We start from the raw sequence: 72089 nt of genomic DNA on the forward strand, positions 1-72089 counted from the left end.
GGGGAGGGGGTGCTGCTTACAGGCATCGGAGACGAGGACGGCGTAGGGGGAGCCATGGCAACGACAAGGGCGACTAGATGGTGGCCAACAGCAAGGGGAGCACCAAACCCGCCGCAAACGCCGCCGCCTCTTCCGCCGCCGCCACCACCTCTAACGCAGATCTGAAATCGCAACCGCCGCCGGTGGTGGTGAGGCAGTAGGGAAGAAAGGGGGGTAGTGGCTATGGGTGAGCGAGTGAAAGGGGGTGAGGCTAGATATGGCGCCGGGACGGCGCGCCAGATTTCCATCTCCCGCCATCCCCCCTCGCCCTCGCCTCGCACCCGCCCGTGCGACCTCGCGCTGCACTCAGCCTGGCTGGCGAGAAACTGCCGATCCGAGTGTTTCCAGCGAGCCAGGTTTTGGGCTGCTTTGTGAAGCGTGCCATGCAGACCCAACCGTGAATCCAGGCAACCAAACAGGCCTCTTCCTTCCCGCGGGCCTGGTTGGGCTCGATGCGGGCAACCAAACACGCCCCTAGTGCTCGGTCGGTAGTGTATGCATGTATGATGCACAGTCATGTCGTCCATTAGTTGTTTGGGCACAAGCAAAGAAACCATGCTCTTGCGTTGTGCCAAGGGCGGCACATGGGTCCACGTGTGTTACATATGGGTTTGCGGAGGCCGGCTGATGAGTCGAGGTTACTTGTATAGAACTAGAGCATGACGGGCGCTTTGCCGTGCCTATTTTTCGGACGTGGGTTGAGTCCCTTATGTTTACTTTGTATGCGGTCTATTTCAATTGGTTGACGCGTTGTGTGTAATGTCATTTAGTTGTGCTATATAGCAGTGACAATCATGTTTATACTTTTTTATAAAAGTATCCATCTAGGTAAATTAATGAACAATTGTTGTGTGAGCTTCGTTCAATACGCCCGAGCTTAATTTCTTGCTCAATGCTTATTAGACACGAAATATTAGAAAAAATGGAAGAATAGAATGGTAATTCTAATCATAGTTAAACTCTGGTTGGATGCAAGAGAGTAAATTGCTAACTCTGCATGTTTACCATCGACTCCTTGCTTCTAATGTAAGCACGCGCGACCTCATCGGCGATGGAGTATGTGCCAAGTCAGAAGTGTGGTCCCTCGTCGTAGAACTTCACGCCGAAGTTGCCGGACGGCTCTGCCCGCACGCCGAAGAATCCCGTCTTGCCTTCGGGATCTTCTTCGGCTGCATGGCAACAACTGTGGGGGGGGGGGGGGGCTGCGTGACGGTCAAATATGGGCTAGCGTCGGTGGGGTGTGGGCTCGGGCCGGGGTCTTGGTGGCAGGCGGCGGTGGGGTGGGGGCTCGGGGCAGGGGCTTGGTCGCGGGCCGTGGTGGGGTGGGGGCTCAGGGTGGGGGCTTGGTGGTGGGCGGCTGTGGGGTGGGGGCTTTGGGCGGGGGCTTCGCGGTGGTGAATCGAGCGGCGACATGGAGAACGGGCGACGGCGGCGGCGAATCAAGCACAATTCGAGGCGGGCGGCGGCGGCGAAGTCGCGGAACCGGCGGCGGGGGTGGTTGGTGGCCGGATCTTGCGTGGGGCGACAACGGCGTGGTGCGGTGGGTGGGCGGGCAGGCAGCGGCTGCAGTGCGACGGGCAGCCGGAGGAAGAAGACGTGCAGTGGAGGAAAAGAAATGAATAACGGTTGGCACGCGACCAGCCGTTTATCTTCAGGTGTTGTATTTTACATCACTTGGGCCAGGTGATGTAATTTATTTGACATCTACATCATCTGTTGAAGGTGACTTTTTGAGTCTCGAAGATGCAAAAGTTAGTTATTTTTTTATCTACATCTTTTATTGGAGATGTTCTAAAGTCACAAGGCAAAGAGCTTTTGTCTAGTAAGGCATCCCTCCTGACCGGTTTATAAATTCACTCATAAGCATAAGATAATCTGTTGTTTTTGCTATTTAATTAAACATTAATTGCAGCATTAAGTGTTGCATGCAGTAAATTGAGTTATTAATTATTGATTATGCAGCATGTGGTGTAGTAAGAAAGGGCGTTGTAAGACTGCTGCACATCGTGCCGCTAGTGTCAAACAAAAAAAAACAACAAAGAAAAGTACACACTGATAAACGGGTCAAGAAATGTCCTCCGCAATCCCTGAGCCACCAGAGGCCAGGAAATCATGGAAGCTTAGTAACTAGATAGATATAAGCCGTGTCAGAAAACTTACTTAAGCAATACCCCATCTGTCGTTTATGTAAGATTCCACCTTGATTAGCGCATGAATGCACTCGAGACACGCAGTGTCGAGTACTAGTACGCTGCACTCGCTGCTGTTAATAAACAACTGACAATCTACGCTTTAACTAAAGCGATCCACATCAGCCCAAGGAGCATGGGGCACTGCGAGAGGCCAAGACCAGGAGTTCACAAGGAGCATGTGAGGAGCCTGACGGGAACTCAACTGCTAGCTGGGTATGGATCTGCCCTCGGGGCTTGGTGACTGGCGATGCGCATGCAAACGCGATTAGTTTAGTCTATGACGCCCGAGGCCGCATCCAATGTCACATCTTTTAAACAATGCACTGCACATCCCAAGATGCACAACATGCATGCGCACTGGCCATGCCTTGGATGCACGTGATCGATCGCCCATCTAATGGATACATGCCTACACACAACACTGACTTGATTACGCTCCCAACGGATCTAGGCAACCAACTCCACACATCCAGCAACCAAGCTAGCTGCTCATGGCAATGCATGGAGGAGTACGACCTGCACACGTATGTCAAGAAAGATGTGGAGTTCCTCCGGAGGGAGCTTGAGAGCAGAGAGCATGCAAACTGTCCTCGTCAAGGTTGGTGACTGACGCGGCAACATTTGCTTGACAAGGAAGTCAAGCGCTCGAAATAGGCTTTCGCCACACTTTATATAAAGAGCATTAATCATAGTATACAGCCGAATGATACAAGGTGTTGTAATGAGAAAGCCCTCTTACGAAGCAAATGCTGGGATAACCGAAAAACAAATAATCAACCATAGTACAAGGTCGAACAATACATGGTAGTGGAGAAGCCCTCTTACAAAGCAGATTCCGGGATAACCAGGAAAACAAATCACACCAAAAGTTGCCAAAGCGACAAACAACATGACTATGTTGTCCAGCATGAGCACTGGAAGGCCTGAAGACAACGCCATGTCATGACCTAGGGCCTCCAAGCTCCACGGCAAGGCCCATAGGAGAGTAACGGCGCCAGGTGTCGTCTCCGCCGAGTCTGAAGCAGACAAGGGTTTTCACCCTGGTACGTGGAGAAGAACCGCGACGTCCTCAAGAGGAAAACGACACCCACAGACGTCGTAGTAACATGGAGCTTTTGCTTCGAAAGTAACCTATATCATGATGAGGTACCAAGGACACTGGCGACAAGTACATACCTCTAAATGCATATCTGGGCTCCGCTTTGGCCGCCAGAAGAGAACGAGTCCGCGCCACCAACCACTACACCCCCGCTCACACGACCAAGGGATGCAATCACCACTGCCACCATGATGCTCTCCAGAAAGCCAACCATGCCGACCGCCACTACGTCCAAGACCCCAACCGACTCGCGTGCGTCAATACCAACAACCAGAAACATTTGCACCGCCCACCGGAGCATGGAAAGAAAGGCACCTCCTTACCCTCCCCCCACCCCCCGCGCGCTCCCACACATCATGGACGAAGAGTAATGTGAACAATTTAATAATTCAACAGGTAAGCTGAACCAAATCAAAGTTCGAAAAATGTAATGTGAATTCTCGGACAAGTTAACGAATTAAAGTGAGCTTCTCGCAAAATGATTTGTCGACGAACTCCTAAAATAGGCAACTGAAAGCTTTTGAGAGTACACTAAGAAGGGGGGCACGGCAATGGTGACCGGCGGCCCTTCTAAGGTGGTGGTGCTGCAGGTGGTGTTCCTCCTACTCTGGTGGGGTGGCGGGCCATCTGCTGGACCTGGCAAGGCATGGAGAGGCGGGTGGTGTGCATGGTGGTGGTTTACGCTCCTGGAGGCCTTCTTCGGTGGCAGGGTGCAGTTGATCCGGTGGCCCTTGCCGACGGACGGGTGGCTGCCTCTTCCTCGCGTGGTTTCGGCCGTTGATTGTCGTAGGGCATCAGGGGTGATGCAAGGGAGGCTGCTGGAGTGACGCGTAGACATACTACCTGTCAGTCTGTCACGGGCGCAGGGGTGCGCCGTTCCGGACGAGCTCCACTCCCCCTTCCCTTTTCCGGGCCTAGTTCCTCCTTGGCGTTGACGATTGTTCAGGGCGGGTCGGTCACCGGCTGTTCCGATGGCTAGGGATCTGCCAGTTGGCTCAAAGCTCGTTCCTTTGATGGTCTCTAGATGGTCTGGATGCCGGGTGGCGGCCTTGGTGGCGGGAGTTGCGGGCTCGTGTGCAGAGCTCATGGCTCGGGTGCTGACGGGCTTGTTTTCATTGCCGCGTGGGCGGCATGGGGGCGGGCCTTCGACGTTGTTGGTGGTGGTGCGGCCACCATTCTCATTTAGGGTCATACCCCACGAGGAGGCGAATGGGTGGTGGCCGGGGTGAAAACCTCGTCTGGCTCGGGACAAACCGATGGCGGCTTCCTCCGTGTGTCGTTCCCTTCTTGAAGGCTCTATCGCGGTGGCCCTGCATCCTTTGTGTTACTGGGTGGAAACCTCGATTCCCTGGATCAGGCAGTGGCGGCTCTTCGGTGTCGTTTGTTTCCTGGAAGCACCGCTTTGGAGTCCCTGGTTCGGCGAGTTGCAGCTTCGTCTCCTCGGGGTGACTCGTTCCCGGTGGAGAGCTCATTAGATCCTTAGCTATGCTCTTGAGCCCATTTGTTGTTTGCTTTGGGATGTTTTGGAGTAGCGTTGTTGTTCGTCAGATCCCTTGTATCTGCGTTGGGCGTGTGTGGTGTCGAGTGGTGTGCTTCCTGTATGTCGATTGTTGCTTTATTTTATATATATATAAAGCAGGATGAAAGCTTTTTTCGATAAATAATTTGTCGATGTATATATGAAAACATAGTGGACGGGGGCCTAGCGCTGCTACATTTTGTTTCTGTATTCTTTATCAGAAGCGAAAATGAGTATGAAAATCCTGAAAATGAATACGGAACCTGATACTATGGAAATCGAATACGGTGGGTCGCTCTCCATGACACATTGAATAAAGAAATCAAAAAAAAGCGAAGGCCGGCTGTCAGAAAACGTACTTAAGCAACACCCCATCTGTCGTTTATGTAGGATTCCGCCTTGATTAGCGCTAACTACACTCGCTGCTGTTGTGCTTGGTAGAGCATAAACAACTGACAATCTACGCTTTAACTAAACCGATCCACATCAGCCCAAGGAGCATGGAGCACTGCGGGCGAGAGGCCAAAACTAGGAGTTCACAAGGAGCATGTGAGGGGCCTGATGGGAACTCAACTGCTAGCTGGGTATAGATCTGACCTCGAGGATTGCTGACTAGCGACGCGCGTGCAAACACAGCGAGTTTAATTTATGACGCTTGAGGCGGCATCTAACACGCATCTTTTCTTTGAACAACGTAGTATGTCCCAAGATGCATCACATGCGCGCGCACTGGCCATGCCACGCCATGGATGCACGTGATCGCACATCGATCAGGCAAGCAAGCTAGCTGCTCATGGCAATGGCTAGTGCCATCGGAAACATGATCCCCATGCTGGGCGAGTTGCTCATGGAGAAGTACAACCCACACAAGCGCGTCAAGAAATGTGTTAAGTTTCTCCGGAACGAGCTAGAGACAATGCACCCTGCCCTGGTCACGGTTGGTGAGGTGCTTCGCCCGAGCTCCACAAACAAGTCAAGTACTTGAAATAGGCTTTTCACCATTTTATGTATAAAGCACAACCCACAGTACACGGACGAACGACAAAAAGTAGTGAGGAAGCGCTTAGGAGGTCACGGGATAACCGGAAAACAAAAATCGCACCAAAATGCGGAATCGACAAGCAACACAACTACGCTAAGAGCTGGGTGACAACAACTAACAATATACGCTTTAACTAAACCTCCACATCAGCCCAAGAACCACCAGACATGCATGGAGTGCTGCGAGAGTCCAAGATTACGAGTTCACAAGGAGCATGGGAGTGGCCGTGGGAACTCAATTGCTACCTAGGTTTTAGATCTGACCTCGGAGCTTGGTGACTGGCGACGCGCATGCAAACGCAGCTAGTTTATTTGATGATGCACAAGGAGGCATCCAACGCGCATCTTTTAAACAACGTACTGTACGTCCCAAGATGCACCACATGGCGCGCACCGACCAAGCCATGGATGCAGAGTGAAAGTAATTTGCTGGAACACAAAACCCAGTGAATCAAACGAAAAAAACACAATTAATCCAAAAAAAAAAGTCCACTTTCATGCCAACAAAGTGGCAAACGAGGCATGCTGGCATGGATGATGGGTGTGGGGAGGTATGTAGTTAGAGGAGTGTTGACATGGATGATGGCCGTAGAAAAATTTAGGTTACTACAAAGAAAATTTAATCTCCATTCAATTTTAGGTCTGCTATATATTGGAGCCGTTTTGGGGCCAAAATATCTAAAATTTTAGTTTTTTTATATTGGACTCAGTTTTTGGGTCTGCTGTTACAGATGCTCTTAGCATAGTGGAATATGAGTATATTTTTGTTAGTTTGCTCTATGAAGTTATCTTGGTGTCCATGTGAATATATATTCAAGGATATGGACTAGTTAAGCGTAATTTCATATTTTGAATGCAAAAGGCAGGTAGTAAGAAAATATTAGTGACCGGTGAAGATTCGCTGGAAAAAGTTGATTGGTGAAGACATAGGACTAATGCATGTTTAATAACATTTATGAGTTAATGACACTATAGTAACTAATTAGCTTTCCTCGTCGTAACTGGTAATGAACTGAGCCCCTCCGTCCAGTTTGAATATTTTGGTTTGATAGAGAGTATTCATTGCTTTTGTACTGCGTAGGAGTACTTTACCATCTGCCCAATGTTTGGATGGAGGAGAGAGGGGTAGATGCAATAAGTCTGGCAGGTGACGACTCATATGGGTAAGGGCATCTCAAACGATGTTAGTCACACGTACGCCATTTACAACTCAAAAAGAGGTGGACTCCGAGCCATTTACAACTCAAAAGAACACTAACAAAAACTAATTAGTGGTTTGATTAACTCTTACCTTATTACCTTACATGTAAAAAGAGGGGGGTAAGAGGGAGCATATTAAAGATTGCCAAAAGTAAACTGACCAACCCAACTAGCAGGGGTACGGGCATCTCAAACAACGGTAGTCACGCATACACCCCCCAAATGTCCGCAAGGCACTAGCCATACAACCCAGAGCTTAGACAAGGTGGACACCGAGCCATTCTACGACTCAAAAGACCGCTAAAAAAGTTAAACTTAAATGCCCTACTCCTTTATATTGGAGGTGAGGCTGATGACACCCCCCCCCCCCCCCCCCCCGCGCACGGTGCCACAACCCTCATTATCGTTGGCCGCTTGCGCGAACCCACAGAAGCCACTGACGTGTGCCATTTTTGCATCATTGTTGTGCATCTCCGGTCCTCGCCCTCACGAGCCTTGAGCATTACCTGGTTGTTGTGGATGGTCTCCGGGTCCTTTTCAGGAGCACCACAACGACAATGTCATCTATGTCCTCTGCCTTGAGTTGCGCCACGGCCGCATGGTTCTCCTCCAAGAGCATGACGCAGACTTGCTTCTCCGCCTCTACCACGCATGGACAGGAATCCATCCACCCCGCCGGCTAGAGTCGCATCCTTAACAGTCATTGCCTATGCCTTCTCCTTAGGAACATCCTCCTTCGTGAGCAAGTCTTCCCCTTAGACCTCTGCCATCACCTTGGGGTCGCAATCCTCCTCCTCATCCTCCTGGCCCGCCTAAATGCAGGCATGGCTCCGAGCATTCGCGCCATACACCTCGGCTGTTATTTTGGTGCGGCGCTCCTACGTCAGCTGCTTGTTGAAGGGGAACGCGACAGAAAACAAAAATTTTCCGACCTACGCACCAGCCCAGGACCACTATGGAGACTGCATACATGGTTTGATTTTTTTTGTTACCGACTCGTAGCGCAGCGGGAAGTAGAGTCGATGACGATCGGCGGTGCAGATCCCCGCAGCTAGGATTTACAACCTCCCAACCGCGAGGATGTATACCCTCATCTGCTCCTCAGACAGCCCTCCGGGAGGCGGTCGAACAGCCCCCGGACGGTGTCGCGGACAGCCCTTCGGGAGGACCTTCGAAACTCGAACGGTCACTCGGACAGCCCTTCGGGAGGACCTTCGAAACTCGGACGGTCACACGGACAGCCCTTCGGGAGGCACTCACGAACTAAGACCGAAACTACGATCTCTCTACAGAGTTGCACACATACGGTGTCATCTATCCGGCAGGGCTTCGCCGTCCAGAACTAGTTCCTGCCGGAACCAGACAGCCTTACGGCTCTACGAAACTCTTTTCATGGGAGGGAGAGAAGAAGCCAGATAATGCATGGCATGTGTATGAGAGCAAGGGATGAGTGTGGAGGGCTGCCCCTCCACCTCTATTTATAGGAAATCCCAAGGGGGTAGGGTAGTTTCACAAAAAACCCAAAATGCACATGAATGAAGTCCTTCCACAAGGACCTAGGAGTGAAACCAAAGAACAAGAGGGTCCCCAAGGGGGGATACCCCATGTGGCCGGCCACACCCCCATGAGGGGCCCAAAAAATGGCTCCTATCCATCCATGTCATCCCCAAGATCTTTTGGAGCAAAGCCCCAAAAGGCGGCTTTCCATAAAGTAACCATAAAGCTGATTTTCACTATTCACGACGACATTTTTCAGCGTCTGATCGAACTGAAAATATTTATGTGGGCTAAGAACATTTCCAGTACCCACTAAAATGATTTTCAACGCGTTCCGAAACAATTCCGGTTTTAGTGATTTTCATCTGCGAAACGCATCTGAAGTGGCTCCGGCAGCTCCGGAACATTTCCGGTTTTTATCTCAGAAAATTCCAAAAAGCTTCCAGAATGATTCTGGCATCCTCCAAGAATTATCAGGCATGTGCCGAAACCAATTTGACTTAATGGTGTATCCCGAAACAACTTTTCGGTATCATCGAAACTTATCCGATGACCTCTCTCTGCGGTACGATTCCGCTGTCCGAAACTTTTCGGTGTCCGAAACTTTTTCGGTGATTTTCTCTCAGACTCCCTGTCTAGTATTCAGCAGATAGATGACCCTTAAGCGTGTGACCCTATAGGTTCGGTGAAGTATAGACATGACCCGGAACCCCTTCCGATCAATGATCAACATCGGAGCCGTGGACATCCATATTGACCCCTATACCCACACGAATAAATATTCGAGTGAACCTCCAGTTGCCGTGTGCTATTCCTGTTGCTTCGCGATATGTTACAAATACCCGAGGTGAGACATGTTGGCATTCCCGTGGATCAACAACTTGTCCACTATGCTAGTTACCTCATTACCGGTATTGTTCTCTTTTCTCGTTATCGTGTTCCGGCATCCCCGTGATCAAATCACAAAGTGTCTGGCCAGACGATGATGGATACCGTAACACCGAGAGGGCCCAGAGATATCTCTCCATCGTCGGAGGAGCAAATCCCAATCTTGAGCTATCAAGTTACTTGACACACTTTTCCATGAACCCGTAAGCCGCCGTAATAGCCACCCATTTACGGATGACGTTTAACAAACCCCAAAGTTCATGAAGCAAGCATGAAGAAACTCGATACTCTCATGGTCTAAGGAATCATGCAAACGTTAACCATCTCTGTGTTATGTACCAATAAACTTGTGACGAATGAATCTCATAGCATAACATCAATCCGGGTCGATTCAACATAAATGTTCTCTTAACATTGTGCCCTCAAAGTTGCTGGCATAGACATGCCCATGACCAGGAAAACATAATCATCATGCAACACTTGAGCTAGTCTTAGAGGCCAGACTAGGAATACTTCTTACCGTTTATTATTCCACACGTGCATTTGAGTCTTCCTCCGAGCCTCGTGGATATTGTAGACTCGAGAATCATTGCAGTTATAGCATGGAACATAAACATAATTATGAACTCGGAAATAAATAATATCATTTATTATTGCCTCTAGGGCATATCTCCTACAGACTCCCACTTGCACTAGAGTCAATAATCTAGCTTATGCTAATGCACTTCACACCTGTGGCACACCGGTGTAAATATGCTTCGCTTGTGGTATAGCCTGATGTCCAACGGATCTGACGACTTCAGTTCCGTGTGTATCTTTGCATGTCCTCGCGTTTTCACGTTTTCACAAAATTCATATTTTGTGTGGACTTGGCTCTGTATGTATGTGAATCACAGGTCGAACCTGGATTCCTCAGACTGAGTTATGGAGCAACTACCTGCAGTAGTGTCCCATTGTCAAAAGCCATCTTGGAACTATACTAAGTTCATGAATGAACTATATGATTCAACATCTTCTTTGTCGCTTCTAAAGCGTCAACATACTTAGCCCTTGTTATAGAATTCGCCACAGTAACTAGTTTGAACAAATTCCAACTAACTGTGCCACCACATTGTGTGTTACACAAAACCCTTAATTTAAATCGAAAATCGCATGGAGAAAAGATGAAGACTCTATCGATGTAACATTTTACAACGAACTCTTCATGATCTCTGCTTGCGAGAAAACCATGTCATCAGTACTTACTCTAGTACTCTGTGACATCTTTCACTGTTGTCCCATGATCAGTAATTTGATCACTTTGGTATCCATACTCGCAACACCTTGGGAGTATCGGACATATCTGGTTGTTTTACATACCATGGAATACATGATTAATCCAAACACAAAAGTGTGTGGAATCTGCATAATGTATTTTACTCATCAGTGTTTTGGGACACCGAGTCTTGCAAAAACTCTTTCCATGTGACTTTGGCAAGAATCACTCCTTGGCGTTTTAAATACTAAAAGGTTTTAGCATCTTGTCAATATGCATTCATTGCTTAGCCCCATTAGGTAAATCTATCTCCATAGATCATCATGCTTAATATTGAGGCTATTTAGCCTAAGCACTTCATCGAAAAACTATTTTCAAATGAAGTCCTAATTTGTGTCAAGAAATTTATTTCCAATTACCAATGTGCCAAGCACATAAGGTTTTTAGAAATATTATTACGCTCCCACTTACTTTCTTGAATTACAAGCATCTTCGTTACCCATTGATGAAATCAAAACCCCTTTGACCATTTCATCAAAACACGAAGATTCCAACTCCATTTTGCTCTCTTCTGTCCATTGCTGGAACTCTGAAGTTTGCATACCTACTAGCATCCTCTGGATCGACAAATTACGTTGGACTGTATCATATACAAGTCCTAGCTTTCATTTTCATCAGATGGAAATCCTTTTATCATCCATGTTTCATATCTCATGATTGAAATATGTATTAATTGCTAGTTCAACCCGAACCGACTTTAAGCATCGCTACGATGAAAACAACCTCATCGTATTATTTCAACAAGTCGAGCTTTATGGATAAAACATTTTATCCGTATCAGTTTTAAGTTCCATAAATATTCGTTAGACTCTAAGTCTTCCGAAAGGTGTATCAAGGTTTTAATCTTGAATCACTTATATGGAAACTAACTCGGGTTGTATTGGCATTTAGCCAATTCCGGAGTCAGGGCCCATCAACGCTTCCTTGTGTATCGTAGGTATAATGTTGTCTAACAACAATATCTCGTTTGCGCACCTGAGAGGTTTGCACGAGCCTTGCCTACGTGGTTCAGCTGCAAGTTCGACCGAAGTTCATACATTTTATTGTAGAGACTTCTGTATCAGTCGCAGTAGGAAACTCTGGAATTTCTTCCAAGGTCTCTTTCCTTTGATCTGATGAAGATACTATTTATCTCGTCGAGTTGCACTATTCTCCCACTCACCTTTTAGAAAGAACCATTCTCTTTAAAAGCACACCGTTTCGCGGCAAAACTATTTGCCTCGGTATAGTGAGGGAGGAATACCCAACATTTTGGTATAACCTACAAAGTAGCACTTGTCTGATTTGGAATAGGTTTGTAACCTTTTACACAAGCCCCATATTCCAAATGTTAAGAAAAGATATAACATGGTTGGGCGTACCATACCATGGCTTCATTTCAACAGACCCGATGTAGCTCTTTTCAGTGTAAAAGCCGCAGTCTCTAAAGCATCACTTTAAAAGGGATAATGGCAAATTTATTTATGTCATCTTTGACCTTACCATGTCATAAATGGTTTGATTACATCTCCACGGACTTTTCACTTGCAGTGGTGTTCCGGGAGGTGCAAGTTTATGAAACCCCTTTCACAACTCATCAGACATTCGCTAAACATGTAACTCAAATATTCCTTTGTGCAATCAAATTGCAGAAACATAATTTTCTTGTTACAATAACTTCTACTTCATTTTTGAGAACCTTTCGAATGATTTCAAAAGATCCAGACTTACGTCTCATCAAGTAAATATCCATATATCTACTTGAGTCATTTCTGAAGATAAATAAATCCACCACTAACAACACTTATCGGACTACACACATCAAATGTATGATCACTAATAAGTTTGTTGTTCGTTCCTTATGGCCTGTGAACGGTATTTTAGTCACTTCACTTTTCGGAGGAAAGTTGCAAGTGTCAGATGATTCAAAATCAAAAAGACTTCAAAATCCATCATAATGGAATTTTCCATGCGGGTTTCTCCAATGTGACCAAATGTAGTGCCACACTTGTGTGGTATTCTTTTAGTCTTGCGACATTTAGCGTCAGTGTTATGGATGTATCATATTACCCTCAATATTCATAACATACGTCCCATCGATGATGGAAGTATGGCCCTTATGTTATTCATAATACTTAACAACAATTGTTCTTTTTATGAACAACTCTTTTGCAACAAACATTGTGCAATGGGCTAGAGTGTATGAAACTCTAAAATGAATTATGAAAGTAAACCCAGAGGTATTGTATTATTATCAATATTCATAACATACATCTCATTCATAATGAAACTTTGGCCCTTGTGTTATTCATAACAACGAACATAAAAGGTTCTCTTATGAACAACCATCTTGCAAGATGCCTTATGAAATGGGATAGAGTTTGTAAAACTCTAAATGAAATATGAAAATAAATACAGACGGCAATACACCGATGGAAGGTATAGTAACATTTACTATGTTCCCTATGTATACCTTAACCTCATTTCTAGCTAGTCTTCCAGGCCATAGTAGTTCTTACATCGAGTTACAACAGAATGCAATCGAGCGGGCATTTTTGTGATGAACTCACAATACCCAAGAATTAGTGATTAACATGTTTAACCATAATTCGCAAGAACTATATCTTTGACCAGCCTTCTATACATCAAAAACTTGTATGACATTCATACATGAGCTGGATATTCCAGTCTTCTTTCCTTTTGCCTTTATACTTCTAGCAGTTTAACTTTTAGTATTTCTCCTACTCTCAGAAGAAGCACCCAACTTAAGAGTGGCATTAGCCCCGGACTTCCTAGGCGTGTAAGTCATACTAACACCCTTTGGACACTTCCTTTCTCTTTAAGTTGTTGTTTTATTCACCTTTCATTATATGACAGGCGTTCTTCTGGATCCCTTTCCCAACAGTCAAATGCATAGTAAACACTTTTACTAATACTTGCAAACAAACATTGCTTTGTTTGTATCTGAAAATAATTTTCAGTTCCATGAATATCATATAACTATCCCAACTTTCGAAGGTTGGGTTTCATGGAAGCAAACATATTCCACTTGACCATAACAGAATTCTAGCTTTTGGATCAAAGGACGAGAGTCACATGATCCATAGCATTAGCGGGAGGATACGGAAAGCATGCGATAGGACAAAGTCCTTCTCGGCACTTTTGAGGACAATCCTCATATTACGGTACCAATCGTAAAGTTTTAACCAGATATTTAACAGCTATTCAATTTTAACAGGGAAGGTGGAAACGCGAGCCATTATTCTACAACTATTTTGCATATAACACTTAGACAATGTTCATAATTAATTGCACTAAGAATTAAACATGTTAATTCAACAGTGCGCTCCCACTCAAATCAATATCTCTCAAAATTGATTGTGAGTGATACAAGACCCACATTTCAATTGTTCGCCATTGGTGTAACACCACTGATGATGAAAAATCTCAACCGGTAGGCCAACTTGCCAATCACATCTCTATGTGACTCTTGTTCATCTTTCGATGCGTGTGTTCCGAGCTCATGACGGTCATGCCTGAACGTCAAGACAACCAAGTGATCTTGCTGCGAGGTCTCAACTCACCCGCCTCACACTTCTCTAATCGTTCGTACCCGTGTGACACGGCGCACCCCGAAAAGATAGGTGCCGTGACGGTGCTACACTTGGGAGAACACTAACTACTTGGTATTTTAAGTGAGAGATCACCCTAATAAAAGCGACTACCGCGCAATCAAGAAGGGTGCATCATAAGGGATAAACATCTCAGGCAATTCATAATAGCATGATATGGTATAGCCCTTTCTGACGGAGAAGTCTTTCATTTCTTCGTCTTCGGCATTCGCGTCGGTGTTCACCTTCGCGAAGATTGCCACCACCTTGTCGATGCACCAGATAATATTGCTATCTCTATAGCTAACAAAATAATGCATTACAACAAGGTTGACACGCAGGTCATTAAAGTGCAATCATATGGCTCCAACCATCATGCTGAATCATGACACGCAGGTCATGTTAATCAAATTACATCATATAGTCATCTCATACATAATCGAATTAGTATGAGCACTGCTATACCACATCATATGCACATCCTGCAAAACCAAGTTAGACGCCTCTAATCGGTTTATGCAAAATTTATTTTACGTGGCTTCTAAGGTTTTGACTTAAACCGCAGCGACCAACGTTTTATCATCAAGTATGATTATTCAAGTTGCTAGATTAACATCTCGGGGTGTATGAAACACGGGATAATTAAATCTCGAGCCCCATACTAAACTTCGTCATACGCATGACCCCCGTGCAGATCATATCTGCAATGCCCTTTCATCTGCGAATTTCATCTTTCTTTTGACTACGGCAGAACCCAAAGAACTGATAGCACTTCCATGATCAATCAGGATCACGGATTGCCAGAACTTTGTCAAATTCCACCATGCTGTCTCGAGATTGAGCAAACGCAAATTCTAGGGAAGCAACAAGAACCTCGGGTAACAGATTTCATCTGTCACCCGCATAAATAATTTTCAGCAATAGATCTCATCTACTACCTAATTATATTATGCAATACCCATACATCTCCATGTATTCTAGATCGAAACCTGCATCTACACATAGCACGGCTCTTGATGCCACTGAAGGGGAACGCGACAGAAAACAAAAAATTTCCGACCTACGCACCAGCCCAGGACCACTATGGAGACTGCATACATGGTTTGATCTTTTTCGTTACCGACTCGTAGCGCAGCGGGAAGTAGAGTCGATGACGATCGGCGGTGCAGATCCCCGCAGCTAGGATTTACAACCTCCCAACCGCGAGGATGTATACCCTCATCTGCTCCTCAGACAGCCCTCCGGGAGGCGGTCGAACAGCCCCCGGACGGTGTCGCGGACAGCCCTTCGGGAGGACCTTCGAAACTCGAACGGTCACTCGGACAGCCCTTCGGGAGGACCTTCGAAACTCGGACGGTCACACGGACAGCCCTTCGGGAGGCACTCACGAACTAAGACCGAAACTACGATCTCTCTACAGAGTTGCACACATACGGTGTCATCTATCCGGCAGGGCTTCGCCGTCCAGAACTAGTTCCTGCCGGAACCAGACAGCCTTACGGCTCTACGAAACTCTTTTCGTGGGAGGGAGAGAAGAAGCCAGATAATGCATGGCTTGTGTATGAGAGCAAGGGATGAGTGTGGAGGGCTGCCCCTCCACCTCTATTTATAGGAAATCCCAAGGGGGTAGGGTAGTTTCACAAAAAACCCAAAATGCACATGAATGAAGTCCTTCCACAAGGACCTAGGAGTGAAACCAAGGAACAAGAGGGTCCCCAAGGGGGATACCCCATGTGGCCGGCCACACCCCCATGAGGGGCCCAAAAAATGGCTCCTATCCATCCATGTCATCCCCAAGATCTTTTGGAGCAAAGCCCCAAAAGGCGGCTTTCCATAAAGTAACCATAAAGCTGATTTTCACTATTCACGACGACATTTTTCAGCGTCTGATCGAACTGAAAATATTTATGTGGGCTAAGAACATTTCCAGTACCCACTAAAATGATTTTCAACGCGTTCCGAAACAATTCCGGTTTTAGTGATTTTCATCTGCGAAACGCATCTGAAGTGGCTCCGGCAGCTCCGGAACATTTCCGGTTTTTATCTCAGAAAATTCCAAAAAGCTTCCAGAATGATTCTGGCATCCTCCAAGAATTATCAGGCATGTGCCGAAACCAATTTGACTTAATGGTGTATCCCGAAACAACTTTTCGGTATCATCGAAACTTATCCGATGACCTCTCTCTGCGGTACGATTCCGCTGTCCGAAACTTTTCGGTGTCCGAAACTTTTTCGGTGATTTTCTCTCAGACTCCCTGTCTAGTATTCAGCAGATAGATGACCCTTAAGCGTGTGACCCTATAGGTTCGGTGAAGTATAGACATGACCCGGAACCCCTTCCGATCAATGATCAACATCGGAGCCGTGGACACCCATATTGACCCCTATACCCACACGAATAAATATTCGAGTGAACCTCCAGTTGCCGTGTGCTATTCCTGTTGCTTCGCGATATGTTACAAATACCCGAGGTGAGACATGTTGGCATTCCCGTGGATCAACAACTTGTCCACTATGCTAGTTACCTCATTACCGGTATTGTTCTCTTTTCTCGTTATCGTGTTCCGGCATCCCCGTGATCAAATCACAAAGTGTCTGGCCAGACGATGATGGATACCGTAACACCGAGAGGGCCCAGAGATATCTCTCCATCATCGGAGGAGCAAATCCCAATCTTGAGCTATCAAGTTACTTGACACACTTTTCCATGAACCCGTAAGCCGCCGTAATAGCCACCCATTTACGGATGACGTTTAACAAACCCCAAAGTTCATGAAGCAAGCATGAAGAAACTCGATACTCTCATGGTCTAAGGAATCATGCAAACGTTAACCATCTCTGTGTTATGTACCAATAAACTTGTGACGAATGAATCTCATAGCATAACATCAATCCGGGTCGATTCAACATAAATGTTCTCTTAACATTGTGCCCTCAAAGTTGCTGGCATAGACATGCCCATGACCAGGAAAACATAATCATCATGCAACACTTGAGCTAGTCTTAGAGGCCAGACTAGGAATACTTCTTACCGTTTATTATTCCACACGTGCATTTGAGTCTTCCTCCGAGCCTCGTGGATATTGCAGACTCGAGAATCATTGCAGTTATAGCATGGAACATAAACATAATTATGAACTCGGAAATAAATAATATCATTTATTATTGCCTCTAGGGCATATCTCCTACACTTGTACCAACTGATCTTATGGCTGCCCTTAGCGACGACATTCGGCGTCCGACAGGGAGGTGGGTGTGAGCGCGGGGGGGGGGGGGGGGGGGGGGAGGGGAGGGGGCTCTACTATGAGCGCTGTCGGTGTGGATAGGTGGAGAAATGAGAGACAAAAGTTTTGTTTGGGGGGTCGTCGGCCGACATTTAATAGTTGGAGTAGGCTCCTCAAGCGGCTTGCCGCCTGCCCGACAATGATAAATGCGGTAAGAGGAACGACCGGGCTTCAATTTGGGTAGGTGGATAGCCGATGTGAATGCGACGACAGTTCATGAGCCAGCGAGGGTTTTCAGTGGCACCAGTGTGATGTAGTCCGGCGTAACAGACCTCTGGACACTCTCCCCTCTCTATTTGGGGCCACCTTGAGGATTTCGGATGTTTGGACCGGTCTATCCAAAATGGGCATTTGTGTTGGAAGAATAAAAGTGTCCGGACCATTCCCTCTAAACATATATGGTCGATTTGGTGAGCCGCGTCGGAGGTGCCCTTAATGTAGTGAAGCATGTGTTGTTTCCCCTAAATGGCCCTTTCTAAACTTATTTGTTTCATTGGCTTCTCGAAAAACTTTTTTTCAAAATATGGCCTTATATATAGATGCTAAACCGTTTGATGTTTGGTTTAGCATCACTACATTTGTATCTTTTTTCGAAAAGGAGGATAACCCCGGTTAAGCATAACTTCAAGCTGTCAAATGGTTGGATACGTTTTTGGAAGATTATGCTTAAATTTTAAAAGGGGAATTTAGGGATAATGATAAGTGAAGTGAAGCATGGCTGGTGGTACTGCATTATATTTCTCTGAATGTGTGTCTCCAATAAGCACATCAGGCTTTGCAGAGGGGCTCGGTATCCCCTCCCTCTAGTACTATTCCAAGAGCGTGCCGACTGAGTAGAGTAGTAATTTTCTCTCTTCATTGACTGCCGCCTGTGGTCTTCATCTGCTCCTCGTCTCCACTGAGCGCTCCCGTCCTCTCCTCCACTGATCGATCCGCCCTATTGGTTATCTCATCCAGCCTCCCCGGACCACGCCCCTGCCAACTGACTGCCACAGACCGTGGACATTTTTGGGTATATTTCCTATCGACTTGTTTTGCAGCTAAAGTAGCAATGCTTGGATCTAAATGTTACAGTATTAGTTCTCCTGCTTGAGATTCTGATCGATTTGTGTTGAGATCATGCCATTTTCGAGCGTCAACAGACTGAATCCAGGTTGGGATCGTGGGGCTCTGTATCTATCTAGTACAGAGTAGAGTACTACTGTATTCCTGTGCTCCTCGTCTCCGCTTCCTCTCGGTCTCCTCCATTGCGCTGCTGTTGCTGATCTCGTCCAACCTCGGTGGACATTTGGGGTATGTTTCTTGTCGATTTGTTTTCCAGTAAAGTAGCAATGCTTGGGTCTAAAAGGTTATTGCTTCTCCTGCTTCACGAGTCTCATCGGTTTGCATTGGCGGAATCCAGGGTGGCGGTTTCCTGTCATTATCCAGAGCAGCATGCATCGAAGGAACTGACCCAGATAGCGGCCTGGTAAAAATTTCCCTCCCATCTTTCTTGCTATTCTTTTCTTATTAATCTGCTGATTTGCTAGATCTTAAGTTCTCATTACTTATTCTTCCAGATCGAGTCAAGCGACCTCCGCCGCTGTGTCCGAGCCATTCTGTTCTGCTCTGCCGATAACGCCGCCGCTGTCTTCTGCTCTGTCGTGAAGTATCAAAGGTGGGCTTGGTATGGATCTCGCAGTTCTGATTGGGAACTCAGTTCTAGAGGAGCTCGTTGAAATTGAAGCTTGGATTGGATTACAGCTCCCCATATTCATCTATTTTGCAGGTTTCCGGTTATTTTTCAGAGCCTTTGGTGCCCAGCCGTTGCTCCCGCTTCATAGTTATTATTCTGACGACCATCCGACGAGGACACCGCCGCTGTCTTCTGCTCTGCCGCGAAGCACCAAAGGTGGGTGGGCTTGGTCCAGATCCCCACATTCATCGATTTGGCTTGGCAACTTAGTTCTAGAGCTTGGATTGTGTTACGGATCCCTACATTCATCGATCTGCAGGTTTCCAGCTGATTGATCCAGAGAGCTCTCATGAATATTGTCACGGGGGCCATGGGCAGCCTGATCCCCAAGCTGGGCGAGCTGCTCATGGAGGAGTACAAGCTGCACAAGCGCGTCAAGAAAGATGTCGAATTCCTCGGGAAGGAGCTTGAGAGCATGCACGCTGCCCTCATCAAGGTTGGCGAGGTGCCGCGGGAGCAGCTCGACAGGCAAGTCAAGCTCTGGGCCGACGAGGTCAGAGACCTCTCCTACAACATGGAGGATGTCGTCGACAAGTTCCTCGTACGCGTCGACGGCGACGGCATTCAGCAGCCCCATGACAACTCCGGCAGATTCAAGGAGCTCAAGAACAAGATGATCGGCTTGTTCAAGAAAGGCAAGAATCACCATCGGATAGCTGACGCCGTCAAGGAAATCAAGGAGCAACTCCAGGAGGTGGCTGCTAGGCGTGACAGGAACAAGGTAGTTGTTCCTAATCCTACGGAACCAATTACTATCGATCCTTGTCTTCGAGCTTTGTACGCAGAAGCAACAGAGCTAGTTGGCATCTATGGGAAGAGGGATCAGGAGCTCATGAGGTTGCTCTCCATGGAGGGTGATGATGCCTCTAACAAGAGACTGAAGAAGGTCTCCATTGTTGGATTTGGAGGGTTGGGCAAAACCACTCTTGCTAGTGCAGTATATGAGAAGATTAAAGGTGATTTTGATTGTCGGGCATTTGTTCCCGTCGGTCAGAACCCTGACATGAAGAAGGTTTTAAGGGATATCCTCATTGATCTCGGCAACCCTCACTCAGATCTTGCGATACTGGATGCAAATCAACTTATTAAAAAGCTTCATGATTTCCTAGAGAACAAAAGGTATGCATCAGTTACAGCAAAAATGTACACTATATGATATATTTGTTTCGCATGCTAGCTGTACAAGTAATACTGTAATAGTAGTGTGTAAATATATTGTACGAACGGGTCAGAATAATTTTCAAGGTCACCTTTACTGATGTATGCAGTTTGCAGTAAACTGTAAACCTTATAGGTGCTCTATTTCAAGCCTGTATAAGTATATATGTTTGATTCTTCCCTCCTTTATCGAAATAATTAGTAACTACCTCTTGTTGCATTTGTTACAATGGCTGAAACTTATTGGCATTGGTCCAAGAAATCCATCTAAACTTCTTTAGAATCTTACTATCAGCAAAATATAGACAAAAGGATAATGCTACACAATTTGAGTGAGTCTCCAAGAGGTTCATTAGCTGTCATATATTAAATTGGTGGGCTAATCTGTACTAGGGTCGTCCCAATATATCTACCTGAGCATTTTAACTTCCGTAGTTAATTGTATTTTACGTGTGATCACTGATCCAGCAATTTGCTATTTGCGTTTTACTCCCTTGAATCTTAAATATTAGTTTATTTTGTTCATCATCTGATTGTAGGAGCATAATGCATGCTTCATGAGAATCAGATTATCGAGTTTGAGACGCATGCTTCTTACTAGTTCGTTTTTTAATATATGCCCTTATCGATGTATAGTTCCACCCATATATTCGTATGGCCCTCAGCTTTGTGATATGTATAGACCTTACACTGATACTCTGAACTAATGTAGGTATCTTGTCATAATTGATGATATATGGGATGAAAAGTTGTGGGAAGGCATCAACTTTGCTTTCTCCAACAAGAATAGTCTAGGCAGTCGGCTAATCACCACAACCCGCAATTTCGATGTCTCCAAATCATGTTGCTTATCGGCTGATGATTCAATATATAAAATGAAACCTCTTTCTACTGATGACTCCAGAAGGCTCTTCCATAAGAGAATATTTCCTGATGCTAGTGGATGTCCAAGTGAATTTCAACAAGTGTCTGAAGACATATTGAAGAAATGTGGTGGAGTACCACTGGCCATCATTACTATTGCAAGTGCTTTGGCTAGTGACCAGCAAGTGAAACCAAAGCATGAGTGGGATATTCTACTCCAATCCCTTGGCTCCGGAGTAACCACAGATAACAGTTTGGTTGAGATGCGGAGAGTACTATCTTTGAGCTATTATAATCTACCGTCTCATCTGAAAACTTGTCTACTATACCTATGTATATATCCAGAAGATAGCACCATTGATAAAGATAGACTGATATGGAAGTGGGTGGCCGAAGGATTTGTCCACCATGGAGATCAAGGGACCAGCCAGTTTTTGGTCGGATTAAACTACTTCAACCAGCTCATTAATAGAAGTATGATCCAGCCAATATATTCGGATATGGGCAACGTATATGCTTGCCGTGTACACGATATGGTTCTGGACCTTATCTGCAACTTGTCACATGAAGCAAAGTTTGTTAATGTATTGGATGCCACTGGGAATAGCATGTCCTCACAAAGTAATGTCCGTCGTTTGTCCCTTCAGAATAAAATGGAAGATCATCAAGCCAAGCCTCTCACAAATATCATGAGTATGTCACGAGTGAGGTCAATTACTATCTTTCCACCTGCTGTTAGTATCATGCCAGCTCTGTCAAGGTTTGAAGTTCTGCGTGTACTTGATATGTCATACTGCAATCTGGGAAAAAGTAGCAGCCTGCAGCTTAACATCAAGGGTGTTGGACACTTGATTCACCTAAGGTACCTTGGTCTAAAAAGTACTGGAATCAGTGAACTGCCGGCTGAGATAGAAAACCTGCAGTTTTTGGAGGTGTTGGATCTTGGAAACAATTATGAGCTAGATGAATTGCCGTTCATTCTTTTTAAATGGAGAAGATTAATCTGCCTAAATGTTTATCCCTATAAGGTGGTTCCAACTCCTGGTGTGTTGCAGAATATGACATCCATAGAAGTGTTGAGGGGAATCTTGGTCTCTCTGAACATTATTGCACAAGAGCTTGGCAACCTAGCAAGGCTGAGGGAGCTTCAGATTCGCTTCAAGGATGGTAGTTTGGATTTGTATGAAGGTTTCGTGAAGTCTCTGTGCAACCTACATCATATCGGAAGCCTAAGTATTAGTTGCAATTCCGAAGAAACATCTTTTGAATTGATGGATCTCTTGGGAGAACGCTGGGTGCCTCCTGTACATCTCCGCGAATTTGCGTCATTCATGCCCAGCCAACTCTCTGCACTGCGAGGGTGGATAGAGAGAGACCCCTCGCATCTCTCGAACCTCTCCGAGTTATTCCTCACGTCAGTGAAGGAAGTGCAGCAGGAGGACGTGGAAATCATTGGGGGGTTGCTGTCCCTTCGACGTCTCTGGATAACGAGGACCCACCAAACACAACGGCTGCTAGTCATCTGTGCAGATGGGTTCCGCTGTATGGTAGACTTTAACTTGAATTGTGGGTCAGCAGCGCAGATAATTTTTGAATCGGGAGCTTTGCCGAGGGCAGAAGCAGTTTACTTCAGCTTGGGCGTGCGGGTGGCGAAAGAGGATGGTAACTGTGATTTCGACTTGGGCCTGCAGGGGAACCTGCTCTCCCTTCGGCGGCGTGTCTGCGTTTATATGTATTGCGGTGGAGCGAGGGTTGGGGAGGCCAAGGAAGCGGAAGCTGCGGTGAGGCACGCCCTCGACGCCCATCCCAACCATCCCCCGATTGATATTTATATGATCCCACGTATAGCAAAAGGTACTCATGCTGCACGCCTGCACCTAACTAATCACTTGTGCACATACGTATGTGTTTTTTTCTAAATGACGGACTGACCTTATTATTTTCTGCATTGATTTTGATCTCGGAATCTACCAAGATGCTCATGATGACGATTTGTGTGAGGACGAGGAGAACTGATTTCTGATCCAGAGCGACTCACATTATATCTGATGTGCTCCCAGGTATGTAGCAGATATTTGCCTGTTATGTTTTCCATCTTTCTCCATCGTCTAGAACTCATCTTGTCGTCTCATTCATCAACTGCGCTATAGTGCTTATATGGAAATTAGAAACAGATTAAGGTATTTACAAAAGTTGCTTAGACACAAGTATCTGATCAGAAAAGTGAACTAGGCAGTGTACTGTGAAACCTGCCCAGTCTCTTTCTTGGCAAGGGCTGGTGAAAGATAAGAATTATTTTCTGCAAATTTGTCTGCTAAGCATAGTTAGTAATAGGAAATTAGGGATAGAACTAGATTTTGGGAAGATTTATGGACAGGGGTACTGTTTTAGGTGACAAGTACTCCAGGTTATTCAGTTTATCTTTATGTAAGCATATCTCTATAGCTAGAGTTCTACACGTTAATTTCAATGCTCTAAAATTTAGAGGGGATCTGTATGGTGAAACTGCTACATCGATTGTTTAGAGGTACTGTTACATCGATTCTTTAGAGGTACTGTATGGTGAAATTTAGAGGGGATCTGTATGGACAGGGGTACTGTTACATCGATTGTTTGCTGATCGTAAAGGCTTTAGTCTTGAGGAATGAGTAAGATTCATGTAGATGACCCCAGAAAAAAAATATTCATGTAATGGCTATTAGAGAAGAATGGGGTATTTTCTGTGCATCCTATATTTATAGCTTTGAAAGGTCAACAAGTGAACTGACCATAAAGAAATTTTTGGTATGTACAAGGTCCACTTAAGATCATAGTATTTTTGTGGTTAGCATTCAGAAATAGTATTAGCAGAGATAATCTGAATCAAAGATATAGTGTGGTTAGCATTCAGAAATAGTATCAGCAGAGATAATCTGAATCATGGAGGTAGTGTGGTATAGGAAAGTGTCTTTTTTGCTGTAGAAAGTAGCCAGTGGATCATATCTTCCTTAAGTGTTTGGTTGCTTGTTATATCTGCCTTTTGTTTTGATATAGTCCTGTTAGCATGGAGGGATTTTTGTGATTGGGTGATGAATTTCAGGGGTAAAGAGAGGAATCTGGTTTCTGCTACGGCGGCACCAGTTATTTGGTCTATTTAAAAAAGAGGAATGATAATTGATTGAAAAATATTTTTCTTATGGATCCCAGTTGCGTAGGTTGCGAAGGTGCATATTGGAAGTTTCTAGCTTACAAAGAAAAGAATTGCACGATGTGCAGGTAGCAGGGTTTTGGGGTTACTGCTGGTGGAATCGGAGATGCAAGTTTCACAGACGTTTTGGGTGGGCGCTGACCATGAAAAGAATTGAAGGAGGAAAAGGTTTCGAGCTTCAATGGAAATTGTGTGATCGATGAGCTTCTTTTAAATGGCAGTCGCTTGCAGAAAGAGATATTGGTTTGTTTTGTAATGAATAAGGGTGTTGGAGTGAATTGATTCCTTACAAGGATAGCTCGCTTTACTTCAGTTTTGCTGCTCTGTTTCGCATGTTGTTACATGGGAGGGCTAGCCCATGGCATGCTGGTATTTTCTGTTTTTAAGCTGAACCAGACAAACCTGAGGTTGTATTATCAGTTTTGTTGTGTTTTTCTTTTTCTTTTAAGCTGAACCGGACAAGCCCGAGGTTGCATTATCAATGTCGTGATGAATGAAATGGGGGGTTCACCTGAGCTCCTTGATTCGAATAAAACTGCGGTTCACTGTTGGGACTTGTTACTTAAAAACTGGGGTAGTATTTACTAGTTCTACGAAGATGTTTCTGTTACACACAAATGGAAACTATCCCTCCAACTAATCGAAAAATTCATTTGAGCTCGGTGAACAGTAAAATCAAAAAAAAATCGAATTTTTTTCAAAAAATTCCATTTTTTTGGGGAATACCATTGACAAAAGTTCTAAGTCACTGGTAGAAAAAGAGGCTTCCATACGCCCCCATTAGTCCCCAAAACAATCGAACCGCGACCAAAGGGGTCTTTAGTCGCGGTTCGGGAGGAGACCCGCGACCAACTATCTGGGCCCAGCGCGCTCGGTCGACAGCTGGCGGACGGGAGGGGCTTTAGTCCCGGTTGGCCTGGCCAACCGGGACTAAAGGTCCCCGAAGGCCTTTAGTCGCGGTTGGCCAAGCCAACCGGGACTAAAGGCCCATCCAGCTGGCGGACGGGAGGGGCTTTAGTCCCGGTTGGCCTGGCCAACCGGGACTAAAGGTCCCCGAAGGCCTTTAGTCGCGGTTGGCCAGGCCAACCGGGACTAAAGGCCCATCCCTATATATAGGACTCAGCTCACTTCACTTCACTCAGCTCACTTCACAATTTTCAGAAGGGGGTGGTGGGTTTGCTTTTGGTTCCTCCTATGCACACAAGGTGTTTGATGAAATGCCCGAGAGCCTGAAACAAACATGATATGAAGTGTCCGAGCCACACTTGAGCTTTCTCATTTATTTTTCCTCCGCGATCGCGGTTAGCAACTTGAACCTTTCATGTGTCATTGATAAAATATGCATGTGTGTAGTTCATTGTTTAATTTGTATTATTTCTAGCTAGTTAGTTTAACAAATGCATGATGGTTAATTATATACTTTATATAATAATAATGCAGATGAATCGGCAATCGATGTACGGTCCCCGAGTCTCCGGCGAGTTCACTACGGGTTTGAAAGATTTCCTCGTAGTGGCAAATGCGAACAAGCAGCAAGGTTTTATTATTTGTCCATGTGCTGTCTGTAAGAATCAGAAGGGTTACTCCTCCTCAAGAGACGTTCACATGCACCTGCTTCGGCACGGTTTCATGCCAAGCTATAATTGTTGGACCAAGCATGGAGAAAGAGGGGTTAGAATGGAAGAAGATGAAGAAAGGGATGATATCGGTGACAACTATCATGATCATTTCGGTGATACTTTCATGGAGCATGATGCTGAAGGTGGGGAAGGGTTAGGTGAAGGTGAAGAAGAGGCACATGATGAGCCCGCTGATGATCTTGGTCGGACCATTGCTGATGCACGGAGACGCTGCGAAACTGACAAGGAGAGGGAGAATTTGGATCGCATGTTAGAGGATCACAAAAAGTCGTTGTATCCAGGATGCGATAATAGTCTGAAAAAGCTGGGCTGCACACTGGATTTGCTAAAATGGAAGGCACAGGAAGGTGTAGGTGACTCATCATTTGAAAATTTGCTGAAAATGTTGAAGAATATGTTTCCGAAGAATAACGAGTTGCCCGCCAGTACGTACGAAGCAAAGAAGGTTGTCTGCCCTCTAGGTTTAGAGGTTCTGAAGATACATGCATGCATTAACGACTGCATCCTCTACCGCGGTGAATACGAGAATTTGAATGAATGCCCTGTATGCACTGCATTGCGTTATAAGATCATATGCGATGACCCTGGTGACGATGTTGAGGGCGAGAAACCCAGGAAGAGGGTTCCCGCCAAGGTGATGTGGTATGCTCCTATAATACCACGGTTGAAACGTCTGTTCATGAACAAAAAGCATGCCAAGTCGTTGCGATGGCACAAAGAGGACCGTAAGTCTGACGGGGAGTTGAGACACCCCGCTGATGGAACACAATGGAGAAAGATCGACAGAGTGTTCAAAGATTTTGCAGCTGACGCAAGGAACATAAGATTTGGTCTAAGTACTGATGGCATGAATCCTTTTGGCGAGTAGAGCTCCAGCCATAGCACCTGGCCCGTGACTCTATGCATCTACAACCTTCCTCCTTGGTTGTGCATGAAGCGGAAGTTCATTATGATGCCAATTCTCATCCAAGGCCCTAAGCAACCCGGCAACGACATCGATGTGTACCTAAGGCCATTAGTTGAAGAACTTTTACAGTTGTGGGCCAGACCTGGTGTACGTGTCTGGGATGAGCACAAAGGAGAGGAATTTGACCTACGAGCGTTGCTTTTTGTAACCATCAACGATTGGCCTGCTCTCAGTAACCTTTCGGGACAGACAAATAAGGGATACAATGCATGCATGCACTGCTTACATCAGACTGAAAGTGTACGTTTGGTTAATTGTAAGAAGAACGTGTACCTGGGTCATCGTCGATTTCTTCCCCGAAATCATAACGTAAGAAAGAAAGGCAAGCATTTCAACGGCAAGGCAGATCACCGGCCGAAGCCTGCGGAACGTACTGGTGCTGAGATATTTGATATGGTAAAGGATTTGAAAGTCATCTTTGGAAAGGGTCCTGGCGGACAATCAGTTCCGCGGGGAGTTGACGGGCACGCACCCATGTGGAAGAAGAAATCTATATTTTGGGAGCTAGAATATTGGAAAGTCCTAGATGTCCGCTCTGCAATCGACGTGATGCATGTTACGAAGAATATTTGCGTGAACCTGCTAAGCTTCTTGGGCGTGTATGGGAAGACAAATGATACAAAGGAAGCACGGCAGGACCAGCAACTTTTGAAAGACCCAGATGACCGGCATCCGGAATGGTTTCAAGGTCGTGCCAGCTACGCTCTTACCAAAGAAGAGAAGATCATTTTTTTTGAATGCCTGAGCAGTATGAAGGTCCCGTCTGGCTTCTCGTCGAATATAAAGGGAATAATAAACATGGTGGAGAAAAAGTTCCAAAACCTGAAGTCTCACGACTGCCACGTGATTATGACGCAATTGCTTCCGATTGCTTTGAGGGGGCTCCTACCGGAAAATGTTCGAGTAGCCATTGTGAAGCTATGTGCATTCCTCAATGCATTCTCTCAGAAGGTAATCAATCCAGAAGATCTACCACGGTTACAGAACGATGTGGTCCAATGCCTTGTCAGTTTCGAGTTGGTGTTCCCACCATCCTTCTTCGATATTATGACGCACCTCCTGGTCCACCTAGTCGAAGAGATTTCCATTCTCGGTCCTGTATTTCTACACAATATGTTCCCCTTTGAGAGGTTCATGGGAGTATTAAAGAAATATGTTCGTAACCGTGCTAGGCCAGAAGGAAGCATCGTCAAGGGCTATGGAAATGAGGAGGTAATTGAGTTCTGTATTGACTATGTTCCTGACCTTAAGCCGATTGGTATTCCTCAATCGCGGCACGAGGGGAGACTAAGTGGAAAAGGCAAGATCGGAAGGGAATCCACGATATGTATGGACGGTCATTCTATGACTGAAGCACACCACACAGTTCTGTAAAATTCCAGCTTGGTGGCTCCGTACTTCGAGCAACACAAGAATATTTTACGCTCGGACAACCCGGGGAAGCCTGAATCCTGGATTAGAAAGGCCCACATGGAGACTTTCGGCAGTTGGTTGCGAAAACATTTAATGAATGACAATGATGTTGGAGATCAGCTGTACATGTTGGCCAACAAACCATCTTCGACTATAACGACTTTCCAAGGGTACGAGATAAATGGGAATACATTTTACACCATCGCCCAAGATAAAAAGAGCACCAACCAAAACAGTGGTGTCCGCTTTGATGCAGCAACCGAGAATGGGCAAAAGGTCACATATTATGGTTACATAGAGGAGATATGGGAACTTGACTATGGACCCTCCTTTAAGGTCCCTTTGTTCCGGTGCAAATGGTTCAAGCTAACAGGAGGTGGGGTAAAGGTGGACGAGCAATACAGAATGACAATGGTGGATTTCAACAATCTTGGTTACCTTGACGAACCATTCGTCCTTGCCAAAGATGTCGCTCAGGTTTTTTATTTGAAGGACATGAGTAGCAAACCGAGGAAACGGAAAGATAAGAAAACGATCAGTACATCATGCGATGATCCAAAGCGCCACATTGTTCTTTCAGGGAAAAGAAACATCGTGGGAGTGGAGGACAAGACAGACATGTCAGAAGATTATAATATGTTTGGTGAAATTCCGCCCTTCAACGTGAACACTGACCCAAGCATTAAGTTAAATGATGAGGATGCTCCATGGATACGGCACAATCGTAAGCAAGCAGGGACACAAGGGAAGAATTGATGTGTAATAATTTAAGATTTTAAAATGAATTAGTTTCATTTTTCTGATTTTAAAAGGAAAAAGGAAGAAGAAGAAAGAAGAAAAAAACAGAAGAAAAAAACAAACAGAAGAAAAACATAAGAAAAAACAGAAGAAAAAACAAACAGAAGAAAAAAACAGAAGAAAAAAGGAAAAAGGAAAAAAGGAAGAAAAAAAAGAAGAAAAACAAGAAAAAGGAAGAAACAAACAGAAGAAAAAAGGAAGAAAAAAACAGAAGAAAAACAAGAATAAAATAAACAGAAGAAAAACAAAATAATATAAACTTTAATAAAATATATAAGTACAAACAAAATAAAATAAATTTTAATAACATAAATAAATAAGTAATTAGAAACTTTAATAGCAAAAATAATTATCATAAAGTAAAATAAATAAGTAATTAGAAACAAAATAAATAAAGCAAAAAAGAAAACAAAAAACAGGCAAAAAATAAAAAATATGCCACCTACTGGGCCACCACGGCCTGAATACGACTAGAAACCCATTAATGGGCCAGGATTCAGGCCCGCAGAAGGCCCAGTAGGCCCACAGGCACATAGTGACAGAATAGGCCCGTAAGCCTGCATTTGAGAGGAGCTCGAAGTGGTGAGCGCAGCCGCGCTTATAAACCACTGTCGAAGCCTCTCGGCTAGCAAGGTGGGACTAAACATCCCACCGCACCGCGCCAGTTCCAGCACAGACCTTTAGTCCCGGTTGGGGAGGCGGACCGCGACTAAAGGGTACCCTTTAGTCGCGGTTGTTGTACCCAACCGCGACTAAAGGGTCTTTCTGCGCGGGAACGAAAGCGGCGCCAAAACCCTTTAGTCCCGGTTGGGGAGGCGGACCGCGACTAAAGGGTACCTTTAGTCGCGGTCCTCCTCCCCAACCGCGACTAAAGGTGCGTCTATAAATACTGCACTTAGCAGTTTCGCCATTTCCCATTCTCCTCTCTCTCGACGCCGAAGCGCTGCCCCGACGCCGATCGACGCCGAAGCCCTGCCCCGACGCCGACGCCGACGCCGAAGCCCTGCCCCGACGCCGAAGCCTTGCGCGCCGCCGCTTCCGTCCCCAGTGAGCGCCGCCTCCGCCCGTGCCCTGCCCTTGCCCGCCGCCCGTACGTGCCCTGCCCTTGCCCGCCGGCCGCCGCCCGCCGCCCGCCGCCCGCTGGCCCTGCCTGCCGTCCTCCGCGCGCCGGCAGAAGAAGAAGAAGGAAGAAGAAAAAGGAAGAAGAAGAAGAAAGAAAAAGGAAAAAGGAAGAAGAAAGACAGAAGGAAGAAGAAAACAAAAGAAAAACAGAAGAAAAACAAGAAAAAGGAAGAAAAAAGGAAAAAGGAAGAAAAAAAAGAAAACAAAAGAAAAAGGAAGAAAACAACAGAAGAAAAACAAAGGAAGAAGAAAAAAAGAAAGAAGAAAAAAAGGAAAACACAAGAAAAACAAACAGAAGAAAAAAACAAAAGAAAACGAAAAAATAGAAGAAAAACAAAGGAAGAAGAAAAAAACAAAAGAAGAAGAAAAACAGAGGAAGAAGAAAAAAAGAAAGAAGAAAAAGGAAGAAGAAAAACAAAGGAAGAAGAAAAACAAAGGAAGAAGAAAAAAAGAAAGAAGAAAAAGGAAGAAGAAAAAAAGAAAGAAGAAAAAGGAAGAAGAAAAAAAGAAAGAAGAAAGAAAAAGGAAGAAGAAAAAACAAGAAAGAAAAAGGAAGAAGAAAAAAATGAAAACCAAATGAAAACCAAAAGAAGAAGAAGAAAAGGAAGAAGAAAAAAGAAGAAGAAAGGAAGAAGAAAGGAAGAAGAAGAAAGAAAGAAAAAGAAAAGGAAGAAGAAGAAAGAAAGAAGAAAGGAAGAAGAAGAAAGGAAGAAGAAGAAAGAAAGAAGAAGAAAGGAAGAAGAAGAAAGAAAGAAGAACAAAGGAAAAAGGAAGAAGAAGAAAGGAAGAAGAAGAAGAAAGGAAGAAGAAGAAAGAAAGAAGAAAGAGGAAGAAGAAAGGAAGAAGAAGAAAAAAAGAATTTTTACTTAAAGAATCTTATTTTTTAATTCCTCCTCCTCTATGTCCCCTTAATCTTATTTTTTAATTCCTTTATACTTAAAGAATTTTTACTACATGCAGGAGTGACATATGGCGGACGATAGAATCGAGCCGCTTAGGGATCCGGAGGCTGAACGTTATTTAATGGACATCATCAACAACGAGATTCCTTATGTGCCGGGCTCAGAATATGAGCAACAAGAGGATGTAGTCTCTTCTTTTCTGAACCTTGACGGTGGAACAGAGATTGTCGATGATCAAGAAGGTGAAGGAACGGACATTGTCGACGGAGGTCAACCGTCAACAACCGACGATCTCGAATTGCAAGTAGCAACCACCTCCGGCGAGGTATATATATACATTGAGCCTCTCGTGATACAAACTTACTGAAATGTGAATACATATGTATTAACGCGCGCGACTCTCTTTCTTTTTTTAGCCCTCCGGATCGAGTACGACAAAGCGTGGCAAATCCAAGGCGATGAAAACAGGAGAAACATATGTCATTGAGTTTGTCAGTGAAACCGGCAAGCCCCTACAGCACACCTCAAAGTTTATCAACCAATGCGGAGTCGTTGTTAGAGACAACGTCCCGATCACCGTCCAGGAATGGAAGGAGCCAAAGAAGGCACGTCTTGGTTTCAGTTTTGTCGACAAGAGAACGAAAAAGGATTGCTGGAGAAAGCTTATGGAACATTTCATTCTACCTCCGGAATACAACAAAGTCGATGAATTCGGTAACGAGGTTCCAGGTGGACGTCAGAGGAGGAGGCTAGTTAAAGAGTTCGCTCTTCAGAAGATGGGCGAAGCATTCCGGAACTTCAAGAAAAATTTAACCCGTGACTATGTCAACAAGGGCAAGACTCTGGATTTCAATGGACAACATGAGAAACTGAAAGATGATTGGCCAGAATTTGTGAGGCAAAAGCAATCGGAGCATTTCAAGGAAATATCAAAAAAAAATAAGGATAATGCGAGTAAGAAAAAGTTCCATCATATTATGGGGCCAGGAGGATACCAACTTTCGGAGCCTAGGTGGCAGAAGATGGAGGAGGACCTGAGGGTGCGAGGAATCCCTCTAGGTACAGAGGGATGGGACCCAAGGGCCAAAAGCTGGTGGTACGGGCATGGGGGATCGCTAGACCCGGAGACAGGGGTGTGTGTTCACCGGCAGAGACAGTTTGCTCCCACCCAAGCCCTTATTGACGCAATGACCCAAGCTCAAGAGGGCTTGATCAAGTTCAAAAGAGAGAAAGACGCACTGACAACAGCCCTCGGGAATGATGAACACGGAGGACGTGTACGAGGCAAAGGCAAAGTTCCATGGAAAGTAGGGTTTTCCCAGGACAATGACCCATACTGTTACAGAAGCCGTAAGAGAAAGACGGACCGGGATGCAGATCTTATGACGAAGTTTGCATCGGAACTCCATGAGTTGAAGCAGACCGTGCATGAACTAGTGAAAGAAAAATCGGCTGTAGGGCCGCATGAAGATCATGAAGCGGATCGCGGAAGCCAGCAGCGGAGAAGCAGCGTGGCTTCCACGGATGCCCCGCCTGCTGCTAGTGCACCGATGATTGAGATTCGTGCACCGGAGCCTCACTACCCCGTGGATGATGTAAAGGAGATGAAAGAATGTGATCTGCATTATCCCGTGGGGAACGTTTCCACGAAGGTAGCTAGCGGCAGTGCTTTACCCTGTACACCTGGAGCACTCCACCACAACAACCCCATTGCATATGGCTATGCTCGTGTCACGGTGGAAGACATAGTCCAAGGGTTTGAGGACCTGGAGATTGACAAACCTACACCCGAAGAGGAGAGAAGACTTGGAGATGTCAAGCGCCAGTTCATTCTATGGAAAAAGAAGTACATAGTGTTTCCAGGCGAGGCGCCAAGGCTAGCAAGTCCACCCCCCTCCGATGGTGGTGGTGGTGGTGGCGGTGGTGGCGGTGGTGGTGGTCGTGGTGGTTCACCTACACCTCCTTCACGCCATTCGACGCCGTCCCCCGATCCACAACCTCCGGCGGGTACGACGCCCCCCAATCCTCCTCCGGCGGGTACGACGCCCCCCAATCCACCTCCGGCGAAGAAGTAGAAGCAGGCGGACAGCAAGGAAACCCGCTCCTGGACTATTAACCCGGACCCTTATGTACCTAAGACCACAAGGGTACTGGAGCCATCACTGAAGCCTCTCCTCCCAAGGCCTGGGGAACTTAGTGAAGCTGAAACCAAATTGGCCGCTTCTGCTGATTATGAGAAATGGAAGGCGGATATGAAGGCGAAAAAAGAGCCTGAGCCCAAGCAAGTATTCACTGAGAAGCAAAAGAAGTGGGCTAAGGATTTTTTGACGACACCGTCCCAAGCCGAGCTGAATATGCCTGACGACTATGGACATGAACTTCGTAGGCAAGCAAAAATATTGAAGGAGGAGAAAGAAGAAAGTAAAAAAAGCGGGAAACAAGTTGACCAGCTCGGGATGCAGAAGAAACAATCGATCCCCCCGCTCATAGTGAAAGCCGGTCCGGAAGAGGACCCCGAGATCATAGCAGCTGCGGCAGCACTTGGATTGACTGTAGCGAGTGCCATGAAACAAGCGTCCGAGATGGGTTTGACTCTTCGTGCCTTCTTAGGCCTTGAGGATGCGCCAGTATGTGAGATAGCATTACAATATGTGCGGAATGGGCCTCTCGTCGAGCCTGCGCGGGAAAAGAGTCTACCACCACAAATGCGAAATCTGCTACGTTGGTACAAGCAATTCATAACATGGGCCGACAAAGAATATATTTATGCGGATGTTACAGATGAGCATCACACCAAACGGTACTCTGTAGAAGTTCATATGAGTGAATTGTTCCAGCTGTTCAATCTGCGCGACCTCGACAAATCTATGCTGAGTTGCTACGTTCTATAAGTGATTTATTTCTACCTCATCTCATTCTTCATTGCCTGCACTATATATATATATTGTCCTAACTATATTGTTGCGTACGCTATTATGTAGATTGAAGATTTGGGAATGCAAAATAAGAAACATCCATGATGTTGGGTTCATTGACCCACATATCGTTAATGGACATGTGTTACAACATCACCCCGAAGACATGGAGAAAGACTTGTACAAGTTTCTTAGAAAGCATCAAGTCAAAAGTCATATTCTATTTCCTTATCATTTTGGGTGAGTGTTTCTCTCTTGTGCCCATTCTCTTTTGTTTACTCCATGCATGGTATGTCTAATCGATGAGTTATGCATGACTGTGCATGTAACGTGTCCGCAGGTTCCACTGGATTCTGCTAAATATTGAACTTCACACCTCCAGAGTTCTAATCATGGACTCTATGGATTCGGATCCAAAGCGTTGGGCCGACATGAGAAAAATGCTGCAAAAGTAATTATTTTCAATCATTTGAGCTCTATATCGATCGGTCTCTTTCGTTCATTTCCTAATATCAAGTAACTAATAACTTCCTTGTTCATTTAATTTTCTTTGCCCTGTAGGGTTTGGAGACGGTTCTCAGAAGAAATTGTCGGTGAATTCAAACATGAGCTAGATTTCAGAAGGTTAGTTAATGTGGATAAGCAACCACCGGGGACCAATCTATGTGGATACTATGTTTGTGAGAACATTCGGAGACACACCTCTGAGCGGAACGCATCGGATAGCGTGCGGAACGCGACGGATAACTTGCGGAGGAGGCTTAGTCCAGAAGCTCGCTTCCGACCAATTCAAGAAGAATTAGCAGGATTTTTCATGAGGGAAGTCATCAATCCTAAAGGAGAACACTATACCGAGGACGAAGAAATTTATATGCATACCGAGATTGAAACTTGTACGAAGTTGTATATGGTCATCCATCCTAATTGTGTATGGAAACTTGTTCGAAGTTGTATATGGTCACCCGAGATTGAATATATATTATATATTCCTCTTGAATTCTTCTTGTTTGAAATTTCATATGCATGTATATAGTAGCGTAGAATATGTGTACTGAAATTTTATCAAAATTAAAATAAAACACAAAATATAATATAAAAGAAATAAAACACTCCAAACTAAAAAGAAACCAGGTTTAGGGGGGCTAAAACCCTAAACCTGCGGAGGAGCCCTTTAGTCCCGGGTGGCCACGAGAACCGGGACTAAAGGTCCTCCGCCCCGACGGACCACGGGCGTCCACGTGGACGGGCCTTTAGTCCCGGTCAGCCACAAGAATCGGGACTAAAGCCTTTAGTCGCGGTCCGTAAGAGGCGCGACTAAAGGGGGGGGGTCTTTAGTCGCGCATATTTAGTCCCGGTTGCACAGCCGGGACTAAAGGCTGTTGCGAACCGGGACTAAAGGGCTTTTTTCTACCAGTGAGTGCTTGCAAAAATTCATCATGAAATCACATTCCTGTAAGGCGTGCCAAAAAAAAAACAAATTCAGTGCTCCAAAATGCTTTTGAAAGTAGCATTTTCAGAGTACCGATTTTGTTTTTTTGCCACGCCTTCTACAAATGTGATTTCATGACAAATTTTTGCAAGCACTTAAAACTTTTGTCAATGTCTCCCAAAAAAAATTTGGATTTTTTTGAATTTTTTTGATTTACTTTTGATTTTACTGTTCACCCGAGCTCATTTGAGCTCGGGTGCAGAAACTCTGCGTCCACATTGGTTGGTAATATTTTGCAACTTTGATGGCAATTTCCGTGATGTAGCGTCAGAAGCAAGAACCATTTTATTATTAGGTAGGTAGAAATTGCACTTGACTACTCGTCTCTGGACTTGCATAGCAATTCCTAAAAATTGACCAACTAATATACTCTAACTGCGATGGAAGTATTTAATGTGGGTACGCCCCTAACGGATTCACAAAGATATATACTTTCACTAGATACATATTCATTTATGCAAGTCCTAAAAACGCACATTTCACCTCCTTATCTTGCGTCTTGCTCAAGACCTTCCTTTGTTGCAAACAACCGCACAATTCGATGATAGCTTCAGTGGCGAGTCGAAGATGGATCCGCTCAGTGACATGATTACTGTAATAGTACAAAGCGTCAAATATACTTCCCCGAAGCCGGCCCACTGTAGCTGACGGCCACAGACACAACTGGCCTCGATGATCTCATAGAAATACGTAAGTTCGCATGTCATCAACAACAACTCACCACTTCCTAAAGGCAGCTCCAAACGAATCCGGCGGTGACACAAGAGAAGAAAATGTGGTTAACATCTTCATCAACTCACACAAGGGGCAATGGCCATCTCCCAGGCCGCTTTGCTTCCTTGCAGCCGGAAGGCGCAAACGTCCCCTAATAAGGAGGCATATGTATTGTATAATACAAATCAAGTTTGGTAAATATATATTGATCATTTGGTTTGGGTTGTATGCTGAGTTGGTGTGGACAAGAATGGTTATGAAATGCTGATGAAAAGCAAACAGATCATGCCACGTCTAAAGAGGTTTCGTACAATGAACTTTTTGGGTGTGAACATTCATCCTAAGGCCCTGCCTAGAACCTGTAAACAAATGGAAACCACAATCAAAGAGCCGTTTTCGGTCTCAGTTGGAACATTTTCTGGATCCAAGTTTTACACTGATAGTAGGCCATAAAAGGGTGAACCAAGCAGGGCTTATTTTTTTCGGCTAACTATTTAAGTCCATGAGTAGTTGTTTGACCAGATACCTATATGTGTAACAGCGCACCTAGATTCACAACCGATGAATGTTTGTCCTCGAGGACAAAAGAACAAACGTTTTGATTATCAGCTTATCTGGAGAATAAAAGCAATCCTAAGGTGCAAAATTAGAGAACTTAAATGTGGACCATTGGATCTTTGATGGATGTTCAAGATTACTGAACTAGCTAGAGCCGGACTGTTACTTTTGTAACAAAAAACTCCTTGACTAACACCTATATACAAAACAAGTCCTTCCAGCAGCTCCCCCTTGCCAATCTGTAGCATACATTTGTCCACATTTAAATTTTACTCCCTCGTTCCGAAATTACTTGCTGCTCAAACGGATGTATCTAAGGGACTTGTAATTAGACATAGGTAGTATATTTTTGTAACTTAGGAGCTACAGCTGCTTTATTTGTCATAGTCCTACACGCTTATCTGTATTATGAGTTACACAAAGTAGCCGACAAGATCTGCACCTGGCTACACGTCGATTGACCCATGAATCACGTCGTCTTCTTTAGCAGTCCTACGTATTATGAGTCTGCATACATGCATGTGCGAGAGCATCTTCGTCTCTGCATAAGCGTCCAATTAGCACAACGAAACAATTACTCTCGTGCTTCACGCCCGCACATGAAAGCATCTTATCTTCTCTCGTGCTTGTCTCATACACGTGAGAGCATCCTATCTTCATCTTCTCTCTCATGATAGATCTCCCCTATAAATAGACATAGATGATGCAATGAGTTATGCAAGTACTCGTCTCGGTCAAGTTCAGAGTAAGCTCCATCGAGTTCCATTTAGCTGGTGAGTATTCTTTGGTCTGTATTCCATTCCCTTATGTTTTCTGTCAACAAGTCTCTTTAGCAAGATGGCTAGCATTAGCGTTATTGCTATCTCTAGTCCGAACTAGAAAAACCATCTATTAGTTAACTAGTATTTGGTTCAACTTTTTTATAGCTCGCACAATTGAGGATGAGCTATGGCCAGAGTGTCGCCGCCGGATGCCCGGCCGGAGATGAGAAGAAGACGTCATGGTCGGAGTTAGTGGGGAAGTCTATCGTAGAGGCCAGAGAGATCATCCTCAAGGACATGCCTGATGCGGACTGCGGTAACGGAGGACTTGAGGAGCAACCGTGTCCGCATCTTCGTCGACACTGTCGCGACCACACCTCACATTGGCTAGCTAGCTAGCTTTGCTCGCTAGGAGCGACGTGCATGCGTCAGGCGTCACGGATGCTGATGACCAAGTAATAATTTTCAATAATGGATGCATAAGTACATGCTCGACGGATCATCCTACTTTTGTGTTTGGGTTATGGATCCATGTGCTCGACTGGTTAATTATTTGTAGTTTCCGTTTTTTCCATTTTTGGATCAACTGCTACTATGTTAATTAACTATCGCAGTGGTCTTCGCAAATCAAAGAGCATACCGTAGAGGAAGTGTAATATGGGGCTTATAGCCCCTCTAAAAGTCACTTTTGCACAGAGCACGGCGATAAACTTAGTATTGTACTTGCTCTTATGTGGAGGAGATACATAAAAAAACAAGGGGATTTGTCTCTAAGGCAAGAGCCTAATTTTGTTAGGACAATGTAATAAATATGTAGAAATAGGAAGAGAGAAAGTTGAAAAAGAAATCAAAATCTAATAGTCAACCTTATAGCCTATCTCATAACTCCTACCTAAGGCATTCACAATGCGTTGTCTCAACGCATCGTCTTATGTAGCAAAAAGAAAAAATTGAGACAATTACCGAATGCATTGCATATTACCTCTCATAGTGGGTAGTATTATAAGTTAGTATCATGCATATGATATTAGTACACGATACTAACTCCACAATGCATTATATTATACGTTGGTATCGGATATGATACTAGTCTATGATACTCCTAAATACCACAATGCATAAAATCGTAAGGTGGTTTTATTACAGATCATTTCATTTATTACTTTGTAGACTCATACTACATCCGTTGTGGTTTACTATTCCCCTCGTATTTTGGGTCGTATTTTGACCATGCTTTTAACAAATAGAATATTAGCTATAAGTAGCAAATTTGGTCAAATAGAACGAGTACATAACATTTTTACCTATCATAGTGATCTTATTTATTGCCATGCATGACACATAATAGTATAATATTTAACATGATACGGTACCATATATCATGATACTCAATCCTTTCCTTCCTATTTAATTGTGTACCATCTCATAAAAATGCGTAATTGGAATGCATGATACCTACTATGATACTCCAATTCGGATCAGCCCTAGATGACATGGCAACTCCATATAGACATCGAGTGACTATAGTATTAGCCATGCTCAGTTTGTTTAATACAATATCTTGTTTCATAGGCACTCGTATCTCGCTACTGCTAAAAATATGGTTTTATAATCACCATAAATATACGATAAATAAAAATCAATTATGTGGTAAAGATTGTTAAATATATTTAATTTGCGAAATGATTATCATGTAATTTCCAAAAATACCATATATATTACATAGGTGTCATTGACACCACACTGATAGAAGTATAATTTGGGAAAATAGTAATCTTATAGTTGTTGTGAAACCTTAACGTCACCTTTTCCAAGTAAAATAAATCAAGCCAAGGGTGTGTAATTTTGCAACTAATCCTCGGTTTCAAAATACTTTCATATTAATTAGTTTTATCATAAGTCAAAATTTATGATGTTTGACTAAGTTTATTGAAAAATATCAACAATCACTATACCAAATCAATATCATTAAATACATGATGTTATTGTAATTATTAGATATTGTAGATGTTGATATCTAAGATCAGATATAAATTTGGTCAAATAGAACGGGTACATAACATTTTTACCTATCAAGAATGGGTTAAAAATAATTAATAAAGAGAAAAATCAAGGGTACTCTAGACTTTTCATATACGATAATTTTAAGTTTTTGTAGGAGTACAGTCTGATTTCAACATCAGGAGTTATTGTAATCATTCACATGGGAGATACATGTTTTTGACATAGTGAATAACAAACACGCCTGACACAACTAAAGAAATTCAAATCCATGACATGGTAATGCTCCATCAGCATGTAATTATTTGTTTAACTTATTCTTGAGTCTTGACCATGCACATGAAGCTAGCTAGCCGATGCTTGGGGTGTCAGCGACGATGTCGACGAAGACGAGGACGCGGTCGGGCCTGAAGTCCTTGGTCATCGGCGTACCGACGGGGAGCACCATGATGTCGGCGTCAGGCTTGTCTGCCAAGATGATCTTCTTGGCTTCTTCAGCGCACAACACAACAACTTCCGGCCACCCCGTCTTCTGGCCGGCGGCTACGTTGTCGGAGGAGCTCATCATCGCGTTACCAAGACAGAAGTTCAAACCAAGGCTAAAGATTTCTCAAGAAAACAGAGACACAATGTTGTGACTCACCGTTAAATCTAGGCTGGAGCGTTAGCTAGCAGCTTGTGCCAGGAACGATGCTACTTACAAGTAATCTGATTGTGTTGTATTGATCGACCGATCGAGTAGGAAAATGATGTGATGGCAATACCTTGCTTGGGATAGAAGACATGCGGTGTGATGCCGGTGAGGCACTGAGGTCAAAGAAGCAACCTCTAGCTAACTAGCCATCTGTAAATTCCACATGTGTAGTTCTACTATTCAACTCGCGGCAAGGATAACATAATATTCAACCGACAATACAAGTCCCCATGTAGGTGGTGGATAACATTCTATTGAACCAACAGTACAAGTCAAGATGTACTTTGTGGATATATAACGTACTATTCAACTAGATGAGGATAACATTATGAATTTTGTGCTTGTCATGCGTGGCCCTTGCTTAATAAAACGATATGTCCTTCATCTGCGGAGCAATTCAGGGGTCAATGGTACATACGTAGGAGCATAATATCGACATGTACAGGATATTCCTAACTAAAAACTTATCTGTATTATAACTTGGGTTTACCCTCGTTCTTCGGTCCGTTACTTGGATATGTTCACGCTGTCTTCTTTTGCACTCGATGACAGAGAAAACAAAACAAAATCAGCATCACTATTGAATAACGCCATCGTATAACATCTAGAAGAAACACAAAAACAAATGGACACCAGATCTGGCCAAGACCGAAAGCTCAACATGCCTTCCGCTGGCGCTAATCAGCATCACTAGAACATGATCACAATCAGAAGGACTTATTCCATGGCGCAGGTGACTCCGTCGCCTCTTTATCGTCGATTAGACATCTATACTAAACCCTAACTAGGGCTAAGACTGCCCAAAATCCATGGTCAATCCCCAAACCGCTGTTCCTTCTACCTTTTCCGGAGTTGGAAACACAACAGAAGGAGAGAGGAACCAGCAGCAGCGGCTGCATGTATGGAAAACCCTAGTCACATCACATGTGTTCTTTGCGATAGGAATGTGTGTGTGAATCACACATCCACTTGTTTGTTATATATGTTCCGTTTGGCTAAGCACATCGCTTTCAGTATTCAAAATATGCTGCGATTGGGCTTGGGCTAGATTGCATAGATCAGTTTTTTCGCCAAATGTTTTTCGTTGCCGCGGTGGTTGGTACTTGGTGTTGTTTAATGTAAATCATGATATTCTCTACTTGCATATTTTATATTTTCAAATTCATTCCAGTTCCTAGTAGTTCACACACCTTCCTTTTTGGGGCGAATAGTTCCTTGGTGGTGAATTGATGATTAAAATTGAGTTGGGAACTTCGGTTGCTCGGAAAAATACGATCAAAAGAAGCAGAATACGCACAGATCTAAGTTTTTCTCAATCAGCTATGGACGGAACTTCACAGTTCACACAAACCTGTAGATTATTGACTTCACAGTTCACAGTTTTATTCCTCCATTACTGATTTATTCATGAGCCAGCATCTATGCCGGCCACGGGAAGTAAGGGCAATCCAACTAGCGAACGTGGGGGGTCTCGGCGACAGTGCCGACGAAGATGCGGACGCGGTTCGGCCTGAAGTCTTCAGTCACCGCTGAGCCAACCGGCACGACGATGATGTCTGCGTCAGGCTTGTCCTTGAGGATGATCTCCTTGGCCTCCTTGATGGTCAGCCCGACCACCTCCGGCCACGACATCTTCTTGCACTCACCGCTGGCGACCTCAGTGGAGCTCATGGTGGTTCCGCTGGTTGAGAGCCATCAACAACGCTAACTTAATAAAGGTATTTCAACAACTAAATGAGAAGATTAACTGCAGCAGGTATAGTAATAGTACTACTCACCGACTAAATCGAACCCGATCTTCTCCGAACTGATGAACGGCCGATGATATTCAGTATTCGACAAGCTAACGACTTGCGCTGTGTCAGACTTGATGGTGCAGAATACATCGGCCGAGTGATGTATATATAGTAGAGAGATTACGAGTAGGTAGCAGCTTCATTTTTCCATCCATTGTAGGTTCTAGTAGCAAGCAAGGTACACGTGCCACACGAACTTTCATGCACGGCTCCTTCGTGGACACGTCCATTAGATTGGGTCAAGCAAGCAACCTATAGGTAGCTGGCGAATTGATATGGTCTTGACTGCTTACTTCCACGTATGCGATGCAGGATAATGTTTTGAGGAATTCTAAATTTAAAAATATTAATATTAATGATAATAATATTATATCTCTGGAAAACTATGGACTTATTATAGTGTAGTCTCCAGAAAATCATGGTACTATAATGTTATCCAACTACGTAGCTACATCTATCTGAATGGATTTTTGGGTCCTGAAGGACATGGGTATCGGTATCCTGTGCGTCCAGTTTGGCGTGGAGACACGCTACATCTGCGTTTCACTTTAAGAGGTAAAGTAATTGGAGGAAATATGGGATTTGCTAGATGTAAGTCCTCTGAATATCAAATTTGGATCAGTCGATTCCTGTGAGCCGTCAGATGCAAAATGGAAGACTAGATCATCTTGTTCAACCTTCTGAAACCGTTATTGTTCGTGGTCTTCAACCTTGAACCGCCCGATCTACCGTCGGCCTAACTGGCTGCTGCCGCGGCCGGAGGCCGATGGCGCTACCGTGCCAGTCTCACCACCCCGCCCTACCCGAAACAGCCACCCACAACCGTGCCCCCCCCCCCCCCCCCCCCCCCCCCCCCCCCCCCCCCCCCCCCCCATCGTTATAAGCTCAGCGACCACCGCAAAATCGTCAGAGAAAATGCACCCGCCGACGTTACGATAGATAGTGGGGTTGCTTCTCCGGCGAACCTGCACCTGCCACCCTAAAGATAGATAGTGGGGTTGCTTCTTCCCCAGTGTCGGCAGCCTCAGCGTCTCCTTCTTCCTCTCCCTCGACGCTTCCTTCTTCCTTCTCAAAGCGAAATTCACTGACCGGGAAAAAAGATCCAGTCGACTAGCGTTTCACTATTGTGAGGAAATATAAACGTGCCACGGCCTAGGATATTGTGAATGTATCTGTAAATCTCCCTGTTTTTCTAAAAAAGTGAATGTACGTGTCTGCGCGAGGGTTTGTGAGTTTTGAAGAAACATAACGTGTCACAGCTTGCTGCTTCGAAATTGGCCATGTATTTTATGTATTAGGTGGGGTGGACTGCGACTACTTTGACACGTTAAGTGGATCAGAAACGGGGTTGTGGCACTATTGTTCTCACCCACAAATGCTGGAAATCGCTTACTACGAGAACTATCAAGCATTCGTTCGAATGGCCCAGCCCATTAGCGTTAGTTTTGGAAGCTCCAACCTACAATGCTTGTTTTAGGAACCTTTGCGCCGTTTTGGGATGGTTCCGATAGGTTTTTCTTTCTAAGTGCTTCTTTACTGGTTTTTATCAGTTTTATTTTATTTATTTTATTTTTGGTTTTCCTTTATCATTTTATGTTGGTTCTTTTTGCTTTCCTTTTTTTATATTTTCCAAATGCATCTCAACCTATTTTGAACACACGTTGAACATATTTTGTATGCAGGTTGCATTATTTTAGGTACACACTAAATATTTTTCTAATATACGTTGACTATTTATTTGAATACACATTGAATGTCTGTTAAATGCACTTGAACATTTTTTAAATACATGGAGAACACACACTTTCAAAACACATGTTAAATGTAGTTTTGAATACACGGTGAATATTTTCTAAACATTCGAGCATTTTTTCATACACGGGAAGCATTTTTAAATATCAAATGAAAAAGAATTAATACACAACGATCATTTTTCTAATCCCATGTCGAACATTAGTTAGATTTCATGAACATTTCTTAAATGTGATGAACATGTTTTTGAATGGTATGAACATTTCACATCATGAAAACATTTTGTTAACATGTGAACTTTTTTTTGGATAGTGCACTATGCTTTATTTTTTAAATACGGCATATAGGTGTGGATGTGTGACCGAATACTTGCAATAAATGACAGCAAAGTGATGATCGTGATGCATATGAGCAGCTGAGATACTAAGACACATGTTGCTGAGGCTCCATTAGACATTTTCGCATATATCTCAGTACACAAGGGCTTGTTTTGAGTATCATAATGGGTTCACTATTGAGTTATACATGTGTGTGCAGTTTAGGATCTATTAATCCCAATAGTTTAGGCATGCATACCAGGAGAAAAAGAAACAGTTACACTTCATTTTTCATCTCTTAAAATGTGGCTATATCTAAAAATACTCCCTCTGTGTAAAAAATGAACGCATGCATATTAGTTTGAACTCACATATTATGGAGGAGCTAATCAAGAGGGGTTGTTCAGGCTTAATGCATTAGCTTATTGAGTTGTTGATTATAAATAAGCTTGCATAGATTGGCCCACTGCACATCGATTTCTTAATATGTGCTTCAGTTTGAGTGAAAAGAAACACAAAACTAATATGCATCCACTTTTGGCACGGAAAAATTATATGAAGATATATTTGACACAATGATTGAATCCCGAATCAAGAAATGTCAGTGTACGATGCATATTATCTAAGCTTCATGGGCCAAAAGGCAAGGATATATGAGATAGTGAGTGGTGCATATTTAGATGTGATTGACACGGAATACATGTCCTAACATGGATAATGGTCAGATAAGAGATTGTGTTTTAATTGAAATGTTATCACAGATCATGTGTCGGTGTGTGTTTTTGAATATCAAATATAGCTTTGTCTCGGCACGGGTGTTGGGCCTCCTCACGGAGGTTCATTGGACAGAAGTTGCAACAATTTGGGAGAAAACTTTGAGTCGACAAGTGTCGACGCCACCGTTGACGGTACTTGTGAGCGTCTTCTCCTTGAAAGCATCGTCAAAATAGTTTGTTTCTCCTCTTGGATAATGGTCATTTGTATTTGGGGGGACACATCAGTGGTAAGATGAGTCGGAACTTCCCCATGGGCTCATTGAGGCGGTGATGTGCTATTCTCTAAGTGAAATACTTGAGCCGATGGTGTTGTTTCCAGTAATGGTGGCACCCACAGGTCTCATTTACCTTTTTGGAGTAGGGACCGAAGAGCCCACACCCTACGCATGGTCGACAGATGTGCTTGGTGATGGAGGCCAACTTCTTCGCTAATTATTTTTGCTTTGGGAACGCTGGTCCTGGCAGAAGGTGGGCAGCACTAGGATACTAACATGGTTACTTTGTTTGCCCTTGCTTGATCTCTAGTTTTACTAGGTGGTTCTCCTACTTTTATGGTTTTGACGGCTGTCCTTAATAACCGTGTTTTTCATGCCACTTCGTGGAGTTTCCTAAATAAAGCTGAACATATGTAGTATATGGTGTTCATATTTAAACAGATTGATCTAAATATACGGCATCATATATATGTAAACTAATTGAACGCAAGCACACCTATATACAAACCTTAACCATATTACACACTCTGTGATTTATTCCATTATCCATTAACATACCATGCAGCAACTTCTTATTGTATATGATCTATATATCTCAGTCTTGCTATATCCTAGAAGAGATGATCAACCTGCAATACATGTACGCCAGTAGTAGGCTAGCTCTCAAGCTTGCTAGCCGACCCTGGGAACCTGGGCAATGGTGTTGAGTCTATCGACAAAGAGGCGGACACGGTCGATCCGATATTCCATGGTCACAATTGTCCCCAACGGCAGAACTATGATCCGCGCCTCTGGCTTGTCCTGCAAAATCACCTTCCTGGCCTCCTCCACCGACTTCCCCACCAACTCTGGCCACTCCGTCTTCTGGCTGTGATGGTGAGCAGCATCAGTGTTCCCTCCCTCCGGCTTCTTCTTCACGGAACTCATCCTTGTTACGCTTGCTTCCTTTGATGAAAACAAATAACTGAAATTGTCATACAAAATCACCTGCAGAGAACTATAATAAAAGAGAAATTAAACATGCACACACTAACCTGTGAGACTGATTAAATCGCCTGTGTGACTGTGAGATGTTGAACTGTCATGTCATCAACCTAATATGTATTTATAGGCAATCAGGCTCGACTCCTTATAATGTGCAGTTGTGCACACAAAGTAAGCTAACGATGTACTCCATGCTAGCTTCACATGGATGGTGGCAGACTGAAAGAAGATATCCAATTCGGCTTTATTAAGTTAGTATTACGTGCCTACACGTCACCAAACAAAGTGATGCTTATCTACCTCGAGCAGAAATGGGTGAATGAACTCTTGCACGGAGCATCATGGAAGGTTGTCATATCATGATCCTGGATTACACGTGCACTGCTAACAATACAAGAATCATCACATGCCCGGTCTTTTTTGGTAGGAGAACAACACGACACTGCATATAAATGAAGTGGATAGAGAACTTTTTCTTGGATAAAGAACTTTCTGTGTCGTTACTTGTGTCTGCATCATTTCATTCAAGGCAAGCTAAGAAGTGTCTACTCCACCAAGAATAAGCTTGCACTCCACAATACATTTTATTTATTTATTTCCCTTCAAGTTTACACTACAACTTCCTTTCACAGTAGTGTTCACCAAAATATCTGCATGTTCTATCTTCATATGTAATAATTTATATGTTTTATGTTTGAAACATCCAGTGAAGGAACCTTGTGTACTAGCTTCCAAAAAAATTTATCTGCAATACTTCAAAAAAAATCTACAAGGAACATACTACATTATATTGTTAATGGCATAGTTAGGAAATTTATCTGAATATTAATGTCTAGCTTTTTTTTGGCATGATTCAAATTTAAGTTACGTGTATGTTAATAGGGACTACGTTTAAAAAAGTAAGTATTTATGTAAATTTGTAGCTTGTAACAGAAATTTATGTTAAAAGATATTAATCTTTTGCTTTTGCAAATTCAAACGTTTAAATTTTATTGGCGGTTAAATTACCCAATCTACGACATGCTCTAGCGAATTCGAATGTGTGCTCCCTGCAAAAAAATTAAACTTGTGTTGGCCTTAGTTAAATATCTTGCAACGTGCTTCTGCCCAAGAGCACAGATGGACATGATATCTGGGGGAGTGACTAGGCCTTAGAGCATCTCCAGCCGTTGACCCCCCAGGCGGCTGGACAAATCGCCGCCTGGGGGCGAACCGGCGCTAAAATCGGCCTGGGGGCGATCGGGTTCCCAGCCGACGCCCCCAGGGTCGGCCCCAGGCGCGTGGTTTTAAAAAAAATTGAGCATTTGTTTGACTAAAATTCGGCGAACGGGCAAATATTCGGCGAAACATTGCATTAACTTGGCGAACTGAAATAGTTCTTTTTACATAGATAAAATACTTAGGAAAAAAAAGCAAAGAGGCCGCGACTACGGGCCGAAAAACGCGCCGAGAGAGGCGAAGTCGACGTCGTCATCCTTCTCCTCCTTCATGCGAGCGCCGCTGCTGGACCCCTGCCCAGGGTCGCCCTGGCGGTCCGGCGGCGGCGGCGCGTCGTTGTCACTGTCGTCGTCGAGGACGACGACGCCTCCCTCGTCGCGGCCACGGCGCCGAGCGGCGAACTGCTCGAAGGCACGGCACTGGTGCTCCAGTTTCGTCCGCGCCCAGTCTTCGCGCGCCCACTTCAAAGCTGCTGCATGAGGAATCAATGGAAGGCTGACCGACGGGCAGCCTTGGCATTGATTCCCCGCGGGAAATCGAGGCGATGAGGACGAGGCGCGTGGGTCGCTGACTCGGCGGCCCCGCCTTTCTTTCGCACCAAAACCCATTGCCCCGGCGCCCCCGGGCGCCCCCAGCGCGACGTGTTCGGCCTGGGTCCGCCGGCGTCAATTTCGGCCCGAACAGGCGAAAAACAGGCTCTTGGGAACGCGACTGGGCCGATTTTTGAAGCCGGCGCTATGAAAACGCCTGGGGAGGGGGCATGTTGGGGGCGCGGTTGGAGATGCTCTTACCCTTAGCGAGATAAGAGCTCCTATATGCCCCTCATAGGCGGCAAATACTTGACCCTTCGCTGAAGGCATGAGCAAATGTGCCGGCCCATTCTTCTGAAGAGCTGTGTTTTTTTTTCTTTGTTTTTTAACAGTTAGTTGAAACACAGTCTGTTATTTCTTAGGACCTAGATATTTAGATCCCTGATAAGAAAAAATAGAAACATATATTTTAGAACTATTTTCTATGTGCGTTTTATAAAAACGTTCAGTATATATTGAAACGAGTTTACAACGTATTAAAAAACTATTCAATATGCATAAAATATGTTCAATATATACAACAAAAATGTTCATCGTGTATCATAAAAACAGCTCAGTGCATATTAGAAAAAGTTCACCGTATATTAAAAAACTGTTGATTGTGTATTAACCTATGTTGGATGTATACAACATAAATGGTCGTCGTATATCAAAAAAATTTCAGTGTGTATACTTCAAATGTTCACCATATGTTCGTTATACATTTAATAAAAAAATTCCAATGATTAAACAATAAATCTTCACCGTACCATTGTAAAGAGAAAAATGCAAAAATACAAAAAAAATCAGGAAAAAGAAAACAAAGAAATCGCCTTGCCTGGCCCGCTCCCGCGAGCAGTAGGCGAAACCCTACCCCAGCGGCCTACACCCCCACCCCTCCTCGATCTCCTTCCCCTTCGCGCCCGCAGAAGCGCATGGGGTGGCTTTCTTGGGTGTTTGTGCGGCGCTGGGCAGGGTGCAGCGGTGCAGCGACGACAGCCGTCCCGACGATGGTGGCGGCTTGTGGTGGCCACGTGGTGGGCTACTGGTGGGGTTCCAATGGTGGCGTGCTTCATGGGTGTCGGGTCCTGCGGAGGATAACATGAGGGGCGGCCCGGTTGGCCAAATTTGATCGGCTGGTCCTCCGAGCAATCCTGGTTGGCGAGTGTGGGCTGGGTCTGGTGGAGATCTGGCAGCCAACGGCCTGAGGTGGAGTTTTGTGCCCTTTCAGCGGGAGTGGAGACGGGGCAGAAGACGGGGGTGGAGATCTTGGCATTGGGCAACTAGGACGAGACATGTTTGAGGAGCCTATGGGGGTCGGGGCGCTCGAGTGGCTACTCGGCGTCCCCTTTTCCGGGTGCGGCTGCTGGTAGTGGGCCGGCGGCGCAGGCTTATTGCCGGGGCAGGTGTTTGACATGGTCCTCCTGCCCGGGGTGGGGTGCTCCTCGAGCGAGTCCTGACGCAGTGTCATCTTCAAGTCCGGATGCTCAGCTCTGGGTCCCCTTCGGTCACGCCAAAGTGGATGTTTGCGGTTGGCTGGCGAGGCATCTTCATGTTATGGCGTCGGTGGAGGTCCGTGGCAATGGTGGGTGAGACTACGTGGTGTCGGCGGGTGGATCGATGGGTCAAACCCTGGACTTGGCATCCTGTGAGATGAGTCTCCGTGACGGCCGTCGGCAGTCACTGGTAATGTCCCCCCTTTCCCACCGGGATTGGTGAGGATTATGGGTGTCGGTGCCCCTAAAGTGGTCATGCTGACCCCGACTCTATGGCTGATGACGACCTTCTCCTGTTGCGGTTCGTGCTATGTGAAGCAGGTGGTTGGCAAGGTCTTGAGACTTGGATGCCGGGGCGGCGGCCCTGGAAGGCGGTCTGCATGGTTGGTTCTCCGGCAGGGACCATGTCGGTTGTGGTGGCTATGTATCTTGGCCGTGTAGGCAGCGAGAGTTGTTGCGGCGGGGTGACTCGGGCATACTATGCCTCTGGCTGCGATGGCGTCCCGATCCGTACCTAGAGATATGATCTCGTCAGTCTTACCCTCAAGACCTCATGGTTGCACAAGTGAGGTGCCAAGCCAAAGATCTACGTTTTGTCGCCAACGATAGCGATGCATGCGGGCGTCGTTCTCTTATTGAAGACGTTTTTGTGGGGCTCCTCTCCATGTCCGGTTCTGGTTGAAAACCTTTGTCCATCATGGATTCAGTAGTGGCGACACTCAGTGTCGCCGTCCCTCTTGGGGGCGTTGTTGTGGAGTGTAGGTGGTGTAGGGTCTTGTGTGGCATTGTTCTCAGTTCTTTTTGTACTCTATTTCGATTGCCTTGTCAGGTGTGTCGCGTGATCCAGCTATCTTGGGCTCATCATTGTTTGAGGGTTTCCCATCACCTTGTTTCATTTGACTGTGTACTCTATTGTTGTGTGTTTGCTTTATGTATAAAATGGGGCAAGATCCTGTTTCGAGAGAAAACGAAACAAGAGAAAAAAAACAAAACAAAAGAAGAAAGAGAAAAAAATAGATAAACAGAAGAAGAAGAAACAAAAACAGCGAGATAAGTAAGGACACTTGGGCCGGCCCAGTCGTTCCTGCCCTTTAGCGAAGGCTCGGCTATTTTTTTACTTTTAAAATTTTCTAAATACAAATATTGTATAAATAAATTTATATCAGTTTGTAAATTAACTAAGCACAAAATAAAAAATCCATTTAATGTGAAAAATTGTCATGCAACTTCTACAAAATGTTGATAATATTGAAGAAAAATATTTGTGACATTTAAAAAATCTTCAAACGTAAAAGAAATTACTGTGAACTTTCTAGAAAAACCTTATATAATGTAAGAAAATATGTTTGCGTAACTGAAAAAATGTTTAATGAATAATGAATATGTGTGCTGATCATTACATTGGATATGGTTAAATATAGCAACCGTGTGCAATAGCTAGTAAGGGCATTTGTCAAGGCGGACCCGCAAACCTCCCGCAACCGTCCGGACCGCGGAATCCATCCAACACCGACCCTTATCGGTTTGTGGAGCGGTCCGACGCGATTTCTCCTGCAAACCGGAGACAAACGTTCGGGTGTGTGTGGGGGGGGGGGGGGGGCTTTGCGGGAGTCCGGATCGATCCCAAGCCTACATCTGACCACCCTAGCCCACCAAAAACCCCTCCCCCCTCCCATGATCGCTTCCCGCCCGAAACGGCCAGCACCGCTCTTGAGCGTCAGTGCCCGCATTCATGCCTGACCAAAGCAGACGCGAACACTTACTGGCGACGGCATTGAAGCAGCGCGCTGGCTGAGAGGTCGCCGCCTGCGCCGCTTCCCAGTGCAGGCAACTGCCGCGCATTCAAACGACGTGATGACCGCCCGTCCATCCATCTACTACCTACATTGATGGCACACGGTGGCCGAGGAATATCCTCCGGTGCCACTTGTCCCTCCCTCTCCGCCCACCGGTGCTATATAAACCGCTGCCCGGTGCCCCGGCCGTAGCCACAACCATCCCTCTTCGCACCACTCCCAGCCATGGATCCCTCTGCCGCGAAAGCTCTCTAGGACGGGCTGACGTTGGAGCAGAAAAAGGATATGACCGCCATTGTTGCCGATGGGCAGGACGGCAGGCAGCCGGAGGACGACGTGCAAATGAAGGACGCCTCCTCCAACGAGCCAACGCCACCCTCCTCTACCTCCACGGCACCCTCCTCCTCCGCTCCATCCTCAGCGGTGCATTGCACCACGACCATCGGCGAGGCTCGTGCTCATTTTTATGGACATGGTGTGGGAGGATCTGTTCCGGGAGGCACATGCCGACGCAGCCTACAACCACAACCTCCTCCAGGAGCATCTATAGGCGGTGCAGCTCGGCGTCGGTAGACGGTCGCGCCGGACGTGGACCTGCACTAGTAGAAAAAGGGCCTATTGTCCCGGTTCGTGAGGGCCTTCTGTCCCGGTTTGTGAACCGGGACTAAAAGGTCGTTACTAATGCCCTTGGCCTTTAGTCCTGGTTCTTACACGAACCGGGACAGAAGGTCCTCCACGTGGCCGCTGCGGCCAGCCCAGGACGGAGGGCCTTTGGTCCCGGTTGGTGACACCAAACGGGACCAATAGGCATCCACGCGTCAGCATTTCAGGGGCTGGGGTTTTTGTTTTTTTTAAGGGGGGGGGGGGTTTAGGGGGTTTTGGGGGGTTAATTTAGGTTGTTATTAGGTAGCTATTAGAGAGAAGTGTCCTCTCTTATATCTCCGTGCTTGGTTTACCAACGCTACGTACTGCTATGCCTAAACATGGCTTAGATTGAAGTGAAGGCAACATGTGGTGCATGTCGAAAGTAATACTAATACTAACTTGATCAAGTTTGGATTGTACTACTTTCGACACGCACCACATGCATGTTGCCTTCACTTCAATCCAATCCATGTTCATTTCACCCGCTGATATATAATAACTCTTCATGCGCGCATCATGCATCATCATATATAATAACAAGTCCTACTAATCATCATCACACAACTTCTACTCGTTATTAATAACAAGTCATACGATCATCATCCTCACAGTAATCGAACCAACCCTACTTAATTGTTCTTAGCACATGATCATCAGTATTAGGTAGGACCGAAATACCCTCTTTAAGGTAAAATAGCATAAAACAATATAGACCCTGACTCTCCATTATGGAGAATGGAGATCATCCTGTCTCCAATTCTTGCGCTTCGCTTCCTTTTGCTTCCAAGAACCTCCTTGCGACTGTCCATACATGTTTTCCATTCTTTGATTTGCATGTCTCCACTTCTTTTAGAAATCCGGTATGGACAGTTGAGATTCGTAGGATGACCTGGTTGTATGTTCAAAACATCAAGCCTACCATTCTGATACATCAAATGAGGCACACAATCCTCTGGGATTATCTGTTGAAAAACATAGTAATAACTTCATAGTTAGCAATGATAATGTACTAGTTTTAGAACTATGCAAAATATGCACGGATGTCGTAATAGTAAGAAATCTTACCAGGGTATCTCCATAGTAGTTACTGAAGGAAATATGCCCTAGAGGCAATAATAAAGTTATTATTTATTTCCTTATATCATGATAAATGTTTATTATTCATGCTAGAATTGTATTAACTGGAAACATAATACATGTGTGAATATATAGACAAACAGAGTGTCACTAGTATGCCTCTACTTGACTAGCTCGTTAATCAAAGATGGTTATGTTTCCTAGCCATAGACATAAGTTGTCATTTGATTAACGAGATCACCTCATTAGGAGAATGACGTGATTGACTTGACCCATTCCGTTAGCTTAGCACTCGATCGTTTAGTATGTTGCTATTGCTTTCTTCATGACTTATACATGTTCCTATGACTATGAGATTATGCAACACCCGTTTACCGGAGGAACACTTTGTGTGCTACCAAACGTCACAACGTAAATGGGTGATTATAAAGGTGCTCTACAGGTGTCTCCAAAGGTACTTGTTGGGTTGGCGTATTTTGAGATTAGAATTTGTCACTCCAATTGTCGGAGAGGTATCTCTGGGCCCACTCGGTAATGCACATCACTATAAGCCTTGCAAGCATTGTGACTAATGAGTTAGTTGCGGGATGATGTGTTACGGAACGAGTAAAGAGACTTGCCGGTAACGAGATTGAACTAGGTATCGAGATACCGACGATCAAATCTCGGGCAAGTAACATACCGGTGACAAAGGGAACAACGTATGTTGTTATGCGGTCTGACCGATAAAGATCTTCGTAGAATATGTGGGAGCCAATATGGGCATCCAGGTCCCTCTATTGGTTATTGACCGGAGACGTGTCTCGGTCATGTCTACATAGTTCTCGAACCCGTAGGGTCCGCACGCTTAACGTTACGATGACAGTTTTATTGAGTTTTGATGTACCGAAGGAGTTCGGAGTCCCGGATGAGATTGGGGATATGACGAGGAGTCTCGAAATGGTCGAGACGTAAAAATCGATATATTGGACGACTATATTCGGACGTCGGAAAGGTTCCGAGTGATTCGGGTATTTTTCGGAGTACCGGAGAGTTACGGAAATTCGTATTGGGCCTTAATGGGCCATACGGGAAAGGAGAGAAAGGCCTCAAAAGGTGGCTGCACCCCTCCCCATGGTCTGGTCCGAATTGGACTAGGGAAGGGGGGCGCACCCTTCCTTCTTTCTCCTTCCCCCTTCCCTTCTCCTACTCCCACAAGGAAAGGAGGAGTCCTACTCCCGGTGGGAGTAGGACTCCCCCTATGGCGCGCCTCTCCCCTTGGTCGGCTGCCTCCCCCTTGCTCCTTTATATACGGGGGCAGGGGGCACCCCAGAGACACAACAATTGATCCTTGAGATCTCTTAGCCGTGTGCGGTGCCCCCCTCCACCATATTACACCTCGATAATACCGTTGCGGAGCTTAGGCGAAGCCCTGCGTCGGTGAAACATCATCATCGTCACCACGCCGTCGTGCTGACGAAACTCTCCCTCAACACTCGGCTGGATCGGAGTTCGAGGGACGTCATCGAGATGAACGTGTGTAGAACTCGGAGGTGCCGTACGTTCGGTACTTGATCGGTCGGATCGTGAAGACGTACGACTACATCAACCGCGTTGTGATAACGCTTCCGCTGTCGGTCTACGAGGGTACGTGGAAAACACTCTCCCCTCTCGTTGCTATGCATCACCATGATCTTGCGTGTGTGTAGGAATTTTTTTGAAATTACTACGTTCCCCAACAGTGGCATCCGAGCCTGGTTTTATGCGTTGATGCTATGCACGAGTAGAACACAAGTGAGTTGTGGGCGATATAAGTCATACTGCTTAACAGCATGTCATACTTTGGTTCAGCGGTATTGTGAGATGAAGCAGCCCGGACCGACATTACGCGTACGCTTACACGAGACTGGTTTCACCGTTCGGAGCACTCGTTGCTTAAAGGTGACTGGCGGGTGTCTGTCTCTCTCACTTTAGTTGAACCGAGTGTGGCTACGCCCGGTCCTTGCGAAGGTTAAAACAGCACCAACTTGACAAACTATCGTTGTGGTTTTGATGCGTAGGTAAGAACGGATCTTGCTAAGCCCGTAGCAGCCACGTAAAACTTGCAACAACAAAGTAGAGGACGTCTAACTTGTTTTTGCAGGGCATGTTGTGATGTGATATGGTCAAGACATGATGTGATATAATTTGTTGTATGAGATGATCATGTTTTGTAACCGAGTTATCGACAACTGGCAGGAGCCATATGGTTGTCGTTTTATTGTATGCAATGCAATCGCCATGTAATGCTTTACTTTATCACTAAGCGGTAGCGATAGTCGTAGAAGCATAAGATTGACGAGACGACAATGATGCTACGATGGAGATCAAGGTGTCGCGCCGGTGACGATGGTGATCATGATGGTGCTTCGGAGATGGAGATCACAAGCACGGTGCTTCGGAGATGGAGATCACAAGCACAAGATGATGATGGCCATATCATATCACTTATATTGATTGCATGTGATGTTAATCCTTTATGCATCTTATCTTGCTTTGTTTGACGGTAGCATTATAAAATGATCCTTCACTAAATTATGAATGTATAAGTGTTCTCCCTAAGTATGCACCGTTGCGAAAGTTCTTCGTGCTGAGACACCACGTGATGATCGGGTGTGATAGGTTCTACGTTCAAATACAACGGGTGCAAAACAGTTGCACACGCGGAATATTCAGGTTAAACTTGACGAGCCTAGCATATAACAGATATGGCCTCGGAACACGAAGACCGAAAGGTCGAGCGTGAATCATATAGTAGATATGATCAACATAGTGATTTTCACCATTATAACTACTCCATCTCACGTGATGATCGGACATGGTTTTGTTGATATGGATCACGTGATCACTTAGAGGACTAGAGGGATGTCTATCTAAGTGGGAGTTCTTAAGTAATATGATTAATTGAACTTGAATTTATCATGAACTTAGTCCTGGTAGTATTTTGCAAATTATGTTGTAGATCAATAGCTTGCGTTGTTGCTTTCATATGTTTATTTTGATATGTTCCTAGAGAAAATTTTGTTGAAAGATGTTAGTAGCAATGATGCGGATTGGATCCGTGATCTGAGGTTTATCCTCATTGCTGCACAGAAGAATTATGTCCTTGATGCACCGCTAGGTGACAGACCTATTACAGGAGCAGATGCAGACGTTATGAACGTTTGGCTAGCTCAATATGATGATTACTTGATAGTTTAGTGCACCATGCTTAACGGCTTAGAATCGGGACTTCAAAGACGTTTTGAACGTCATGGACCATATAAGATGTTCCAGGAGTTGAAGTTAATATTTCAAGCAAATACCCGAGTTGAGAGATATGAAGTCTCCAACAAGTTCTATAGCTAAAAGATGGAGGAGAATCACTCAACTAGTGAGCATGTGCTCAGATTGTCTGGGTACTACAATCGCTTGAATCAAGTGGGAGTTAATCTTCCAGATAAAATAGTGATTGACAGAATTCTCTAGTCACCATCACCAAGTTAGTAGAACTTCGTGATGAACTATAGTATGCAAGGGATGACGAAAGTAATTCCCGAGCTCTTCGTCATGCTGAAATCGACGAAGGTAGAAATCAAGAAAAATATCAAGTGTTGATAGTTGACGAAACCACTTCAAGTGTTGATGGTTGACGAGACCACTAGTTTTAAGAAAAGGGCAAAGGGATAGAAGGGGAACTTCAAAAAGAACGGCAAGCAAGTTGCTACTCAAGTGAAGAAGCCCAAGTCTGTACCTAAGCCTGAGACTAAGTGCTTCTACTGCAAAGGGACTGGTCACTGGAAGCGGAACTACCCCAAGTATTTGGTGGATAAGAAAGATAGCAAAGTGAACAAAGGTATATTGGATATACATGTTATTGATGTGTACTTACTAGTGTTTATAGCAACCCCTCAGTATTTGATACTGGTTCAGTTGCTAAAGAGTAGTAACTCGAAAACGGGAGTAGCAGAATAAACAGAGACTAGTAAAAGGCGAGGTGACGATGTGTGTTGGAAGTAGTTCCAAGATTGATATGATCATCATCGCACACTCCCTATACTTTCGGGATTAGTGTTGAAACTAAATAAGTGTTATTTGGTGTTTGCGTTGAGCATGAATATGATTTGATCATGTTTATTGCAATACGGTTATTCATTTAAGTTAGAGAACAATTGTTGTTCTGTTTACATGAATAAAAACCTTTTATGCTCACACACACCAACGAAAATGGTTTGTTGGATCTCGATCGTAGTGATACACATATTCATAATGTTGAAGCCAAAAGATGCAGAGTTAATAATGACAGTGCAACTTATTTGTGGCACTGCCGTTTGGGTCATATCGGTGTAAAGCGCATGAAGAAACTCCATACTGATGGAATTTTGGAATCACTTGATTTTGAATCACTTGGTACTTGCGAACCGTGCCTTATGGGCAAGATGACCAAAACACCGTTCTCCGGTACTATGGAGAGAGCAACAGATTTGTTGGAAATCATACATACAGATGTATGTGGTCCGATGAATATTGAGGCTCGTGGCGGATATCGTTATTTTCTCACCTTCACAGATGATTTGAGCAGATATGGGTATATCTACTTGATGAAACATAAGTCTGAAACATTTGAAAAGTTCAAAGAATTTCAGAGTGAAGTGGAAAATCATCGTGACAACAAAATAAAGTTTCTATGATCTGATCGTAGAGAAGAGTATTTGAGTTACGAGTTTGGCCTTCAGTTAAAACAATGTGAAATAGTTTCACTACTCACGCCACCTGGAACACCACAGCATAATGGTGTGTCCGAACGTCATAACCGTACTTTATTGGATATAGTGCAATCTATGATGTCTCTTACCAATTTACCACTATCGTTTTGGGGTTATGCATTAGAGACAGCTACATTCACGTTAAAAAGGGCACCATCAAAATCCGCTGAGACGACGCCTTATGAACTGTGGTTTGGCAAGAAACCAAAGTTGTCGTTTCTTAAAGTTTGGGGTTGCGATGCTTATGTGAAAAAGTTTCATCCTGATAAGCTCAAACCCAAATCGGAGAAATGTGTCTTCATAGGATACCCAAAGGAGACAGTTGGGTACACCTTCTATCACTGATCCGAAGGCAAGACATTCGTTGCTTAGTATGGATCCTTTCTAGAGAAGGAGTTTCTCTCGAAAGAAGTGAGTGGGAGGAAAGTAGAACTTGATGAGGTAACTCTACCTGCTCCCTTATTGGAAAGTAGTTCATCACAAGAAACGGTTCCTGTGACGTCTATACCAATGAGTGAGGAAGTTAATGATGATGATCATGAAACTTCAGATCAAGTTGTTACTAAACCTTGTAGGTCAACCAGAGTAAGATCCGCACCAGAGTGGTACGGTAATCCTGTTCTGGAGGTTATGTTACTAGACCATGACAAACCTACGAACTATGAAGAAGCGATGGTGAGCCCAGATTCCGCAAAATGGCTTGAGGCCATGAAATCTGAGATGAGATCCATGTATGAGAACAAAGTGTGGACTTTGGTTGACTTGCCCGATGATCGGCAAGCAATTGAGAATAAATGGATCATCAAGAGGAAGACGGACGCTGATAGTAGTATCACTATCTACAAAGCTAGAATTGTCGCAAAAAGGTTTTCGACAAGTTCAAGATGTTGACTACGATGAGAGTTTCTCACTCGTATCTATGCTTAAGTCTGTCTGAATCATGTTAGCAATTGCCGCATTTTATGAAATATGGCAAATGGATAAACAAAACTGCATTCCTTAATGGATTTATTAAAGAAGAGTTGTATATGATGCAACCAGGAGGTTTTGTCAATCCTAAAGGTGCTAACAAAATATGCAAGCTCCAGCGATCCATCTATGGACTGGTGCAAGCATCTCGGAGTTGGAATATACACTTTGATAAGTTGATCAAAGGATATAGTTTTATACAGACTTGCAGTGAAGCCTGTATTTACAAGAAAGTGAGTGGGAGCACTACAGCATTTCTGATAAGTATATGTGAATGACATATTGTTGATCGGAAATAATGTAGAATTATTCTGTAAAGCATAAAGGAGTGTTTTGAAATGAGTTTTTCAAAGAAAGACCTCGGTGAAGCTGCTTACATATTGAGCATCAAGATCTATAGAGATAGATGAAGACGCTTGATAAGTTTTTCAATGAGTACATACCTTAACAAGATTTTGAAATAGTTCAAAATAGAACAGTCAAAGAAAGAGTTCTTGCCTGTGTTACAAGGTGTGAAATTGAGTAAAGACTCAAAGCCCGACCACGGCAGAAGATAGAAAAAGAATGAAAGTCATTCCCTATGCCTCATCCATAGGTTCTATAAAGTATGCCATGCTGTGTACCAGATCTATTGTTTACCCTACACTGATTTTGGCAAGGGAGTACAATAGTGATCTAGGAGTAGATCACTGGACAGCGGTCAAAATTATCCTTACTGGAATAAGGATATATTTCTCGATTATGGAAGTGACAAAAGGCTCGTCGTAAAGGGTTACGTCGATGCAAGTTTTGACACCAATCTAGATGACTCTAAGTCTCGGTCTAGATACATATTGAAAGTGGGAGCAATTAGCTAGAGTAGCTCCATGCAGAGCATTGTAGACATAGAAATTTGCAATATACGTACGGATCTGAATGTGACAGACCCGTTGACTAAAATTATCTCACAAGCAAAACATGATCACACCTTAGTACTCTTTGGGTGTTAATCACATAGCGATGTGAACTAGATTACTGACTCTAGTAAACCCTTTGGGTGATGGTCACATGACGATGTGAACTATGGGTGTTAATCACACGGTGATGTGAACTATTGATGTTAAATCACATGGCGATGTGAACTCGATTATTGACTCTAGTGCAAGTGGGAGACTGAAGGAAATATGCCCTAGAGGCAATAATAAAGTTATTATTTATTTCCTTATATCATGATAAATGTTTATTATTCATGCTAGAATTGTATTAACCGGAAACATAATACATGTGTGAATATATAGACAAACAGAGTGTCACTAGTATGCCTCTACTTGACTAGCTCGTTAATCAAAGATGGTTATGTTTCCTAGCCATAGACATAAGTTGTCATTTGATTAACGAGATCACCTCATTAGGAGAATGACGTGATTGACTTGACCCATTCCGTTAGCTTAGCACTCGATCGTTTAGTATGTTGCTATTGCTTTCTTCATGACTTATACATGTTCCTATGACTATGAGATTATGCAACACCCGTTTACCGGAGGAACACTTTGTGTGCTACCAAACGTCACAACGTAAATGGGTGATTATAAAGGTGCTCTACAGGTGTCTCCAAAGGTACTTGTTGGGTTGGCGTATTTCGAGATTAGGATTTGTCACTCCAATTGTCGGAGAGGTATCTCTGGGCCCACTCGGTAATGCACATCACTATAAGCCTTGCAAGCATTGTGACTAATGAGTTAGTTTCGGGATGATGTGTTACGGAACTTGTAAAGAGACTTGCCGGTAACGAGATTGAACTAGGTATCGAGATACCGACGATCAAATCTCGGGCAAGTAACATACCGGTGACAAAGGGAACAACGTATGTTGTTATGCGGTCTGACCGATAAAGATCTTCATAGAATATGTGGGAGCCAATATGGGCATCCAGGTCCCGCTATTGGTTATTGACCGGAGACGTGTCTCGGTCATGTCTACATAGTTCTCGAACCCGTAGGGTCCGCACGCTTAACGTTACGATGACAGTTTTATTGAGTTTTGATGTACCGAAGGAGTTCGGAGTCCCGGATGAGATTGGGGATATGACGAGGAGTCTCGAAATGGTCGAGACGTAAAAATCGATATATTGGACGACTATATTCGGACGTCAGAAAGGTTCCGAGTGATTCGGGTATTTTTTGGAGTACTGGAGAGTTACGGGAATTTGTATTGGGCCTTAATGGGCCATACGGGAAAGTAGAGAAAGGCCTGAAAAGGTGGCCGCACCCCTCCCCATGGTCTGGTCCGAATTGGACTAGGGAAGGGGGGCGCACCCTTCCTTCTTTCTCCTTCCCCCTTCCCTTCTCCTACTCCCACAAGGAAAGGAGGAGTCCTACTTCCGGTGGGAGTAGGACTCCCCCCTATGGCGCGCCTCTCCCCTTGGTCGGCTGCCTCCCCCTTGCTCCTTTATATACGGAGGCAGGGGCACCCCAGAGACACAACAATTGATCCTTGAGATCTCTTAGCCGTGTGCGGTGCCCCCCTCCACCATATTACACCTCGATAATACCGTTGCAGAGCTTAGGCGAAGCCCTGCGTCGGTGGAACATCATTATCGTCACCACGCCGTCGTGCTGACGAAACTCTCCCTCAACACTCGGCTGGATCGGAGTTCGAGGGACGTCATCGAGATGAACGTGTGTAGAACTCGGAGGTGCCGTACGTTCGGTACTTGATCGGTCGGATCGTGAAGACGTACGACTACATCAACCGCGTTGTGATAACGCTTCCGCTGTCGGTCTACGAGGGTACGTGGACAACACTCTCCCCTCTCGTTCCTATGCATCACCATGATCTTGCGTGTGCGTAGGAATTTTTTTGAAATTACTACGTTCCCCAACAGTTACCGTAGTTCAACACGTGCACTAGTGGCACGTATTGACCATAATGTTGAGGAGTTTGATTGTAGATATTGTAATTCTCAATATCAGTACAAAATCCGACCAAATGAGTTTTCTCCTTATAAGTTCACTTAGAGGCATCGGTGTAGTAGGTTCTGTCTACCATGTTCTGCACATTGTTTGAACAATCAAAATAAGCTGTCAATGAAAATAAGCTGTCAACTATTTTGAAATGAACAATATAAATTAGCTAATAACTATGTTTGAGAAACTCACATAGCGGTAGAATTGGAGGCGTATCAACAAGGACCCAAATGTCCATATTGTCTTGCTCGATGTCAGGATCACCAAGATCCATGGTGACAAGCTTACCCTCATCAAAACCATACATCTTGCAAAATGCTTCCCAATTTTTGCAACCAAAATGGGTTACGCTCTCAGAATTATACAGCTTTATTTCAAAATCTATATCATGATGGGTCCTTAGGTGAATTTTCTTTGTTTCCATACTTTCATGGTCTTCAAAACCCATCCTCTCCAAGACGTAGCGTCTTGCATGGCATGGGATAAGCTAGTCGAATTGTAAAAGATGAAAAGTACATGTTGAAATAGTTGAAGTCGTGCTTAATCACGAAAAAATAACACTTGTCATCGTTGCGTACCGTTTCAACATCGAACGTCTCCTCCAGCTTAATACTGAATCGCCGATCTTCGTCCAGGTGAGGCCTGTCGCACTGGCCTCGGTCGTCGTGGCACCAGTCGCACTCCCTCGGGAGACTTTCGTCGTCCGAGTACGACATTTCCTATGTTCATAATTCAAATATTAAACATCTACAATTAAATATATGTACTAAAAAACCTAAGTTAGATCATTATTATTCATCACGGGTTGACTATCGGTTTGTCGAGTCTTGTCTTGAAAACTCTCAGCTCACGTGGTGTATACATTCGACCGTTGGTGATGGTCGCTCCTCCCTTTGTCCCCGTGTGCATTACACCAAAATGTCTAGCTAGCACACGGGAACAAAGGAGAAGCGACCCCCACGACAACAGTCGGGATTCTTCGTCCTCTCATATATATATGGTGGAACTCTCCCTCACTGATTCCTCTTTGACATTTGCGACCGTCGGTGATGGTAGCTCCTCCTTTCGTTCTCGAGTGCATTACACCAAATTGTCTAGCACACGGGAACGAAGGAGAAGCTACCCCAACGACAACAGTCGGGATTCTTCGTCCTCTCATATATGGTGGAGACTCGACAGACTTACAGTCAACCCGAAATATCGTTTAATTATCTTTCTAAAAGAGGATTTGGCTGGTCTCACCTCGATGTCGGAGGGGGCGGTGACGGGGACGACGGCGGGGATGATGGAGGGGCCAGGGGCTCCTAGATTTCTGCGAAAACAAAAACCCTATAAGCTATCAACTAATCATAGTGCTCTCCAATTTTAGCATTCAAAGTAGGATCGGAGTAGTTTCCACTTTGAGCATTCAATAAGCAAAATCAAATCACAAAATAAAGTAGTATTCAAATTAGGATGCATTCAATTATAAGCAAAACTACATCATCTCCATGCGTCCGTACATCGTCGAATATTATCACTAATACACCTCGAATACTATCATACATATAGCATCGCTAGTACAGCTAGAACAGTAGCGCCCGACGGGTATCGGCGCGGGCGGTGGACACCCAAAGGGACGGAACCATCACAGGATCATAGCTCCAGTGAGATCCCTGAATAACCTACCAGGTATTGTCGAACCTGCCCTCCAATGCAACCATGTAGCGACGGACGTGCTGGTCCTCCTCGCTGGCACGGTGACGTACCACCTCCGCGGTGTCCGGAAGCCTCGGCACCGTCACTGGCCCACGCGAGCGCCACCAAACAAGGATCGGGTCAACGACGGGCTGGTTCCTCACCAACCTACGCCCACCAGAAGGTAGCACCTCCCAAAACCAGCCCGGCGGAGCCCAGTCCCGGACATAGCCCCTCTGATCAAGCCGGCCTCCTCCGCCGAGTCGACGACGAGGATGCGGGATAGGCATCGTCGACGTCGATGCGGGAATAATTGCTTTAACTAAAAAAACAAACTAGTTCTATTAATTTCCTTACTAAAAATAAACTACTTCTATAGTAAAATAAACTAGTTTTGTTAAATCAACTAGTTCAACTACTAATTAAGCACTTACTATAAATAAAATAAAGTAGTTTTATTAATTAATCAACTAGTTCAACTACTAAGCACTTACTATAAATAAATAAAATAAAGTAGTTCTTACTAAAAATAAACTACTTCTATATATAGTAAAATTTAATAAAATAGTTCTATTAATTAATCAACTAGTTCAACTACTAAGCACTTACTATAAATATATAAAATAAAGTAATTCTTACTAAAAATAAACTACTTCTATATATAGTAAAATTTAATAAAATAGTTTTATTAAATCAACTAGCTAGTTCAACTACTAAGCACTTAATTATAACCTAAAATCATATAGCTACATTATATTCATACATACATAGTTCTATAAAATTGATGAACATTATATTCATACATACATAGCCACATCCATTCATCATATAGCTACCACATACCTATATATATACATTATATATATGAAAAATTAAATGAACAAAAAAATAATACAAATTATATGAAAAAAATAAACAGAGCCGTGGCGTGGCGGCAGCTCACATCGGGCGACGGAGGGCGACGGCGTGGGTGGCGGAGGGCGACGGCGTGGGTGGCGGAGGGCGACGGCGACCGCGGCGGGCCGGGGGCGGAGGGCGACGGTGACGTACGGGCGACGGCTCGGGGGCGCGCGGCGGAGGCCGACGGCGACGGCGGCGGGGGGCGGAGGACGACGGCGACGGGCGATGGCGTGGGCTCGGGGGCACGGGCGACGGCGACGGCGGCGGGGCAGCCTGGCGGCGTAGATCGAGCTCGCGGCGTCGTCGGGCGGGGGGAAACTGGCGATGGAAATCTGAAAATTTCCTAAGTGCTGCTTATATAGCAAAGGCTTTGGTCCCGGTTCAACGCACAAACCGGAACCAATACCCACCCTTTAGTCCCGGTTGGTAGCACCAACCGGGACCAAAGGCCTCTTTTCACCAGCGCAAAGGGCGGGAAGCAGAGGGCTTTGGTCCCGGTTGGTGGCACCAACCGGGACCAAAGGGGAGCATTGGTTCCTGTTGGAGCCACCAACCGGGACTAATGTGCTGGCGCGGTGCGGTGGGAAGTTTAGTCCCACCTCGCTAGCTGAGAGAGCTCAGGACCTGTTTATAAGCTGTGTTGCAGCTCAGCTGCTGAGCTCCTCTCTAATATGCAGGCATTACATGCCTACCTTTGTCACTGCCATGTTGGGCCTATTGGGCCTGCGGGCCTGCATCCTGGCCCATGTGCAGATGGGTTTCTAGTCGTATGCAGGCCGTGTGGCCCATTAGGTGGCATTTTTTTTATTTTTTTCAGTATTTTTTTGTTTTTTGAATTATTTATTTTCTTTTGATTTTTGCTTTATTTTTTTATTCTTTTTGCTTTTAGCTCAGAATAATTATAAACTTTCTATTACTCCATTAGTTTTCAAATTTGAATAGTTTAAATTTTATACGGAAACTCGTCTGTTACAAAGGGATTTCATTTTTTAAAACTTATTTGAACTCCTGACTTTTTGTGTGTTCAAAATGCACCGTTCAAAGCCACATCATCATTTTTCAATCCTTTCTGACTTCATTTGTTATTTTTCATGCATTTACTAATTATTTTGAGCTATAAGACCCTAAATTTGAAAAGCATTTGAAATGAACTCTGAAAAGGTTGAAAGTTGGCATGATATCATCATTTCATCCACATAGCATGTGCAAGAAAGTTGAGAGGGTTACTGCAAAAACTGGATGCACTTCGTGTACAAAACGAACAATCTCTTTCAAAGTTATTAAATTTCATCCGGAAACTCGTCTGTTACAAAGAGATTTCATTTTTTAAAAGTTATTTGAACTCCTGACTTTTTGTGTGTTCAAAATGCACCATTCAAAGCCACATCATCATTTTTCAATCCTTTCTGACTTCATTTGTTATTTTTCATGCATTTACTAATTATTTTGAGCTATAAAACCCTAAAATTGAAAAGCATTTCAAATGAACTTTGAAAATGTTTTGTTTCTACTTACAACAAAAAACTTATTTATTTTATTTCTACTTACTTATGTATTTTACTTTAATTATTTTATTTTTATTTATTTTACTGCTGCTATTTTTATTTATTTTACTGCTGCTATTTTTACTTAATTTATTAAGGTTTATTTATTGTAGTTACTATAGTTTATTTTATTTTATTTTATTAAGGTTTATTTAGTTTAATTATTTTATTAACGTTTATTTATTTTATAAATATAAAAAAATGAACATAGATGCGCTTATAGAGAAAATTAAACCTAAATTCACAGTAAAGTTCAATTTACCGTGAATTTAGGTGAAATTCCCTGTATAAGGGCATCTATTTTCACTTTAAGAGAAGCTCAACAAGGCATAGAGGGACGGGTTTATAAACTGGTGTGAGCGCCCTTCGGTTGGCGAGGTGGGACTAAACACTGGCCGCAACTAGGACCAGCCCTTTAGTCCCGGTTTGTGGTAGGAACCGGGACTAAAGGGTGGTGGGCCAGGAGCGTAGCCCATTGGTCCCGGTTTGTACCACCAACCGGGACCAAAGGGTCCGGACAAACCGGGACCGATGCCCCCACGAGGCCCGGCAGGCCCCTGGCCGCACGAACCGGGACCAATGCTCACATTAGTCCCGGTTCGTGACTGAATCGGGGCTAATGTGAAAACTGCCCTGTGACCTAAGCCCTGTTTTCTACTAGTGCTGGTGGAGCAGGAGGTGCTACTCGAGTCCTACCGCTCAGCCCATGAGATCCGGCTCGCCCGCTGGCAGTACCACCAGTGGGTGGCGGAGGTGGCTAGAAGGAGTAGAGCACGGTAGGTCGCCGCCGCTTTTGTCCCAGGAAGGCCACCGCTCCTCCCCTCCCGTCGATACCAAGCTTGGTGGGCTCAACATCGTCGGCCGATTAGTCGCTTGGCTGAGATGTGAAGGCGGACAACTTCAGTTCCCGGGGCTCCGAAGATGGAGGTTATGGAGGCGCAGCTGAAGAGCGCCGAGGCGGAACTTGAGACAGTGAAGCTTCAGTTCTCGGTGCTAATGGCTGGACACGGGACCAGGCGTCGACGATCATTTAGTTTAGATTTAGAATAGATCTATGTCCAAAATGTAATGGAATCTGTCATGTTTAGATAAAACCCGTAATGTTTATATGAAATCCAAACTTGTTTATATGAAATCCGTCGTGTCTATATCTAAATTCGTCCTGTTTGTCTGTATTTCATTTGCTTAGTTTGAATTGTTGTCAAATTGTATGCAGCTAGCATTGGATGGCTGACTTCCGCATCCTTGTCCGCGGACTGGTCTCCCTCTGTCCATGGATGGACGTGGGAGGTTTTTTGTAGGTTGCCCTTGAAGATGCCCTAACAATACAAACGATTTGAGTAAAAGATCCATGTGCGATGATCAAGGCCGGCGCTGAGGGGGAGCGGGGGGCGGCCGCCCCGGCCCCCCAAAGTGGAGAGGCCCCCGAATGCCACGCAATAGGCTCTAGAGTGTATAGTGTTAGGATTTAATTAATAGATTAGATTAATTAAATAGATAATCCTCCTTTTGTCTATGTCGGTTACAATATGGCAACCGACTATCTCGCACCTCTTTGTACGGATGCGACTCTCCACTCGCGTCCCCTCCCTTGTATATATACTGAGATCATCAATGGAATAAAGATAGTTGATTCATTCGATCCTCTCTCAATCTCAATTCGAAACACGTTATCAGCACGCTCCCGCAGAGCGACTTCATCAGCGTGGCGAAAATCCCTGTCGGTGGCTAGCGAAACAGCCGTGACGCCATCCCTCGCAGGACGCTACCGGCAACGCCCGCTCACCCCTTCTTTTCTTCTCCTTGAAGAGAGCCGGCGCCCGGCGCACGGCCCCAGCCCGCGGTGCCCTCCTCTGCGAGGGCCGGCCTTCATCCTCAAGCCGTCGACGCTGTCGTGGCCCTCAGACCCGGCGTGCCAGCGCGCAGTGGCAGCAGTGTGGTGGCGCCCGCCTGACGACCTCCGGCGGCACGACGCCCAGCATTCCATCGCTGCTTCCCCCGGGCCTGAATCGCGGCTCCTCGCGAACGGAAGAGGCAACGGCGGTCGAAGAAAATGGTGGCCAACGGCCATCGACGATCAGAACGCGGCGGCGCCCAGCCCGTCTCCACAGGCCACGGCCGCTCATAGCGCACCTGTCGGCACCCCTCCCTTCGACGGAGAAGCCAAGGGCGGGAGAATTGATTTTAACCCCCCCATGTGCGCTGCACTTCTATCTTTTACCCCTTTATTCGTTCTCCTTGCTCTGAGCCCCCCGTTGCGACATGTCTTTTGTTGATTGCCCCCTTTGCGCTGTTATCTTCTTAGTTAGCTGCTAATGAAAACAAAACTGGACTTACATCAACAAAAACTCATGAATACATCAACTAAAACAGCTAACTGATAGGATAATAGCATAAAGGGGGCCATCAGCAAAAGACATGTCGCAACGGAGGGGCTCAGAGCAAGGCGAATGAAGAAAGGGGTAAAAGATAGAAGTGCAGCGTACAGGGGGGTTTAAAATCAATTCTCCCGCCAAGGGCTGGCTTCGCCCCATCGGCACAGTGCCAGGCGTGCCTCGGCCTCCAATACCAAGCACGGCGGTGCTCCGTCCGGCTCGTCGCAGAAGAGGCTCTAACCGGCGGCCTACGGCCTTGGCGACGGCGACCAACGCGTCCCAGCGTAGCTCCCTGGACGCCTGGCTCCTCGGAACACGGCGGCCCTGACGTGTGTCGCCGTGACGCTCCCGACTTCCGACGCGCAGCATGCCGACGCCCTCCGGCGCGCCCGTGGTCCACAGCCTGCACGTGCAAGCAGCAGCGTCGGCGATGCCCTCGACCACTATCTCCCGATGGCAATCACTGGGGCTCGGTTCAGGAGTTCTAACTCTGATGTAGAACCACACGTCCGCACGGGAGAAAGAGATAAGCCTTATCTCTTCGAGAGTTTTGCACTATAGCCCATGTTGCTTTACCTATTTCCACGATAGGCCAAAACTCGTGTCTATAAGTCTTGCGGCTAATTCCTGGACTTTTCAGGATAATTCAACATGGTCCAACTACTAGTGCTATTCATTAGCACTTGTCATATTTAGACCATGTAAGTACAGATATGCATTTCACCCATTTTCTGTTGAGTTTTAATATTCCAGAAATGTGTGTATGTTGATATTCAACATGTTCAATGCGTTTGCTATTGCAATTCCCTATACAACAACCTTGTTTTGCTTGGGATTAAGTTTTCTCGGACAACAATATTGATTTGCGATTGAGAAATATTTTATTTTTTCTCGCAAAATAATCTTATTGCGATTGAGATTAATTTTCTCTCGCAAAATATTAATTAACCCCGCTGAATTATCTTGCAACTTGATAGAAGATCATCTCATTTGATTTGAGGTCTATACAATTCAAGTTTTATACTTGAGCATCAAGTTTGCAACGTCATTACTATTCATTACAATAGTAGTGTATTTCTGTTGAGTGCGATGTATTCCGGAATGTATGTATCTCCATGTTCACTACATGTCGACAATAATACATCTATTTGCAATTGAGATTTTCAATTTCTTGCGAATACATATGCAAAATTCAAGGTGTCAATTAAATTTTGCAACATTAAGATGTATTTATATTATGCAATCTGAAATATAAATAAATTACTGGTTTTTTCCACCAGAGATGATATGTTCTATGTGTTTACCACATTGCCATTCTTCATGAACATGTCACAGCGATCGAGATTGATTTCTCCCGCACAACAAACTTGTACATTTTTTATGATAACATCTCCCTCATTATATTAGGAAAACACAAGGTAATGAGTTGGATCTACTGCCCATGTGCAGACAATCTCTATTACTATGAGATCTGTATGATCGTCAATGTGTTATGGTCCCACAATTGAGGTTGAGCATTTTCAAGTTATACACTTGAATCAAATTTTTGCATTCTTATTACAAAACCATGATGGTTTTTAACTTATTTCTTGTAAATTAATTATCTCTGGCTTGCCCCTATAAGTAATCGATGGCTAACAATTTGAGGCTCTTGCCCTCGAAGGCCACAACTTACTTAAGCGGGTCATGTACATCAAGATCAGTCTTGCATCCCATGGGATAGCGCGTGCAATCCAAGCCACACCACCGGGACGCAAAGGACCTCAAGGGTAACGGTTTGAAACTCACTTCAAACCCTCAACCTGACACCATCAAGCTGTCACCAGACCCTATGAGCATGGAGAGCTTAATGGTTGAATATGGATCAACCAACATGTTTGGATACTATACATTTAGTCCCTTAGTCTCCTTAGTGATCTATTTATTTATGTCCATTTATGATGTTCTAATAAGAACATGATTATTGTTGTCATCATATATTGTATATCATAATATTCTGTATCATCACTTTGATACAAATACATTTGTATGTATTCTATATATCTGACAATGATTTTCATATTGAGAATCTCCATGTCTATATATAGATTTCTACGAGAGTCATTCCAATGAAAAATGATAAGTGCCTTGTGGACATATGCACCACAAACTTTATACTCAGGGAAGTCCAATGTTTTCCACTCTCATTGAGAGAAAGGAGATATTTAAATCGCTTGACGCGATGAGGTATTTGTTGGCTCAACTCGTGTCATATTTACTATCCCTGTGGGTACTCGAATAACGTCGGGATGCTTTATTGCTTCCCAAGTTTAACTCGTACCCTACTAAACTATGAAGGTATCCGTCAAAATAATTTCCATAGTGAAACTTATGATGACAACAAAGATAAATAACTTCTCTTTACCATATGCAACGGATATGGCAAGCACATTCTCTGTGTATCATCTGGATTGTACTACACATACGACACAACCCGTAGCACATGTTGTGTACGAGATAGTTTTCCAGAGTGTCTTGTACATGACAAACTTGGCATACTCGCCTTGGTCATCGAGACATTGGGTTGAAACCGAAACTATCAGCAATTCCAATAGTTTATGATTATTATGATGCTAAATTCTAATAACATTTGGATTTATGTGCACTACAAGTGTGACACAGGGAAGCTAATTTTAAGGCTCGCACACCTTAAAGTCTACGCTGAACCACTCAGACTCCTTGAATGCATCAAGTCGAGGTAAGTGGCTCTTCCCAGCCATTGAGTAGACTATTCAGGTATTCCATAGTTCTAAAAGACATATCTACATGATGGTCTTAAGTGTGTGCTTTATTCACACAAAACCATTGGTTCATTATCCTGACATCGATTTCAAGCAAATCGAATGGATAACATTGCAGAATTCTCCTGGAGTGCCTTCTTTATCGCCTTTGGATTGACGTTTAGCAATTTGTTCTAATGTCTAGACTCAAAACGGTTTGGTAGAATCCTATCCAAAGTGTTAAGCTCATTGCATTATCTTTACTTTGGAATTGCAACTTACCAACTTTACGTTGGAGTCATGCAGTTTTACACGCTCATGACAGAACTGCATAATATTATTCGCCTCTATCTTTGATATGTGGATATCTACCAAGTATTTCCTATCCGCGGTAATTCGGTTGCATACCGATATCACCACCCGGCATACATCATTGGCCCCTCAACATATAGTTGGGCTCTATGTGAGGAATAACTGTATTTCCGTCGATACCTCAAGCCCCTCACATGGGGAGTTATTCAAGGCCGGTATGCTGATTCAATGAGGAACATTTCCAGGCATTAGGGGGAGATTTCAAGTACCATAAAGAATGCCAGGAAATTAGTGAAATGTTCAACACATTTCAGCCTCAAATCCACGTACTCAAAGATCTGAACCATGCGTTCAGAATTGCAACACATTGCAAATAACCTGCCACATTCATTTACTGACTATGAAGGTGTCATACAATCCTACAATCCTGAAAAATATGTCAGAAAGAGTGGAGGTACCAACTAAAACCACTCAACTCCTCGTTCAAAGCAACAGGGGGAGAAGTACGATAATAGTACATCAGGATTCAACATCTTGCAAGCAAGGATATCAAGGCCTATGAATCAAAATGCATGTCAACTTCACGTTGACAGACACCTAATGGGTAGTATACCCAGTGGAT

The 72089-nt window shown here is 44.5% G+C and overlaps 3 protein-coding genes and 1 long non-coding RNA gene across 4 annotated transcripts; 2 read left to right on the forward strand and 2 right to left on the reverse strand.

Annotated features, from left to right (window-relative positions):
* Nucleotides 1-18453: 18453 nt before the first annotated feature.
* Nucleotides 18454-25031, forward strand: LOC123179919 (disease resistance protein PIK6-NP). Its single transcript, XM_044591825.1, has 9 exons — nucleotides 18454-18676; nucleotides 18807-18957; nucleotides 19067-19132; nucleotides 19224-19321; nucleotides 19433-19555; nucleotides 19659-20518; nucleotides 21270-23275; nucleotides 23397-23481; nucleotides 24677-25031. The coding sequence occupies exons 6-8, from the start codon at nucleotides 19689-19691 to the stop codon at nucleotides 23435-23437; spliced, it is 2877 nt and encodes a 958-aa protein (XP_044447760.1). The 5' UTR covers nucleotides 18454-18676; nucleotides 18807-18957; nucleotides 19067-19132; nucleotides 19224-19321; nucleotides 19433-19555; nucleotides 19659-19688; the 3' UTR covers nucleotides 23438-23481; nucleotides 24677-25031.
* Nucleotides 25032-37710: 12679 nt separating this feature from the next.
* On the forward strand, nucleotides 37711-38459 carry LOC123179926 (uncharacterized). Its single transcript, XR_006490612.1, has 2 exons — nucleotides 37711-37899; nucleotides 38053-38459. It is a non-coding gene; the product is annotated as an uncharacterized lncRNA (long non-coding RNA).
* A 1537-nt stretch (nucleotides 38460-39996) lies between these two features.
* On the reverse strand, nucleotides 39997-40456 carry LOC123179924 (subtilisin-chymotrypsin inhibitor-2B-like). The gene has a single exon (XM_044591837.1). It carries the CDS (start codon nucleotides 40454-40456, stop codon nucleotides 40238-40240), a length of 219 nt encoding a protein of 72 aa, XP_044447772.1. The 3' UTR covers nucleotides 39997-40237.
* A 1459-nt stretch (nucleotides 40457-41915) lies between these two features.
* LOC123179923 (subtilisin-chymotrypsin inhibitor CI-1B) lies at nucleotides 41916-42409 on the reverse strand. Its single transcript, XM_044591836.1, has 2 exons — nucleotides 42361-42409; nucleotides 41916-42263 (listed from the first exon to the last, which is right to left on the reverse strand). The coding sequence occupies exon 2, from the start codon at nucleotides 42251-42253 to the stop codon at nucleotides 42035-42037; it is 219 nt and encodes a 72-aa protein (XP_044447771.1). The 5' UTR covers nucleotides 42254-42263; nucleotides 42361-42409; the 3' UTR covers nucleotides 41916-42034.
* Between the last annotated feature and the right edge of the window lie 29680 nt (nucleotides 42410-72089).

The sequence above is a fragment of the Triticum aestivum genome, chromosome 1D, assembly GCF_018294505.1.
Source record: "Triticum aestivum cultivar Chinese Spring chromosome 1D, IWGSC CS RefSeq v2.1, whole genome shotgun sequence".
Lineage (NCBI taxonomy): Eukaryota > Viridiplantae > Streptophyta > Magnoliopsida > Poales > Poaceae > Triticum > Triticum aestivum.

What these genes read in the sequence shown, in the direction of transcription:
- LOC123179919 (XM_044591825.1), top strand. Translation starts at nt 19,689, where the DNA reads ATGAATATTGTCACGGGGGCCATGGGCAGCCTGATCCCCAAGCTGGGC. An exon ending in GATTTCCTAGAGAACAAAAG is followed by an intron (nt 20,519 to 21,269) that starts GTATGCATCAGT and finishes GAACTAATGTAG; the next exon opens with GTATCTTGTCATAATTGATG. An exon ending in GATCCCACGTATAGCAAAAG is followed by an intron (nt 23,276 to 23,396) that starts GTACTCATGCTG and finishes GAATCTACCAAG; the next exon opens with ATGCTCATGATGACGATTTG.
- LOC123179924 (XM_044591837.1), bottom strand. Translation starts at nt 40,456, where the DNA reads ATGATGAGCTCCTCCGACAACGTAGCCGCCGGCCAGAAGACGGGGTGG.
- LOC123179923 (XM_044591836.1), bottom strand. Translation starts at nt 42,253, where the DNA reads ATGAGCTCCACTGAGGTCGCCAGCGGTGAGTGCAAGAAGATGTCGTGG.